The sequence below is a fragment of the Melanerpes formicivorus genome, unplaced genomic scaffold (genome assembly GCF_026170545.1).
Source record: "Melanerpes formicivorus ecotype bairdi unplaced genomic scaffold, bMelFor1.0.p_v2 SCAF_10, whole genome shotgun sequence".
In the NCBI taxonomy this organism is placed as follows: Eukaryota; Metazoa; Chordata; class Aves; order Piciformes; family Picidae; genus Melanerpes; species Melanerpes formicivorus.
Window position 1 is genome coordinate 6,996,384 of NW_027142362.1, and position 69,333 is coordinate 7,065,716.

General features: G+C 45.6%; 3 protein-coding genes across 10 annotated transcripts in view; 1 reads left to right on the forward strand and 2 right to left on the reverse strand.

The window, feature by feature from the left end:
- Positions 1-775: 775 nt before the first annotated feature.
- On the forward strand, positions 776-42,771 carry IL16 (interleukin 16). Of its 8 annotated transcripts, XM_068143461.1 has the most exons (23): positions 777-1,110; positions 9,671-9,724; positions 13,188-13,599; positions 20,906-21,042; positions 21,704-21,836; positions 23,637-23,730; positions 24,184-24,320; positions 25,976-26,086; positions 27,562-27,676; positions 27,862-27,935; positions 28,034-28,241; positions 29,240-29,357; positions 30,338-30,470; positions 31,755-31,842; positions 32,648-32,783; positions 32,931-33,123; positions 36,002-36,143; positions 37,841-38,906; positions 39,406-39,589; positions 39,986-40,087; positions 40,774-41,026; positions 41,899-42,018; positions 42,299-42,771. In XM_068143461.1, exons 2-23 carry the CDS (start codon positions 9,675-9,677, stop codon positions 42,490-42,492), a joined length of 4,200 nt encoding a protein of 1,399 aa, XP_067999562.1. In that variant the 5' UTR covers positions 777-1,110; positions 9,671-9,674; the 3' UTR covers positions 42,493-42,771. The 8 variants fall into 8 exon arrangements, with proteins under 8 accessions (XP_067999556.1, XP_067999562.1, XP_067999558.1 ...); XM_068143455.1 differs by having other exon boundaries at positions 776-1,110; positions 32,648-33,123; XM_068143457.1 differs by having other exon boundaries at positions 32,648-33,123; positions 41,902-42,018.
- Positions 42,772-45,521: 2,750 nt separating this feature from the next.
- STARD5 (StAR related lipid transfer domain containing 5) lies at positions 45,522-49,920 on the reverse strand. Its single transcript, XM_068143463.1, has 6 exons — positions 49,781-49,920; positions 49,596-49,645; positions 49,330-49,462; positions 48,525-48,642; positions 47,499-47,592; positions 45,522-46,969 (listed from the first exon to the last, which is right to left on the reverse strand). The coding sequence occupies exons 1-6, from the start codon at positions 49,868-49,870 to the stop codon at positions 46,822-46,824; spliced, it is 633 nt and encodes a 210-aa protein (XP_067999564.1). The 5' UTR covers positions 49,871-49,920; the 3' UTR covers positions 45,522-46,821.
- A 695-nt stretch (positions 49,921-50,615) lies between these two features.
- TMC3 (transmembrane channel like 3) overlaps positions 50,616-69,333 on the reverse strand; it is a 21,510-nt gene continuing 2,792 nt past the window's right edge. Inside the window, exons 4-23 of the mRNA XM_068144337.1 lie at positions 68,129-68,204; positions 66,357-66,438; positions 65,586-65,692; positions 64,040-64,138; positions 63,809-63,951; positions 62,209-62,356; positions 61,305-61,348; positions 60,997-61,144; positions 60,200-60,309; positions 59,990-60,068; positions 59,059-59,295; positions 58,276-58,404; positions 57,565-57,632; positions 57,208-57,336; positions 56,314-56,424; positions 55,433-55,558; positions 54,012-54,090; positions 53,777-53,819; positions 53,065-53,362; positions 50,616-51,744 (exon numbers count right to left, since the gene is read on the reverse strand). Of these exons, the coding sequence (XP_068000438.1) occupies positions 50,916-51,744; positions 53,065-53,362; positions 53,777-53,819; positions 54,012-54,090; positions 55,433-55,558; positions 56,314-56,424; positions 57,208-57,336; positions 57,565-57,632; positions 58,276-58,404; positions 59,059-59,295; positions 59,990-60,068; positions 60,200-60,309; positions 60,997-61,144; positions 61,305-61,348; positions 62,209-62,356; positions 63,809-63,951; positions 64,040-64,138; positions 65,586-65,692; positions 66,357-66,438; positions 68,129-68,204 (3,085 nt within the window). The 3' untranslated portion in view covers positions 50,616-50,915. The remainder of the gene's footprint in view (positions 51,745-53,064; positions 53,363-53,776; positions 53,820-54,011; positions 54,091-55,432; positions 55,559-56,313; positions 56,425-57,207; positions 57,337-57,564; positions 57,633-58,275; positions 58,405-59,058; positions 59,296-59,989; positions 60,069-60,199; positions 60,310-60,996; positions 61,145-61,304; positions 61,349-62,208; positions 62,357-63,808; positions 63,952-64,039; positions 64,139-65,585; positions 65,693-66,356; positions 66,439-68,128; positions 68,205-69,333) is intronic.

A 69,333-nucleotide genomic window follows, 5' to 3' on the forward strand; every position in this document is an offset into this window, starting at 1 on the left:
GGCTGTAACATGTAATGAATACTTCTAAACACCCAGAAGGTGGAAAGCCCACATTTGATGTGTTTAGGATAATTCTCTCACAAAAGCCATAAATCAGTGTTGACAAATGATATCATTCCAGAGAGCAAAACATTAGCAGAGCCTTACAAAACCCCACCAAAATACCTCCTCCCTCCTCCTGCCTCCACACACTTCCCCAAAATGATGAATACCTCCCAAGTGATTTGATAGGAGTAGCATTTGCTTCTCCTTTGCTGTTATCTCATTTTCACACAGCAGAAGACTCCTAGTTTGTGTCTGCTTGCTTGAGCCTGGCTTCTGCCATCCTCAGACAAAACTCTTCCCTCCACTACACAGACTTTATTCACCAAAGAAAAACCTCCCAGAGCCCTGGCAGCCCTTATGAAAGGCGTTTTCACTCACTTGGGTTAAACGAGCGCTGTGTGTTTTCTTTCTTCTCCTGGTGGTGGTTTTTTTTTTCTTCTTTCCTTTATGTGGGGGTGGTGTGGGTAAAAAGTAATAAATGAATCATTTCAACTTGGGGCGAGAAGTTTAGGTGTTGTATTTGTACCATGCAACTACATAAACACAGACCCAGCCAGTTAACCAATGAGCTGCAGCAGCGAGGAGCACCGAGATGATCTAAAGCGTTTTAACACCTTCTCCATGTATTAGCCCTTGGACTAGTTGTGTTTTGCTTTTTCACAACAGGCACAAGTCAGTGAAAAGTCCAGAAGGGAAGCCTGAGGTTTTCCATTGCTGTTTGTGGCGCAGGAAAAGGGTTAGGACCTGAGGGGTTGATTCAGTGTAATAACATCTCTGTTATACACATCTGCCTAGCGAGGAGGGCGGCAGCTGGAAATACCCAATCTGAGGCATTAAAGATCTGCTGGCAAATCACAAGGCATTTTCTGCAGAGGAAAAGTTGTTACACTGAGCAGGCACTTTGAATGCTCAGCGCTTGCAGTCAAACACCCAAACACTGTGGAGTTGCGCTGGATTGGGAGATTTTGTCGCGGGCTGAACGCCCTGGGAGCTGACCCTGCTGCGTGTTTCAGACCCAAGAAGGCATGGCAAGAGTGGGCTCAGACCAGAAGATTCTTGGCAATGGTAAGTGATGTTTGTGCAGCAAATTATTCAGGCGTCACACAGTGAGCTCTTTCTGCCTGTCACTATGTGTCATTTCTGACTGCTTTGAGAGCTTGAAACAGAGGAGCAAGCAGATAAAAGGTGAGCTAGAAGTTTTTGTTCTCCTTTTCACTGCCAGAGCTGTTTGCTTTTAGATGATATGAGGCATTGAAAGGATGTTCAGTAATCTGCCTTATGACTTAAAATAGATGTTCTACATGGAAGTACCTTAGTTTAGGAGACTTTTAGTTTGCTCTGTAATATTTCTCCTCTTTCTTCTGACACCCATAAAAGCCATCAGAGTGGACCAGAGACTTTTGTGAGTTCACAGCTTTCTTCAGTTGTGAAGGCCTCTCTAAACTGCAATATTACCAGAAGCAAAGGAGAAATAAAGTCATTAATAAAATGCTTCATTACTCAAAATGATTTTAAACCAACAAACTCTCTTGCACTGGCAATTAATCTTCATAAGCAAGAGAAACTAATTGTTTTTAACCTTTCTACTCATTCCAGCTCTGCTGTGTAACTGCTTACTATAGTCTTCAAATATTTTGTTGTTCTTTAAAGAAGCCATGCAGGAAAATGCATTTCTCCATGAGAAGTGGACAGGGGTAGTGCCTAATCCTCTGAAAACACAGACACATTTCCAAACTATTTGAAAATTAAACATTAATATGATTACCTAATACAGAGCACAGATCCAAGCAAGCCATCCAAAGGCACTCTTTACTTGACTCTCAGTGTGAATTAGCTTATACAGGAAGTCTGTCAATTGCTCCAGCCTCAGCCTCAAAGGGGATCCATATTTGTTCAGTCATCTCCTATAAATAACATCTGTAGACCTGAATCCTTGCCAGTATTATTAGTGCAGCATTCACTTAACAGCAACCCTTCTTACGAGCCTCGTTAGTACCTGAGTCACGCAGTGTGAGCCCGCAGAAAAGCCCTGCAGGCTGGCACAGCACCCCTGCATAGCTGAGCCCTTGTCTGTGCTGTATCCTCAGGTGCTGGGGGGCTGAGGACTCGCCTCCCGCCAGCAGCCCCTTGGGGAACACAGTGCAGAGGCTGCTGGAGCACCCCTTTGCTGCCCCTCTGCAGGGGGCTTGCTGTCAGGGTGGAGATGGGGACCAGCAGTCCCTCTTCCTCCACTGAACCACCTGTGCCTGTGAAAGGGTGGCATCGAGCTGTGAGGCAGTCAGATTGCTTTGGTTCGTGCTGAGTGGCTGACCCGACAGCTGACAGCACCCCCAACACTCTCACAGCTCTTCACTGCTGAAGAACACCGGGGATGTGATCTGCTGCTTTTGTTTCCCCAGTGCTGATGTAGGATAATACCTCTGCTGTCTGTGTTACAGTGGGACACAGAACTTGCATGCTTTATGATACAGAATGAACTTCACGTGTTACAGATGCTACATACTGCAAGACGAGTTGGTGCAGGACATCCTTACTTGACAGCAGCCAATTCTTACTAAGTTCTGAGAGTAGGTGTTAATTGTTTCATTCTCCAAACAACCTCTGAGGGCAGGGCAAAGTTTCAGGGTTGGTGGAACAATGTCTTTACAGTCAAGTTTAGTGCTTATTTTAAAAGCTATCCTTCAGCTGGGGGAAAAGTTATCCTATCAGAACGATTACAAGTTAAATCTTTCACTTTGACAAGCTAATTAGAGCAACTTCTGGGCTTGAAACCTGTGATTCAGTAGGAAAACCAAACCCCAAGATCAGAAATCCTCAGCTGAGATCTCTCAGGCACTAGCTCCAAGCTATTTAACATTAGATACTTCTCTAGGTGTAGGCTGATTTCAACCCATGAAAAGTCATGTCCCAAAGACATGCCCCAGCCCTTGATTAGAGGGCTGGAGCACCTCTCCTAGAAGGACAGTCTGAGGGAGTTGGGGCTGTCCAGTCTGCAGAAGAGAAGGCTCTGAGGAGATCTAAGTGGGGCCTTCCAGTATCTGAAGGGGGCCCACAAGAAAGCTGGGGAGGGACTTTCTAAGGTTTCAAGTAATGATAGGACTAGGGAGAATGGAACAAAACTAAAAATGGGTAGATTCAGATTGGATGTTAGGAAGAAGTTCTTCCCCGTGAGGGTGGTGAGATACTGGCACAGGTTGTCCAGGGAGGTGGTGGAAGCCTCATCCCTGCAGGTTTTTAAGGCCAGGCTGGATGTGGCTCTGAGCAACCTGATCTAGTGCGAGGAATCCCTGCCCATGGCATGGGGTTTGGGACTAGATGATCCTTGGGGTCCCTTCCAACCCTAACAATTCTATGACACTAGAGCCTGGGCTGTTTAGGATGCTGCAGCTGACTCCAGCACCAACTAGCACACTTATGAGCAGGGTATCACCAGATCTCTTGAAGCACCAGGAGCATTGGATTTGTCTCATCAGACAGCTATTTTCTGTGCCAGATCACACTGCTTCAATCAAGAAGCTGTGAAATAATCTAGTCTCCCCTGGCTGTTGACAGTGCCAGTGAGTTACAGACACTGTGTGCATTGCATTAGCATTAGAAGCCACAGTACTGTAACTTCAGAGCAAGAGAGCTTTATACTGTTATCTTCAGCACCATACAAAACCATCTCCTCAGTTTCATTCTGATTGCCACAGCCTTAAAGATCAAATAAAGCAGCAAAAATGTGAAGGGTCCTCAAGCCTTGCTCAGTGCAGAGTTAAGCAGCAGCTTGTATTAAGTAGCTTTGCCTCTGCCCGGCAACAGGAACGACAAATTCTCAGAAGGAGCTTCTGCTAAAGCCTTGCAGTTGAAATGACAACTGCACTTATCGTTGTGGTAAAGACATCTCATCCAGACACAGACATCCAAGAGAAGAGTTTGCATAATTCCTCATCAACCACTGACAATGCTAATTAGAAAAAAAACCCCAAACCCCAGACAAACCAAAATAAAACTCACAGAAAGAGCTCCATGACACACCACCTCAAAAATCCCAAACCCACCCAAACCAAAGCAACAAAGACAGGAGCACCACCACTATCTCTGAAGTGCTAAAAGACAATCCCATGACTCCACTGAGACTGAGATCAGGCTGCTGTACAAAGTGATGGCTCCAGCAAAATGTAAAACATGGAGCAAGTTCTGCCTGTAGCACTCAGAGGCACCAAATCTAGTCACCTTTTCACTGAGGTCATTGGCTCCTGTCTGGCTGTTCAAGGAGCAAAGGAGAGATCATAGAATCAATAAGGTTGGAAAAGGCCTCAAAGATCATCAAGTCCAACCTGTCACCCAACACCTCATGCCTACTAGACCATGGCACCAAGTGCCACATCCAATCCCCTCTTGAACACCTCCAGGGATGGTGACTTCACCACCTCCCTGGGCAGCACATCCCAATGGCCAACGACTCTCTCTGTGAAGAACTTTCTCCTTACCTCAAGTCTAAGCCTCCCTTGGTGCAGCTGGAGACCATGTCCTCTTGTTCTGGTGCTGGTTGCCTGGAAGGAGAGACCAACAATAGATATGGCAGAATCCAGTAGATACACAATAAAGAGTAGAGGCAGACAGGGCTAAAAGCCCCTTTTATACTGAAAAATACAGAGACCATTTTCATATGATTTTTGTATGTAGAGTAAGTTTTCTCTTTTGCCCTTTGCTTCTTTTCCTGATAAATCATCATTCTGGCAACTGATAATTCTCCTTTCATTCAATCTAAAGGGCCCCTTATGTCAGCCTGCAGTTCAGGGGGATATAAATCAAAAGGAATGCAAAGTCTGATGAAAAAGGAGCATTATGTGACTGGAAATGGGAAAGAAGAGGTAAAGTCATAACTTTTCAAAATATTTGTTTTAAATCAGAATGAGACCATCTAGGGAAGCTCACATAATGGTTGCACTGTGGTGCTGCAGCAAATGATAAACTGTGTATTGGTCAGTGGCTCCGAAAAACAACCTGATGGACGTTTTCTTTAGTAGTAGACACTTAGTAACTCCACAGCTGACACAAATGCCCTGTGGCCTTTCGTGAGCTCGACAAGATCTCTCACACAGTCCTTATACCCAGTACTGAAATAGCAAACAAATAACAAATAAAGTCCCTATAGCAGTACTAAAATAACAAACAGAGGTCACAGCAGTGCCAGAAGGGTGCTGCTGCTGTACCTCACCACCACCATCCTCCATACCCTTTACGCTGCTGGTGCTGGAGGGTTTTAATCACATGTGAGCTGCTTTTTGTGTCAGCAAAGCACTGTATGCATACAGTAACTATTCTTAGTATGCACACAGTAACATAGTCTAACTAGAGCTCCAGAATATGTTCTCAAGGTACTATTTGCTAGGCACTTGTTTTGTCTTAGACTCTCTTCCACGGCACTATACAAGCAATATTTTCCAGCTTATCTCCAAGGCACTGCCACAACTACAGACACCAGGCTGAGGTTTGCAGTCAAGCAGAGCACAAGTGCATACCATGCAGCACTTGGGAAGACAGGATTCAGGAACCTTTATTAACTCACAGGAAGACAATTCACTGGAAAATAGACCAGGAGGCTGCAGAGCTGAATACCAATATAGCCAGGTAATAAAGTTCACCAGAGGAAGTGGATGTCTGAAAAGGGATCTAAAGGCAAAGGAGGATCTCTAAACATATGAAAGCAGCATGGAGCTGAGAAGGGAGGGGCAGAAGAAGAAAAGCCAAAAGTGTGGAGACGATTGAGGATGACCAGTACAGAGATGAAGGAGAAAAGGGTTCTACAGAGATCAGAACAAATCTTAGAGGCAATGAATTTAAAACAATTGCAAGGAAGTAGACTTTTAGGTAGCATATGAAACTCATTGCCTCTGGACACTCTTGGAACCAAAGGCTTCGTAGGAGTCAAAAATGGGTACATTACAGCTGCGTTATACAAGTTTCATTCAATCTGTAGAAGAAGGGGGAAAATATAATAATTGCTTCCTAGCAAAAGCTAGGCAGCAAGTGATGAAAGAAATAGGGAAGAGATGTCTCTGCCACAGTGCCATACTCATCTTTTATGGGGCAGCTGCAGCTTCTGATGAATCAGGACTATCCAGTCAGAACCTAAAACCCTCCAAGAGTATTGGAACACACAAAGCCTCAGGGGCCAGCCTACTCCTAGCAAGGGACTCGGAAGAAACTCTTCCTGAATGCAAGCTACCTTGATTCTTTTCTTAAAGGCAACCCTGCTGCTGCCAGCCACTGCTGCAGGAGGCTGCTGATGTGGCTGTGTTTATAGGGTGACTCACCATGCCATGTTGCTATGTTTGGATGGATGGCAGGGCAGGGCAGAGAGAGAGTTGTGAAACCCAAGACAGAAGTGACTAATCCAATCCTGGCTTAGCATGGGGCTGGATTGTCCTGTGCAACACAACTGTTGTCTGGAATATGGCAACATGTGAAAACGGTGACTGCTATAGGTAAAATTAATTCATTGGTTTGTCGAGCAACGTAAGCACAGGACAAAAACTGGAGCACTTCAAATTATTGGCTTTCTTCCCTATTAACACAGGCAGTATTTGGAGCTGGGTGGGGATCAGGACTGGGGCTAAGTTCCATCATCACTTAGATTTGCTTTGCCCAGTACTAATAATGTTCTGCTTAAATTTGTATTCTCCTTTTTGGAAAAGGTTATCACCAGTAGCAACAGGCTAAATATTTAGTCCTCAGTAGTCTGCCTATTTGTCCTCTAGAATCCAAACCTTTGGATACAGAAAATAATTTGAGGAAAAGAGGGCTCAGCTCCTGTATCTGCTATGGTTCCAGACACATCCTGAATTTCAACAAAGGAGAACAACTCTCCTAAATAAATAAACTCAGTGGCTCCTCTATTTCCTTTTCCCACCTCCAACAGACACCAACTGCAGGTGTCAGGGAAGTTACCACGTATGTAACCAGGACCCCATCCTACTGCAGAGGTGTCACTGCCTGTGAGTGGGTCTTCTTGACTTGCATTCTGGAGCAAGGGCTGCTGCCTCTTCTGCATGCTATTGCCTTTAACTACAGATTTTCATCTTCTCATCACTTGGGGAGAAATATCTCTCCCACTGAAATCAAAGGCAAAGGAGCTAACTTCAAAGTGCTCATGATATCTTACTGTTCCACACATTGTGCTTCAGGTATTTCCTTTCATTTGTTTGAACTCTCTGCACTTTACTGCATTCTTCTTTTTTGAACTCTCTGCACTTTACTGCATTCTTCTTTTCCTGTCTCTCATATGAGAAGGCAGTAAAGAAACCCAACTGATTTTCCTTACAGTTCCTACTATCTCATAACCCTTTATTGATGAAGCCCCTTTCTGCAAGGGAGAGCCCACACTGCAATCTTTTGATACAAAATTCCAACCTCTGCTCAGTGTTCATTGCCCTCTTCCTGGTACATTACCTTTGAGCTAAGGGATGAAGACTGACCACAGTATCCAATATCAAAGCATACAGTTAGTGTAAGACGGCAGGCGCAGCAGAGGTTTTTCTCCTGCTCCTTTTCCTTATGGCCTCTAAAGTCCTGCTTTTCTGTTCACCACTGTGCACTGAACAATTACTGTACAGAGAAGATGGAAAAAACTGCAAAAGGTTAGAGTGAAACAACATGAACAAACCAGCCTTTCCTTGTGATATTTATGTTTCTGCTGCTGGCCCTGGCAGAAGTCCAGGCTCTGAATGAACGAACCTCCCTGTGGCTTAGGGACTACAGCATTCAGCCCCCAGTCAGGAAATGCAATAGCATGTGACAATGGGAAGAAATAAAAAAAGCTCTCCAATGCTTCTGAGCTTCCAGCTCAATCAGTTTGGATCAAAACTTAGGGGATGTTGAGATCGTGTGTGAATGACTCCTCTATTGCTAAACAAAAACATGTGTCTGTTACAGTGCCAGACGGTTCAATGGTAAACAGTAGGTGGCTTTGCTTCCTCATGGATAGTTCATTTTTACATCTCTAGTGCTATAAACCTCCATTTTATGTCCAAGGCCACTGTCTTCCCCAAAACAGAAAGCTAGCTCCCTATTTCTCCTCCTTTCCAGGAAAGTTTCTGGTTCTTCTGCAAGATGAGAATTGAAGATCTGGGTAACATTCCATATTTAGTTCATCCACTGATCCAGGTTAAAACCATGTTCTTTACAACAGATTTCCTTTGGGAGCCTAATAGCCTGAAAACTTAATTGTTGGGAAATACTGTCAAATTCACTTTGTTTTGTAAGCATTTAAAACAGAGATTGGTCACATCCTGCATTATCAGGGGCAGAGCATTTTGGGGCTCCTCTCGGCAGTGTCCAAAGCATCTTCCCTTTTTCTCCCGGTACCTACATCATTCCCATGGGGCTGATTCTTGTCTTCACAGTTTATCATCTCTCTCTCTCTCTCTTTCTTTTGTGAGTTTAGTGACAGATCAATAAAACCCAGGACCTTCAAGCCACAGAACACAGTGGGCAGCAGGTGTCTGAGCACTCCCTTGGTGACCATTTACATGACCAGACAAGGCCCAGAGTAAAATGCAGGTTCCTGTTTACATCCTCCTGAAATGGAAAGGATGTCTAGTTTGTGAGAACACCCCAGAGGTCTTGCTGTTTCAGTAAGCTAACATTAACAGAGGCAATTCCTCAATGGGACATCTATTTTTTGGTTTACAAACTCCCTATTTATCTCACGACTCGTTCATTGAGAGAAAGTAGGATTCTGCAGCAAGACTTATTTGTCAATGTGAGCAGAAGCAAGGTCTGGCAGGTGGGCACTGACACAGTGATCTGAGTGACTGATGAAAACCAGCTAAGTGTGCTTGGGGATGTGGCAGAAAGGTGGCTGCCTGCTGCCACAGCTGAGGGTGGGTGAAGCTCCAGCAGTGTCTCATGGGGGACTCACCCAGTGGTAGGACATGGTGTGGACCATCTGCCTGGCAGCAAATGAAGGGTGTAGCTGAGGTAGTTGAGAATCCGTGGCATGGGTCTCATTTCCCAGGTGTTCTAAGAGAAAAAAACAAACAAACAACAAAACCAACAAGGATTCTCTGAGTCCTTGATCAGGTTGGATCACAAAGCTGCAGTCTATCCCAACATGGAGAGAGCATTTCAGAACTGCTAGGCTGAAGGGCTCTGGTGAGCAGCAAAAGGGCTTGGCATTCGGAGGTGGCTTCTCTTATGCTCTGCTCCTGGAGCAGAAGTGGTCGATGAAAATCTTTCTAGCTCAATGTTTAAAATACTTGCTGAACTTACCAGAAGTATGCTTGCCATCTCAGCCTGGAGCAGGAAATCCTGTACTTGACTAGCACAGGTTCTGGCTGTCCTGTGCCTCCCATCTCCCCCAAGTGTTTAACATACCCAAACCCCATCGGACCTAGGACCAGAAAGCAAGGGGTAAAAACCAAACGACGCAAGCTCCTTAGATGGCCTTGCCTCCTTAGCTGGGAGTCTGCTGGAAGAGCTTCCCCAGCCCTGCATCCCATTGCTTTGTTTGTCTCTCCTTGCTGACATTCTCTTCCATGAGGAAACAATAGCTGGGTTCCAAGCTGCGAGCAGGACTGCGTCACGTGGCGCCAGCTGAGCGTGTTTCCAATTATTCCCTCTGTCTTTTTTTTGCCAGGCCTATGAAGAGCAGCAGCCTCCTGCAGCACTCAGGTTTGCCTGCCTCGCTCTTGTAAGTTCTTCCTTTTCAATTGTTATTTTTTTACAATCAGATGGGGGTTTTATTTATTCATTTTTTTAAATATGGTAAATTCAACTCTCAAAGAGTTTCTCATTCGTTATTAGGAAGCTTCCAAATCTGAAGCTCTTTTCCTGCTGCCTGGAAATCCTAGACATCTGCAAGAGTTCAGTGCTAACAGTGCTACTCAGTAATGAATCTGACAAAGATCACAAGATCTAGATTAAAAATAGGATGCAAGATATCACGCTGTTAGCACTTGGTAATGTAAAACTCATCTTGTCCTTGCTAGCAAAGAAAAGTTCTCTCTTTTCCTACTGTCTGGGTAACAGCAGCACTTTTGCATCCCAGTCTGGGAGCTACACCAAATTATTTGCATCCTGTAAATGCTCAGTTTAATGTCCAAGCGAAAACGTGAACCAAACGGGCACGGCTCAAATCAGCTATTTTGTTTGCAGAAGACAGAGTGAGTGAGAGCTTTTTAGACTTCAAGCTGGAAAAATAAAGCTTGGAGAGGGGGAAAAAAAAAAAAAAAAAGAAAAAGAAAAAAGAAAAGAGAGAGAGAGAGAGAGAAAGAACATTTGGTTTGCATTAGAAACCACAGACAGCTTCCATCGGCCGTGCTGAAGGTATAAGAATGGCAAGAGAAAATGACAAGCACTGAGAGCACTGGAGGAGAGGATGAATCCTTTGGAGAATTGTCTTTGAAGTAACCGTCCATGCTACCAATACCTTGAGTTAAATTTGGTGGAAGATGGAGAAGAATCCTAAAGCTTGGCTCTTGCAATGCTGTTTGCTGTGTAAAGTAACATTTCTGGATATCTTAACTGGAAATCTTATAGACTCTGGGTTTGGTATCTCCTGTGTTTCTGTCACTTATGCAACCCTGAATCACCAGCTCTGGAAAGGATGTTGCCTTAGTTAAGGCTTGGGCTGTGGTCTAATATTTAGAGCAAGAACAAGCATTTAACTGGAAGTCTTCAGGTCTGCTGGGTTTATTTTCTCCTCAGCCACTGGCTTGCTTTGAGACCTTAGGTAAGTCACTTAGGGTTAAACTTGGTCTTTGAATGGATGGAGCCCTGGTGGGGGTGGGGGAGGAGAAGATGGCTGTGGCAGCAGGGCAGAAGAGATGTTCTCTGGGGTAAGGTAAAATCCCTCAGAAGCATGGCAGGGGGTGTGATAGCAGAACACTCTCAGAGTGCCGTTTCCTTCAGTGTTTCAAGAGGTGCTTAGCTGTTCACTGCATCCCAGGTACTTGGCACAGAGAGGGACCTTTTGGAGCACTTAGCACTGAAGGCAGTGCTCCCTTAAGCTCAGCAGCTTCAAGCAGAGCAAGAAAAGGCTTCTGAATCTTTCCAGCCTTCATACTAAGCATCACAGTCTCCAGAGAGCTGTATTCTACCATTAAGCTATCAAGTCCTCTGCTCATCCATGTGGAAGTAAGAGGTCAGGTAATGTTTGTATAGTATTGAAATCCCTGAATGAAAAGTGCCGTTTCTTCTAATTGCCTCACCGCAGACAGGAGTCTAAATGTGCAGTTCAGGCTTGTTTCTAACCTTCTTAGTGCTGGTGTCCAACAGCAGTTGCCAGTGTCACCAAAGGAGCACCAGTCTCTCTTGCAGACTTTCAAGTGATGCACATTGCACATACCTTCAGCACATAGCTCTGTTGCTTCTTACCCAGGTGCTGAGGGGAGGTCCTTCTCCTCATCCTGCCCATCCTGTTGCTTTTTCAGCTCTACAGTCAGGTCTAGTGGGCTAGATGGCATTTTTGCTGACCTTCAGGCATACAGGGAAAGCAACAGCAAGCTTCACAAGATTAATTCTCTAATACACTGTGATTTTCCAACTCAAAGGTTTCAATTAAGTATATACACACTATGGTAGGGCAAAGCTTTAGGCTTACCAAGCCATTTCAAAGTGCATTTTTTAAAAGAAAGGAAGGAACAACCAAAGTCTTCAAACACTGAAGGTCTTTACATTTCAGTAGGGTTAAGCATCAGTCAGCCTTCAACTAATCAACAAAAACACACAACAGATTGCAACTTGTGATGATGAATTACAGCATCAGCAGCTACTTCAGTTACCAAAATTATTGTTCTAGCATAATTAATAGCACTTTTCATCTCTGTACATCCAAATTAATTACCTCATGGAGGCTCTGAAAATTAGATTCTCTGCACAGTGCAGGAGGAAAGATCAACCCTAGAGAAATAAGAGCTCATGTCTTACTCTGGGTGGAAAGTGCAAACATACCTGGCTAATTCTTCAGAGGTGCAAAAGACCCCAAACCAAACTCAGCTACTCAGCTCAGAGCACAATGTACAAAGATTTTCTCTCAATGGCATCCCTGAGAAGTGCCTTTAAAGTTACATTGATTTTCAATTCCACGTACAACACCGACAGCCTCTTTGATTCCTGCACAGCCTTTAGTTTCAACACGCACTACCAGCTAGGTACCGTGAAGAGAACACAGAAGTTTGTGTCATGAATGTGATCACAGGAATGAAATGAGGAGTCAAAGTAATTAATTTAGACTTCCTCTTGCTGAGATTTTCAGCACTGGCACACACCTACCAAAATATTTCTGGAAAGCCTTTTCTGAGTGGCAAAGGAAACTGTTTGACAAAGCTGTCCTTTATTATCCCAACATGCTCACTACTTTACTCATTTTACAAGAGCTCCAACGTTGTCACACTTTGCTTTTATAGCATTTTCTCCATTTTCTCTTGAGTTCTTACGCTGAATCACAGGCTGAAACAAGCCATTTCTGTAATGGGACACTTATTGATGGATGTATTGGAGCTGTACGCCTGTATAGAGTTCAATCCCTAATCAGATATTCACATCTTAAGTGCTTCACTGGATCTCTCTGTTGCTGTTAAATGCATGGCCTTAAGTGGGTTCTGGAGTGCAAAGGCAGAGGTTTTTATAGCAGCCTAACATTCCTCACTCTCTTATGGCTGAGTTCTACTTTTGCTAAGCATCTTACAAATCAGATGTGCCAGACAGAGAACTTAACCTCCACAATCGGATTAATCTTCTTGGAATTATAGTGGTTTCATGAATCAAACTTCAGAAGGAGCTTCCTCTTTCCAAATAGTGTTAGGAGGACAGGATAATGCTTTGAAAGTATCTTCCCTCTCAATATGGGATTTCAACATGCAGATTCAGCAGGAGCCTAGAGGAAGCAGAACAATGCAAGCATCAAAAACATTTATTAAAAGCACTCCATTGTGCTTGGGGAGCATGGGAAGAGAATGAAAAGGTGAAGGAGAATTTGGTAGAGCACTGCACAGAAACAGAATTAGCAAGTCATGAGATATCACGTGGCTGTGAGCAGACTGAGAGGCTCTGTTGATTTGATTTATTCATTAGGGCTTTTCAGTAGTGTAGGTTATTAAGTGGGAGAAAGTGGGGTATATTACAACTTACTTTTTATATTTCCTTTCCTGGAGGCTATTTAGCACCAGAGAAGCAGAGAAAGTTGTTGAAAGTATGATGCCACACAAATGGGAGAACGACAGGAAAAAGGGCAGCACCAGCAGCTCTCTGAAGATGGATGGAAAGAGCAGTGCTGGGAACAGGAAGTCAAGAAAGTTTCGCTCCCTCTCGAGATCACTCATCCTGTGCAACACCAAAACCAGCGATGACGGCTCGAGTCCTGACGAGAAGTACCCTGACCCCTTGGAGATCTCTACCAGCTGGGGCCAAGGGGACTTTGACTGCTGTGCTAGAACACCACTGCCATACACATCAGAGGCAGAAGAGAGCCCACCCGATCCTCCACGTGTGATCACCAGCATGGTCCAGCCCAAAGCGGCGGCAAACAAGAACTGCAACAACATGAGGAGAAAGTTACTCACCAAGGTAGGCAGCTGAGTGCGGTGTGCTGTGACCTTCCCCTCTGCAACAGTTCCTAGATATGCCTCAGGAGCACAGCATTCTGCTTGGCTTTTCAGAGCCTGCAAGCCTGCAGTGTTCTTGCCCTGTGTGAGCAGCATGGAAATGTATTAGCTTCCCTGCCGTGCTGTTGTACTCTGCTGCTGATGTTGTGCTGCACTCAGGGAGTGCCAGGCTGCTCTGGGTGGATTCAGAGCACAGCTGGTGTCTTCTACCTGCAGTTTAATATTCAGCTCATAACAGCAAACTGTGGCTGTAGTAAAGTGCATTTGTAAAGTATGATCCCATGAGATCTCACAAGCTGTGCAAGTATGAATGATATTAATATTACAAAAGTCACAGGAGATTCAGCAGGGAGATGTTCTCCCTGATTCAGGAGGGAGGGAGTGATGGCTCTAAACCCACCAGCAATGTGACTTTTTCCTAGAGAGCCTCCTGTGAAACCCTTACTCTTTAATCAGGAAGTAGCTACGGTACCTCTAACAAACTGAACCATTTTTCATCCTGGGCAATGTATTTCCCACGCCTTTTGGATGTTCCCTTTCAATGGCATTCTAATTTGTCACTTTCTCTCTACCTGTTGATGTGACGTGTCAAAGGGACCTCACTGAGAGTATGACATGTCTTTCAACACAGTGTGTGTCCTGCTGGCACCTCCCCTGTTATACAGCTTTTACCTCTGCAGGTTGTGGCTTCTGTGAAAGGATTGGTCCTCTCACCTACAGTATTTCTACTCTATTCTGTTTTATTTTCCACAACTTCAGCAAAAAAATAGCTAAAACTAGACTTCTGTGTCTAAACAGTGGCACAGTGGTACTGCAAGTCAGAGTCTCTTACTCCTTGAATTTCTTGCTAAAGACCTCAACATTCAGCCCAGGACTGCAAGCACTGCAGGACAGGATTCTGGCTGTGAGGTGTTCCAGCTGCTGGCAGGATCCCAGCAAGAGGGCAAAACCAAAGCAACTTTCGATTACATTCTGACAGAAAATATAAATAGGTGGCACTGACCCAGGTCCCATACCCTTGGTCACCTGCAAAGCCACACTGCTTCCTCCCCTTTGGAAGGAGTCCTTCGGCAGTCTGCTGACTTCCTGCTGTGAGTCAAGGAGGAGCTGGCCTCTGTGGACTTCCCCCTCTCTATTAACAGAGCTGCAGCACTTTCTTCCTTGTCTCAGCTGCCCATCTACTTGCTTGCATACCTCCAAATATGCAGGGCTCAAGTAACTTTAGTGATCCATCCGCATGTGAAACTACTCAGTATCTGACTGCAGGCTCTAAGTTTAGATCATCTTTTATTATAGCTGGCAAGCAGCTCAAACAGGGATCCTGGGAACAGAGTAAGTCTCACAACTAATGCCACTGCACAGATAAATAGAACTGCTAAGGGTAGAAATCCACCCTTAGGCTGCACTGTTAGTGTCACTGAAGAGGATGGGTGAGGAACCTGGGTGGATGGTGACACGGTCATCAACAGTTCCTTAGAGCAGCATGTGGGTTGCTTAGTGGCACAGTGAGCAATAGCTACATTAAATTCCCTCTCCAGGGCTCTCCTAGCAATATAAACCTCTCCAGATGCTCCTTGCAAATTGTCCACACTTTTCAGAGTCATGGATCAGTAAGTGATTTAAAAAGTCTTCTCTCAGAATGCTAAATGGGATGAAATTCAGCGACAGCTACAATGACCTTATCCTGACACAACTCTTGCTGAGGCTTTGCCCTGTGTTTAGAAAGCAGTGATCTATCTCCCACATGGCACAAGCTGGTGAGAACAATCTTCCTGTACCATGTGTTAGAGGGCTTAAGCTCTCTCTTTAAGAAAGAGGACAACAAACATCTTTGCAGCCCCAGCATAACACTCACTCTCCCCATCTCCAAATGACACCAGAAATCCACGATGTGTGACTCAGAGCTGAAGGATCCTTGTCTTTGTTCAAGAAAATTGGTTCCATTCCTTCTGCAGTGCTGCTGAGGATATTCCACTATTCTTCTGCTTCCCAGTGCCTGCAGCCCTAAGCATGACTCTGAAGGTGTTAACAGCTCCCACAGACCTGAACGACGACAGTTTTGCTGTCATGTGGGAAGGAGAGGAGAGTCTTTAAAAGTCCTGCGTGATTTAATGCTCTTTGTGAATTTCTTCTCCAGAGCTAAGGCAGAGGTGTGCTTTGTCTGGTACAGACAGAGCTGGAGAGCCAGCTTGTCAGAGCACAGATGTCAGATCTCCTAAATAGCTTGCTTCTCACCAAGTCAGCAGTTTCCAGGTGGCCTGAAAGGAAAAGAAAACAACAAAATATGTCAGCAGTGTCTGATACTTTGTGCACTGATGCAGCGGGAGCTGTGAAGGATGAGTTTGCCTGCTCGTGTCATTACAAAGCCTGAAGCTATGCCAGTTATAGGAGGAATGGACAGGACTAGACAATATCAGCTCTGGCTCTTCAGAGAGCAGCAGTCTGTGCTGGGTGTTAGAGCCTGCTTCAAGAAGTGCTCCATTACCACTCCCCTGTGCGAGCCAGAGGGTCTGGTAGCAGAGCTGAAATAACATTGAGAACAAACTCCAGCAGGGAAGGGCTGACTCTGTGCAAACATTGGATCCAAGCTGATCTGACTGCATGGCTCCACTCAGTTCTAGAAACTTCTCCATGTTTTCTTTGGTCCCTGACCCACTGCCTCAAGAAGGGAAAAGAAAAAGGCTGATTTCCTCCCTTGATCTTCACCAGAATGTATTTTGATTAATCCATCTTCATGCAAACCCAAGTTAGCTGGCCCCTTGGGACCAGGACAAGTGTCACAGCAGCAGACTGTAATGTCTCAAACATGAGCCTATGGGCAGGACCAAAAACAAAGCCAGAAGAGGACACTGCATTTCTTTAGACATTTATGTGTCCTCCCTTTTCCTACTTGTTCTGCTTTCCCAGCCTTCTTGCTTTTGTGGCATCAGGGCCATGCTATCCCCAGAGCAAGCTGGGAAAAGAGGCTGCTGTATGTGCTGCAAAATGTGGGCCAAGGTAAAGGCTCCCAGAAGACAGACCAAAAGCCAAGTGAAAGTGGAAAGGTCCATCTGTAACATCCGGTAAGCCACATAGTTTGTCCAGGGCTGAACCTTAATCCTGCGCCCCGCTTCTTGCATCATCCAAAGGCTTCCTAGCTTCTGCCATTTTATTAATTGCAAAGGGAATATGCTTCTGGGAAAATGAATTACATCTACTGTAAATATTTTGAAAAGACCAAGGAACTGGCTAGGGAATGTCAGAACTGGTGGAGTCACAGCAGCTAATGCCAGAGAGACTCTGGCCCTGTCTCTGGCAGAAGTGACGCAGAAACAAAATGCTTGTTGAAGACGACTCAACCCACCGCTTGGAAATCCCAGGCACTTCACAGTCAGAAGGCCAGAAAAGCTAAATGTTTTAAGTCATTACTGCACTGTTGTTAGATTGGTTTGCTTTGCTTTATTTTCTTTTTTTAAACCAGCAGTCAATCAGCTCATTGTCATATGCTTGGCTAAGTGAGGCAAAGACCTCACTTGAACCAGCCTTGTATAACACTTCAGTTCAGACAATCTAACCACTGTGTCTTGTGCTGAGGGCACAAAGGTTCTTCAGTTTTCCACAGATGCCATGGTTACCCTTCTTTCCAAACAACATCTGGGATTTGATGTTTTGAGATGGGACTCTACGCTAGAAATGTCTAACGCAAGCATGAAGGCAAAAGGAGGCTTTTAAATGGCAGGTAGGAGACATCTTCAGAGCTCATGTGACAAAAAAAAAGCCCAAAGGGAGCAGGAGGAGGAGAAAACAACCTCTTCCCACACTGGCTTGGGTGTGCAAATTACTTTCCAGAACTAAACACATGACTAATTAATTGACTCCCACCTGTGACAAAAGTGCATTCCAAAAGGCTCTTGAATTTCGTCTTTACTTTTCATCTTTCAGTCAACCAGGTTGACTTTAAAGACAGCATTTGCTCAGAATCCACTGCCAAGACTCCCACAGACTTTCTTCACTTTGTTTCTTCAGCACAGAGCGGACATTACAATGCAGATACAACTTTCCTCAGAGTCTTGAAGTGCTCGGAGGCAAAGCCCCTATAAAAGCAAAGAGATTGTATTCACTGGCAGCAATATGCATTTCAGTAGATGCTCTAACAACAAGTAGGCAAGGTTGACCCAGGCTCCACCTGCCCACACATCAAACCTGGCCACCTCATTCTAGCTAACTCTCAGCACTATGAATCACCTTTTGAAACAAGCAGGATGCTTCAAAAAGGAGGAGGATGAAGAAGAAATACTGTCTTTACTCTTGGACTCATCAGCTGTTTTTCTGTACCTAAACTGATGAATGAGACAGGAAATCCAGGGTGTTACAGAACAAAACCCAAAGCCTGGCACATGAAATGGTCAAATGTTGATTTATTTTTTTTGTTCTAGAGGACAGCTTTTACTAATTTCTGTCATGTTGCAATAACTTGGATGTGAATATGGGGATCTATGGCCAGGACCCAAAGGAGTGCAGATGCTGACAGCACACAGATATCTGCCACATGCCCTGCACTGCCCAGCCATTTTTATTTTTCTTGTTTAAGAAGTAACTCCCATAAGGGACTTGCAGAAGCTATTGGGACACAGAGCTTCTTTGAAACATGGCCCAGCTTGGTAAGATGACCACAGATGCAAGCAGATGTTGTTCCCGAGGTTTGTCTGCAATATGCAGTGGATTTAACCTCCACTTTCCTTCTCACTAAGTGCATGCAGCTTATTGCTTTTGGAAAGAATATCCACACCAGTTTTTATTTGGTGTCATTTCACATGCATGTCCCAATATAACCCAGAATTTCCAGCCTGGCATGTGTCCCATTGGACAAACTCTAATTAATTTCCCCCAGAGGATTTACATGGTGCTGCAATGAAAAAGCTCAGAGCCAAACCCTCTCAGTGATGTCCTGTGAAATTGATGAGAGCCAAGTAACTTTTGGACAACTAATGATGAAGATTTCTATAAACACCAGGAACAGAGCAGCTGTGAGCAAGTTACAGGAAGGGCATAAGCACAACTGTGCTCTTCACAGTGATGAGTTGGGGACAGAACTGGGGCTTTCCATTAAATTAAAATCAAGGACAAAATGAAGCATGGAGAACAGCTCTGCAAAGTTCTCTGTGTGCCTGAACAGTATCTGTGAGAGGATTTATAGATATTTCAAAGGAGCAGTATGCAAGAGCATGGGCTCCTGAGAAGAGAAGTTGGTAAGTCCAAACTTCAATTCTGGCTACAGGGACAAAGGGAAATGATTTTTTAGAAGCACACACACATATATATATAATACAATTATTCTTTGACAGATGTTTCAAAATCCTTAGCCAACTGGCAGAATAATTCCCCACCCTCAATCTCTAGATTAAGGTCTCCTGTTTAAGAAGCAGCACCCTACCCTGCTGAAAACTCTATGAGCTTGCAGGATCTGGTCCATAATATCTTGCTGATCCCTAACACAAAAGGCCAATGCAAACAAACAAAAAAGGCAGCTCACATTTTTTTGCTACTCAAGATCTGAAATTTTAAGGCATTAGAATTCTAACCTTTATTTTGTTGCCATGCCAAAACCTTCAAAGCGCTGCTGTAAGACAGAAAGGAAGGTAGTGTAGTCCTGACCACAAGTATGAATTGGCCAAGATATTTACCTTGGGTAAAAAGTAAATGCAGAAGCTCCAAAGCTAATGTTGGGATTCAAACAAACTGGTATAAAATAGACTCCTGCCCCTGCTCATACACTTACTCACTAGAAGCACTCTTCATCAACAAGGGAGGCTTCGTGAAACCCAGCCACTCCTCACTGATGGCAGACAACCTGGAATGCCAGCAAAGCCACAGGTCTAACAAGGCAGTTGACACAAGTATGGCTCTTCTCCATGGCACACTGAACCCAGCAGCCTGTGGTGAGACCAGGGCACCGACTTCAGTCACTTATTCACTGATTCACAGCCTTAGGTTTACTCTGGCAGCTTTCAGAGTGGGAGCCAGACCTTACCAGTCAGCCTGGAAAAGTATTGACATCAATCTGTAACTCTGGGGATCGTGTGTGCTGTCAGTCAGGTCTGCTGTGATCCCCACTGATCTGTGTGGAAAGGCTTACTGGTTCTAACTCTGCTCAGGGCAGAAATTAAGCCCTGATGATGGTGGAAAAGGTGGCTACACAGCTTTCCCTCTGCTGTCAGAAGACCACACAGTGCAGGAACTAGTTCATGCCGCTGTGACCAGGGGACCCTGGAGCAATACAGACAGTTGACCACTGCTGTATTTTGTGGCCTGTCCTAACACATGAAATTTGCCTCCCCTTCAGAAATCTGTTCCTCAGTCATAGAAATCTCTGGATCCATACAAAGCCTGGATCCAGGATACACTGAGAGCCCTCTTCACTTTGTGGAGTATGGAGAGGCTGGCGAGGGCAGAGGAGGTGGGTTCAGATCAGATAGGAGCAGACTGAGTGAAAACATTAATTAGAAGAATTATTAAGCAAATGGGAAAGAAATTGTGTGTTAACTTTCCATCTCTCCTTGTCTCCTGGAATCTGTAAGCGTTCACACATTTGTGGTGTGTGTTTCCCAGACAAATGTGTTGTCCCTCATGTGCTTTGTCACTCCAGACTTTGCTTTACATACTCATGACTCATGACACTCTCTCTTTGGCCATATGTTAATGATTCATAGCTGTTAAAAATGTGCTTGCAATTAGTCCTCCAGATGCAGCACACTGACTGCAGCAACCTCAACCAGTCTGGAGTGGACAAAGAACCTTCCACAGTTGCAGTCTCTCTGCTCCCCTGCTCCCACGTCACAGGGGTGGAGCTCCTAGTGTTTTGTGTACACTTTATTTTCCCTTCAGGCCTCTTCTGTTTTCCAGAGTATTTCCTTTCCTGGCATATTCCTCCTTTTCCTCCCTGTCTTTCTTACAGTGGTTAGCACAGGCAACTATGGATGCAGTTACTATGAAAAGCCTATTTTCTGCTCTCTTCCCCTCTGTGGAGAGAGGCATTTGATTGTAATACATCCCTCTGACAGCCGGCAGCCACTGATGCCCTGAAGAAGAAAACTCTTTAAACACTGACTCTGTGGTACAATTATTCTTTCAAAACTGCAATGTTAGAGTCCTGTTCCTGTCCTACCTGCAGGCAATCTGGTCCTAAAACCAAGAACATTTTCTATGACACTTAAAAAGTCTCAACTGTAAGTAACTTTTAATGTCCTTTGTACATTTTCTTTCATGCACTTTTTCCTCTTCTGAACCAGGACAGTTGCATCTGCAGGCTGTGTACAAGCACAGGGAACAACAGCCCAGGAATCAAGCTGCCCAGGACTCCAAAGTGTGCATCACTCTGGAAAGGGTTCACAAGCAGCCCTGTGCCTGCTGGAAGTGCAGCTACCAGGTACTGTACATGTGAAGTCCTTAGGAGGGAGCCATTTCTCTACATGGACTGTGCATGACCACCCTTCTGGGACAGGTTGTACCTTGAAGCTTAGTTTCAGAGCAGGGTTTGGGAATCATTTCTTACAATGCTTCTAGATGGAGAGACAGGTCAAGAGTCTAGAAAAATAAAACTATGCCCATTTAGGGATTGGATGCTTCTCAACTACACTAAGAAATCCAACTTGGAAGAAAGGAGGATTGTATGGAACATCATGTTTGCAAATGGTGTTTTCCTAGTTGCCCTCTTACAGGGCCATGGAGGATGTCACCAGCCTAGCCAGGCCACTGGGAGGCAGCTTGAGCCATGTTTCCTGACAGGGAGTAAAGGGCATAGTCCCTGATCCACTTGCAGAGGCAAGGTGGTGAGAGCAGGGCAATATTGAGCCTGGCTATCAGGTGTGCATGCAAAGGCATCCACTGATCACCAGGACTAAGCAGAAGAGAAGAGGAGTAAGGAAGGAAATAAGTCTAGAAGGGGAGTGCGTGCATGACTCCTCAAGACATCTCATGGTAGCTCTGCCCAAAGCATTGGGGGGGATTGCAGCCAGTTCCTCACCATAGTGTCACACTGATCATTGTGGAATGATATGCAAGCAGCTGCCTTTTTCCTTTTCCCAAAGGGATGCTCATCTGTGCCCAGGGGATGAACTGGTAACACTGAATGGACAACCACCTAAAGCTCTGTGCAGCAAGGAAGCCGAGTCTCTCATCCACCCCCCAACACGGCTGCTGAACATCATGGTGGCTAGCAAAGTAAGTGTGGCAGCTGTGGTTGCCACCCACAGTGGTGGGGGTTCTGACAACATCAGCTTGAGAAAGAAGGAGAATGCATGCACCAGACTTTAAAAGAACATGGGTTTGCTTTTCCTGACAAAACCCCAGACCTCTTGTGGTCAGACTCTGGTAAACTCCAGCACAGCTTTTTCCCAGATAAACAGAGGCTATGGGGAGGCTGAGGCCCTGGGAAATTCTAGCAAGGGTTGTGTCACCTTGCCTTTTAGAAACACATAGCTTGCCAAGGTTAATTTTCCATTTGGAAGCTGGGCAAAGCAGAGTTGGATTTATGTACAGATCCACGAATCAAAATGCCAGAGACCAGGTCTTACACTGAAGTAGTTTTGTGGGTCTACAATCACTAAGAAATTTCCATGGAGTGTGTTACAGAGAGAAAGAGGAAGAGGCAGCAGCATTAAAAGGTCAGCAACCCCAGATTATCACTAAATCTTTCAGTGGAAAACCTTTTTGAACTTTCTTTTACAGGGTACATTTCATTAGACCAGACATTTCATTTCAGGCTTCCTATCCTCTCATCCATACCATTTGGAAGAAAACAAAGCTCAGGCACAGATTTGTTGCAGGCTTCAAATTTTGATATTCCAAGGAGTGGGTGGAGGGGAGGGGGGTGGAGGGTAAGGCACTTTTTGCTTGCTATCTGCAACAGAGCCACACAGAAAGCTCTGAGATAGTCCTAGACTGAGAAAATCCTCCTGACTGGTGCCGCTCTCAGGTCTGAGTAGATTGTGCCTCTTTCTAGGACAGCAGTGAACTGTCTCACCCAGATGTCTGCTGGGTTCTGCCAAGTTTGTGTTTATTTCCTCTCCCTCAAATGCCTAAGTGGCCAGAGGTGAACCATATTGAACTCCTGCAGCACAGTGCCTCCCAAGAGGCAGCCAGGTGAACTGTGCATTTAGAGACAAGTCTGCAGCAAATTAATTGAGGGTTAATAGCAAAGGTTTTTCAAGCTAGCTAGCTTGGAAGGTGAAACACTGCAAAATCATTTCCAAAGTGCCACTGTAAGGATCTTTGCGTTTCATACTCTAAAAGCGTCAGCCCCTAGCTAAGGCAGCAGGATTCTGCTGCTCGGCAATACCTCCACCTACTGCCGAAGAAAGAAACCAGCATCGATTAGTTCTTGAGCTGTCTCTAAGCAGCACTGCTAAAGCCAGGCTTCTGCAAGAAGATCATAGAATTGTTAAGGTTGGAACAGAACTCAAGGATCATGTAGTTCCAACCTCCCTGCCATGGGCAGGGACACCTCACTCTGTATCAGGTTGCTCAGAGCCACATCCAGCCTGGCCTTAAAAATCTCCAGGGATGAGGCTTCTAGTTGGCTCCAGAGAGATTAGAACATGCAGGTCCTGTTCTGATGCTTCTCTCCTGGCCTTCTTAACCCCTGCTGGCATAAGTGGCCATATTTTCAAAAGCAGCTAAAAGTTTCCAGCTAGAAGGATGGGTCAAGGAGCCTGGGTGGATAGTGACACAGTCACCAACAGAGTTCCTCAGAGCAGCATTTGGGTTGCTTAGTGCCACAGTGAACAACAGGCACATTACATCCCCTCTCAGGGCTCTCCTAGGAATATAAACCTCTCTAGATGCAAATCATCCTCACCTTCCAGAGCCATAGATCAGGGAGTGATTCTAAAAAGACTTCTATCAGAATGCAAAATAGGATGATTAGGAGAAATTCTAATTTCATGTATAAGAACACTTTCAGATTTGCTTGCCTATGTTGTCATTGTTGGGTTTTGTTTGTTTTTCTTTTTTTTTTGTCAGGAGATGTCAAGCTGCAAGGAAAGGCCTCTGGGAACACACAACAGCTTTCTGCACAGGAACGCTGCCTGCCAGCGGACCCGCAGCAACTCAACCAGTAAGCTGCAAAGAAGTGACCTTGTCTCTTGTTACACCCAGGCAGTGCTCAGCACAGCATTTGATATGGTGTACTGCTCCTGCAGCGTGGGAAGGAACTGCAGATGCTGCCCAAGTTGAGTCTGGGATCCTCAGCTAGGAGTTGCTGATGCATTAAAGTATCAGCTTTTACACTCCTAACACCCTGCAGTCAGGACTTTTGTGCACAAGCATTCCACTGTATGTTTCCCAAAGTGTATCCCAGATGTATCCTATTTGAAGTGCTCTTTTGGTGGGAACTGTTTGTGTTTGCCTGTACTTAGCATGAATGGCTGCTCCCACTGGCTGAAGGCTCCCTGCCCATTCAGAGAAATTTACAAGACGAGACACATGCTTAAGTAACACTTACCTGATAAAGTGAATGCACAGAAATGTCCAATGCTTGAGAAGTAACCCAGCCTTCTCTCACTGACAGGTGTAGACCCATACTGGGTGGGGGAGATGGACTGCTCAGCACCACGGAAAGCCCCCAGAGACCAGCAGCCCCACGCGCTCCACACCAGTCGCAAGTCTCTTTCCCAACAGCTTGACTGCTCTACAGGGAGAGCCCCAGTAGGTGCTACAGGAAATCACCTGGAAAGCAGACAAAACTGTCAGCAAAAAGGCTCTCAAAGACCTTCGTAGTCATGGCTCCTGCCAAAAGCTGCCTTCCTTGCAGGCTGTGCCAGGGAAAATGGTGCATGCCTGCTTCCGCCACTTTTCAACCCCATCCCTGCTCTGTAAGGAGTAGGAAAGCGAGAAAGGCTCTGTACCAGCAAACCTAATTTCTTCGTCAGCCTCTCCCTCCTCTTGCCCCAGGAGGTTTCAGTGTATATAACCCCACCATGTGGTCTGCACCACCTTGACAACCACCTGCTGCTGCCTCAGAGCTCACTGCCCAAGAGGTGCTTTCTGGGCATCTCCCTGCTGCTGGCTGTGTAGATGCTCTGTGCACGGCAAATAAAACCCTGGCCTGAGCTTTGGGTACTGCCATCAAGAGGCTCCCAAGCTGCCTCTCCTGGCCCAACCATGGCCATAAGCAGCTATGGGCTCCTCTCACAGCTGGTAGCCACTTGCCTTGGCTGTGCAGGCTGCGTGAGGCTTTTCTGCCCCTGGCGCAGCTGAATGACCCTGGCTGGCACAGGTTGCAGCCTCCCAGCCTCTTGCTCAGTCTGCAGTAGGGAGGAGAAGGAGAAACTTCTCTCACACAGGAACAAAACAAAACTGAAAACTTCCAATTTCAGATTCAGAGCCAGGCAGCAATAAAGGATCACCCTGACCTGGCAGAAGTGTACTTTTTGGAGAGACTGGTTTTGGTATCGCTCAGGCATTTCCCTCTTAATTGTGTTCCCAGTCTCCTGTTGAATAAATAATTTTGTTTTCATGCCAAAACAGAGACTTTTCTTGCACTCCACACTTGTCATTTTGCTGCAGTAAAGTGTTAAACTCTCTTGGGCTTGTAATGAGTGCAACTAACTTTGGTGCTATTGAACTTCCTTACATAGGCAGCTTTAGGTAATGATTTCTGTCAGTGCTTAAATTAGTTTGCAATACCCAATTCTATGCTCATTAAATATTTCATTAAGGTTCATTAAAGTGGGTCAGATCTCAGAGGCTGGGCTTGAGAAATCCACTCTCTGTGCAATGGAAGGAGGAAAAGCACTGTGGAATTGCTCACCTTGCTTATCAAGCCAAAAGGAGCAGAAAGGAGCCTGTGTGGTGGCTTAACAGAGGCAGCACAGGGCTGTTCACACAGTCTGAAGAACTTTTGTGGGCACCAATTTGAATTTTGGGGGGAATGCTGAGAACAGATTCTCTTTGTCCCAAGATAAAGCTGTTCAGTTGTGTGATGAGGGAGTGAGTTCGAATTTCTTGTTCCATAGTTCAGTTCATAGAGACATATATGATGATACTTGTTCAGGACCTTTCTTTGCCAAAAATGGGATTTTTGGCAAGGTGAATCCACTGAGAGAACAAATCAATCTGACTACACCATTACACCACTTCAAGGGTCAGCATTCTAACTTCACTCCAGTGTAGTCACTGGGGAAGAATTTGGGTGAGCAGTGATTGTCTAAATAACAAGGGGCTTCTGAAAATTAGAGAGAATTGATTCGAAAAAAATCCCTTCTAAGGCAGACAATTTGAAAGAAATGTGTTGTCCTAATGCATGTCCAAGGTTTTCTGATTCTTCCTTAAAATGCTCTCTCTCTTTTTTATGTTCATAGGCAATTTCAAGGCCATCTAGATCACTCAGTACAGCGCAGCTAGTGCATGCATCCTGCGGCTCTCAGGCTTCAGTAATCTCAAACATCGTATTGATGAGAGGACAAGGGAAGGTAAGACTGGCTCTGCTGATTCACCAGTTCACAAAAGAGCAGGGAACTCACTTCACATATTAAAGTTGATACTTCTGGGCTGCCAGCTCATCTCCAGCCTTTGCCAGGAGGGATTAGTTGTCATTCACTTGCTTCTTAACCTTCTGAAGCATCTCTTTGCTGAAGCGCAACCTTCAGGTTCTGATAACACATCCACTTCAAGCTGGCACCAGCGCTGAAATTCACTGCTACCCTTTTTGGCAGCTGAAGGCAGGCATGAAATCAAAGATTCTGTTTTCCATAAGCTGCATCGGCACAGCAACCTTAGAGCTTCCTTCAAGTGAGAATTGAGCCATAACAACAGTTCTGCTGAGAGAGAAAACAAGAGCTAATGGGGACACATAATACCTCCAAACCACCCCCCACCCCCCCACCCCCAAAACCCAAAATGAACAAAACATTTGCAAACACCACAATGAAGTCTGGAGAAAGACAGAATATTGTTGTATCTATAACAGGAATGTCACTGAAGAGGCTTAAAAACAGAATAGAGAAGCTATGAACTAAAACAGTGGGCAGTAGTGTCCTCCCTACTCTAGTCATGAGGTCTGTGGTGACAGCTTGGACTCGATGATCTTTGAGGTCTCTTCCAGCCTTAGGAATACTGAATACTAAACATACAGCTTTTGAACCTGTTGAATAAGGTTCTGAATTTGTTCATTAACAACCTTTTCAGTTAAAATATTTAATTTATAACTATTTGAGCTGAGAGTAGTACTCTCAGGAATCTTCCCATAAAGTTTCTTGGTCAGCATTTACAAGACAATCATTTGTTGTTTGTGTTTTGGGAGCCCGTGAGGGTGTCACCAGCATGATACCTTCATTTTTCATTTGAAGGCCATTTAAACGGCTTCTGAGGTGTGAGTTGGTCTTGTAACAGCCTTCTAATGGAAGCAGGTAGTGTTTTACTTTTACAGAAGGGAAGGGCAAAAAATAAATAGGTTTGAACTATGGACCCACAGAGGCCTATTGGTGTTGCTTGAACATACAACAAACAAACTCTGCGTAGTAGAGGGCAAGAAATAAACATCTCTGTGAGGTCTCCATCTGTTTGGCTGAAATCGGGAGGGATATCACGTTCTTGTGTTTTTATCTCTCTCATTTATGGGAGAGGAAATTAGGGAGAACAGAAAAATCAATTTGTCCCAGCTGCTTGTAGGTTCAAGGACAAAAAACAAACCCCAACAAATAAGAATTTAAACACCTTCTGTGTGTTTTTAATTGTGAATCAATTCATTGCAACAACCAAAAAGTAAACCACAAGGGTATTCCGCTGGAATCTTCAATTGTTTTCACTGTTGGCATGTGGGGCAGTGCTTTTCATGGATTAGCCTGCTCTGTTGAGAGTGCTGCCCAGGTAGGTAATGCAGAAGAAAGCACACATGAACTGTTATGAGAACTGACCATGGGCTCTCTGTTTGTCTTCCATAAATTAGGGTTTGGGCTTTAGCATTGTTGGAGGGAAAGACAGCATTTATGGACCAATAGGCATCTACGTCAAAACCATCTTTCCTGGTGGAGCTGCTGCTGCTGATGGAAGGCTACAAGAAGGTGGGAAATCCCTCTTCTCTCTCTTTTTTCCACGCCATATTCCCAAAGAACAATCCCTAAAGGCAGGTTAAAGTGAAACTGAAATGAGCCATGAGTGACTTTCAGGCCAGTCTGCCATTGCCAGACTCCCAAGTGCACTCAGGACAGGGACAGTGACACAGCCTCATCTTTCTCTTTGGAAACAGGTGATGAAATCCTGGAGCTGAACGGAGAGCCCATGCATGGCTTAACACACTCTGATGCTTTACACAAGTTCAAGGTTATGTACTCTCCTCCCAGAGACTTTCTGCCTTTACACACAGTGTGGATGTGAGCTCCAGCCATTCACTGACTGACTCTTTTTTTTGTTCCTAGCAGGCCAAAAAGGGTCTTCTGACACTTACAGTCAGGACAAGCTTTGGCACACCTCATTCTGCTTCCAGCTGTCTGTCACCCCACTTGTGCCAGTCACTGAGCTCATGCATGAGCAAAGAGAACAGCTCCTTCAGCTCAGACAGTGCAGCATTCTCACTAAATGCCACAAAGCCCAATGACAGGATCATCATGGAGGTTACCCTCAACAAAGGTAAGTGTTGACATTGACTGCTGATGAACAGAGCACTGCTCATTTGCTCTCTGAAGGTCTTTCCTCACTAATCTGATTCTTTCCCTGAGCTAAGTTACTTTAATACACTGAATTAGATGTTGGTGTCTGTCAGTGCTAACAACCATCTATCAGCAGCAGGATTTTAAACCCCATCTGTCCTCAAGAGCCAATCAGCCCACAAGCATTAGAGTCACATTCACATCACAAAGCAAACTTCTTGGCAACAACTACCAATTCTTACACAGATTATACAATTCTTGGCCATAATTATGCAAGCAGGCAATTTCATTTCTGGAAAGACTTAAACCCAATTCAAACAGCTATCTATAACTCCTCTTCAACTGTCATCATCTTCCATTTATACACCATCACTGGCAGAACGAAATCAGCTTTGAAACACGGGAACATCAAAGCAACAAGCAAAGCAGTGTCTGTGTGAGGTAACAGCAGGACTTAGCAAACACACCCTGTGAGGTTTGACATCAGAGTGACTGCCCACTATTTATAAATTCATGAAAGCCTTAAGCTGTATTGCACAGAACACAGCAAACAACAGCTGCACAGCCTCTTGTGGTTATTGGTTTTTGCTCCTCCTTAATTATTTTGTTATTTCAATTTTTTTCCCCCTGCCCTCTTGTAATTTGAATTCTTCAGCAATGACAGTTTGCAAAATAAACCTGCACTGCATGATGTCTATGACACAGCAGTAAGGAACTGCAAAGCAGATCTTGGGACCCCACAAGCAATACCAATGTGCACTCACTTTAATCTAAACTAAATAGAAAGAAAGGAGGGGAAAAAAACCTAGGCAGCAGCTAACATTGAATGCGAAACATTCATGAACACAAGACATTGATTCTGGTTTGTATAGAAAAAGACTAACTAAATTGAAGGCAGTTTTCAGAGGGTCTCTCCAGTGGTTTCTTTTGACAGCTTCTTTTATCTTTTTTTTTTTCGACTAATCTGTGTTGTTTCAGAGCCATGTGCTGGCCTTGGCATTGGGTTATGCAGCATCCCCTACTTCCAGTGTATTTCAGGGATTTTTATTCACACCCTCTCACCAGGCTCAGTGGCACACATGGATGGAAGACTCAGGTAGGATGTGGAAGTGTCTGGTTTATGCCTTAAGTTTCCCACTGTTGTGTTTTATGGGTTTATCTTTGACCTGTTTGGAAAGGAAGTCAGAGTGCTCCATGGGACTGTTGGGTTTAAAGCCTGTGTGCTGGTGCTAGCCTGTGTACTTAGGATAGTTGGTATTGCCAGACCCATAGAGCAACCCATAGAAATTCTTGTCTTAGGCAAGCCTACAGCATTCTCTCAGAGGAGGTTTCCAAACGAGCAAATGTCTGGGAAACCCCAAAGCTATGACATAAGGTGGCTTGTTTGAGCACTGGTTAGTCCTGATACAGGCTCCTCAAGTTCTAAGCCCTCCTTGTCCAAAAGAAATACAGATTTGCTGGAGTGAGCTTCAGTGAGAGGGTAGAAATAGGCTTTGTAAGACTTGTGACCAATTAGTAACATTGAACATATTCAGAATTGACCAGAACACAACATTTTCAGTGAGGGCTTTTTTGATTTAACTTCAAGTGGCCCAATCTGGTTCCATCCAGAAAGACCCAGTCTGGCTGCCAGCAGGAGCTCATCACTAGGGCTTTTCTATTAACAAGCTCTTCATATGCAGCAGAAATACAGCATCCTTTCTGAACTTAACACCAGCAGACCACACAGTCATGAGGAGTGAAGTGTCAGCTTGAAGGAAAGGGAGGAAGGTGTAGGTGGCAGCAGCAGCTGAGCTGCATGCAGCAGACACCAAGCATGCAGGGCTGAACATGACGGAAACTCAAAGCTTGCATGCAACAAAGCAGTCAGGCCAAAAATCCCTTGCCATCCTATCCACTCCCATTCCATTTTCTGGAACAGGAATAGACAGAGATAGTGAAATCTGTGATTAAAGTAGTGGTCAGCCACACAGGTTTGCTTTTTGTGTGCTTTCACATGGGTGAGACAAGTCTGGGGAGGGAGGAATCTGTTTTGTTTACATCCTCTTACCTCTGTTTTTTAAAATATCTTTGTAGGTGTGGAGATGAAATTATTGAAATTAATGAGGCTTCAGTACAAAATATGACTCTTAATGAAGTTTATGCTGTGCTAAGCCACTGTGACCCTGGTGCAGTGCAGATTATTATCAGCAGACACCCTGAACCACAGGTAGCACATTGGTTTTTCTGACTCTCTGTAAAGTACACACTGAGAAGTCAGGTGAGGGAGCTGGTGCTGATCTAAAACAGGTGGGGAAAGGCTGCTGCTCTCTTTAAGCATCACTGTGCACAACAAATCTGAGATATGCACAATCTGAGATACAATCATGTAAGGTTTGGAGATTGCTGGAGACACTTCTGCATGAGTTTCTATGTTGTGAATAATGAAGTGACATTTAAGGAATAAACCAAAAGATTTTTTTCTTATGCAAGAGAAAAAAAAAAACACAAAACACCACAAACCCAAACCAAATAAAAAATTAGTAAGAAAATAATTTGAAAGCAGGAACATGGCTCCAAAAGGAAAGAAAGGGGGCCTACAGGAAGGCTGGGGAAAGACTTCTCAGGATCTCAGGTAGTGATAGGACTAGGGGGAATGGATTGAAGCTGGAGGTGGGGGAGATTCAGGCTGGATGTGAGGAGGAGGTTCTTCACCACGAGAGTGGTGAAACCCTGGAATGGGTTGTCCAGGGAGGTGGTCGAGGCCCCGTCCCTGGGGGTGTTTAAGAGCAGGCTGGATGAGGCTCTAGGCAGCCTGATCTAGTGTAGGGTGTCCCTGCCCATGGCAGGGGGGTTGGAACTAGATGATCCTTGTGGTCCCTTCCAACCCTGAATGATACTATGATACTAAATGTTTCTCCATTCATCCTTCAGTCATTAAAGCTGTAACCAATATTCATAATTACATGAACACTGAAGGAAAATATTTTATTCTTGAGAGATTTTTCTATGAAATGCTTCCTAACACCAGGTACTGTAGGAATGATTATCAAGCCTCAACTGGTGCATGAATGACCACAGGAACGTGTTAGTAAACTATCTCATGATGGTAAACATAGAACTTCCCTTCTGGTGAAATATGACAAGGAAGAGTGATCTTTGCAAGAGCTCATTGTATCCAAACAGCCAATACAGAATTAACCAGGTTGGAAAAAACTTTTGAGATCAAGTCTAACCTATCACCCAACACCATCTAATCAACTAAACCATGGCACTAAGTGCCTCATCCAGTCTCGTTTTAAACACTTACATCCGTGCATACCCCTCACCTGTACTGCAATATATATAAACATAATGCTGTGCACATGGCTTTAACATTCACTGCTGTGTGAGATGATTAGATCTATGCATTCCCACTAGAGGATTTGAAATCTCTGTGAAAGGAATGAATGTTTAACTAACACTCACCTCCCAGCAGCAATCTCCCAGAGTCTAATGGTGCCGTGTTTCCTAGGTGTCTGAGCAACAGTTAAAGGAAGCCGTTGCACAAGCTGTGGAAAACAACAGATTTGGAAAGGAGAGACAGCAATGGAGTACTGAAGGTAATGAGATGTGGTCATTTGGACTTCACAGACACATAGGATGAATACATGCTGGGTTAGAATCCTTGCCAACAGTCAAGGATTCCTGTCCCTGTTGCTCATCCTTTCCAATCCATAACCTCAGCTTAAAGCTTTTCAAACAGCTCTCAGTAGATGACAGGACAATGATAGCCAGGACCTGCACAATTCAGGTGACATTCTGGGGACAAACAACTTGTGAATCCCCCTGTGAGGTAGTCGTGGGTAGAGCTACCTGCCCAGTTCAGGTCCGACAGCCTGTCCCAGGAACTTTGCAACAATCTCCTTTGAGTGTCCTCATTTCTTCTAAAGGAACAAAGGCAACAGAAACATCATCAGTAAAGCTGTACTGTGGCTCTACAGACTCACAAGCCAGTTAGGGCAGAAGAGACCTTTAAGGTCACTGATTCCAGCCACAAACCTAGTGCTGCCAAAGCCACCACTGCCCCATGCCACTGAGCACCACACACACATGTATTTCAAGTACCTCCAGAGGTGGTGCTGGGCAGCCTGTGCCAATGCTTCACAGTCCTTTTGGTGAAGAAATTTTCCTAATATCCAGTCTCACCTTCCCCTGGCACAACTTGAGGCCATCTCCTGTAGGGAAAAGCTAAAGTTATGTTGCTGCCTAAGATTGTAACTGTTGGCTCCACAAGCCTTTGATGCAGAAATTATACCTTGGCATCACCCAGTGATGGCATTCAGCTGCAAGCTGAATCAGCTGACTCTTGGAAGCAGCCTCATTGCATATCTCTGAACAGGCATTTTGCACATGTTCCTGACACAGGTGTTAAAAAGCTAGAGGCAAGCTGGCATGGCAGAGACCTGTGTGAGAAACACCTGGAGAGGAACAGCGCCCATGGCTCCCGCAGGATACAGAGGCTAATGACCCGCTCCAGCAGTGACAGCAGCTACAACCCCAGGTCCTCACCTAGCGATGCTGCTGTGCACCAGCTGACTGACTCCAAAGCACGGGTCCACAGCATTGACGTGCCAGTTACCAGACAGCCTGGCCTGCACTGTTCCTTGTCTGATAATCACCCAGAGAGAAACTCTCCTCCTGCTTGCAGGGACAGGGGGCAACCCTTGCAAAACACTAAGAAATCATCAGAGATCCTCGTCAGAAAACCTAAATCATCCAAGCCCAAACCTCCACCAAGGAAATACTTCAAGCAGGACTGTACATGGAGTGACCAGTGTGACCCAGACAGAAAAGAAAAGCGCTTATCAGAAGTGGCCATAGCACCTTCTGCAAGGCTTCAGGTAAACCAACAGCTTCAGATCTTCTCTTGTTTGTGAGGCAGGGAAAGAGGAAGGCAAAGGGACTTTGTGTGATGGCAGGAAGAAGAAAAGTGTATAGATGTGTGAGGATAAGGGGAGGGGGATGAAGCTTTTCTTTCACCTTAGTAAAGTCAGTTTAGTTCAAAATGTGATGCTGAAGCTAGGGTCAGAAGGCAGGGAAGTGAAGTTTTCTTGCATATCAAAAACTGAATTAAAATCCCAGTGAGAGTAGCAGTGAGAACAAATTTGTGTCACTCCCTGTTGCTCTTGTGAAGGCATGAAGCTGGTGGTATCAAGTACTCTTTGGCTCTGGTATAACTGGAGCAGGGATGTGCTCTAGACTGGGACTGGACGAGTTTTCACAGCCTCTGATGTCAGCTTGCTATGGCTGATCCTGACCTTGACACCCACAGAGCCAAATCATCTCTGCAGTGGAGAAGTTGTGATTTCTTTGTTTCAAGAGTGGATTTTCACTGAAAGCAAGCAGAGGCACTGTGTGAAGCAGGTGATCCTGGCTTTGCTTACAGTACAAGAGACCAGGAGGCACTAAGTAAAGCCCTTTAAATAGTGAGGCACAATTCAATCAACATATCTGTGATTAACTCTGGTATTTCAAAAACTGAGGGCATTTTTGTACTTTCCTAAATTTCAGTTCCCTCTCCTATCTGAGACAGAAGAACAGTGTTTGTCATTTGCAGCCCCTGAGGGATTAGGAGTTGAAACAGATCTGTGGTTTGGTTAAAAATGAAACCTCCTTCCCCCAGGTTTAGCAATACACCAGCAGAAAGCAAGCCAGCCTCCACGCAATGCAGAAACACCAACCCTGCCAGAGCAGCTCCCAGGCAGCAGAGACCAAAATGAAACCAGGCAGCTCACACTGGAGTCCATGCAGAATGTTAACGTCCAAGGAAGTTTCCAGTCAGCACCCTTTGCGAGGTCACTGTCCTACCATCCCCTTAGACAAGAGCAGCACAAACACATTCATCAGCAGCTCCTAGAAAATCACCTTGCAGAAGTCAAGTTCAGGGAGATAAACACTTGTGGAACTTACCACAAGTTCCACTGCATGCAACTTAGTATTCCTCAGTATTCAGTTATTCTAAATGATAAGGAGGGGGGAAAAAAAAACAACCAACAAATTTGAAGATCAATAAAATCCAACAAAAGTCAAGCTCTGTTCACGAAGATAACTTCCTCTAGTCAGACTGTCTATCTCAAGGCAATAGCTCCTTTAAGCACCCAGGAGAGAGGGTTTCTTGTCACAGAACATTTCAGATCACCAAGAGAAGGTTTTATTACTACTTTTTAAATTACTATTTTCTTGTAAACCTTTATTCCTCAAACCTTTTTGTTAGTCAGTTTGAGGCCTGCATGCTACAGTCTGATAGGGGAGTTCTGCAGACTGCAAGGCTGCTTTTCATAACCCAGAATTCTTAACAGACATTTTTCAACTGTGCTTTAAACTGCATCAGTAAAAAGTTGGGCATGGCTGCCATCAGTAAAAGCCAAAACCAAGCAGTGTGCTTGGAGTGCTTCCAGACTGACTCCTTAGCTTGCTGAACCTCTGATGTCCTTGTCTAACAGCAACAGAACCCAAGTGCAGCTTGGAAGCAGGACCCTGATAAGCAGGACCCTGATAAGCAGGGGATTGAAGAAGGTTTTCCTAGAATAAGGAAGTTGCGTAACAGACAACCCCATGACAGCAAAGCTAAGACTGTTCAGTCACTTGGGCTTTTCAGGACACTCTCATTTGTTTCTGGACCTTTCACTCTCTGTCCTGTTTGGGTTTAGTTCCTATCAGTACTCTTAACTACAGGGCAGAGAGCACTTCCACTGGTCCAGCAGAGTCATTGTAACTTGGCAGAACTGGTAACAAAGGAATCAGTGATCACAGAATCAATAAGGTTGGAAGAGACCTCAAAGATCATCAAGTCCAACCTGTCACCCAACACCTCATGACTACTAAACCATGGCTTCAAGTGCCACATCCAATCCCCTCTTGAACAGCTCCAAGGATGGTGACTCCACCACCTCCCTGGGCAGCACATTCCAATGGCTAACAACACTCTCTGGGAAGAACTTTCTCCTCATCTCCAGCCTAAACATCCCCTGATGCAGCTTGAGACTGTGTCATCTTGTTCTGGTGCTGGTTGCCTGGGAGAAGAGAGCAACCCCCTTCTGGCTACAGCCTCCCTTCAGGTAGTTGTAGACAGCAATAAGGTCTTCCCTGAGCATCCTCTTCTCCAGGCTAAACAATTCCAGCTCCCTCAGCATCTCCTCATAGGGCCTCTCCCCAGCCTCGTTCATGCTGAGAGGCTGGAGCCTCAAACTGACCCTCTTAGCCCAGGTTTCAAGCCAAACACAAGAAAGGAGAGCTCTGAAACTGCAGTAACAATGTCACTCATCTATCTTGTGCTTAAGGGCAGAAGAGAGACTTTGATAGGAAGTTAGAGGAAATCTGCCTGACTGGTTTGCAAAAGTCACTGAATGGGTGATTTGACAAAAGTTGAACACTCTACTGGCAGCCTTTCAGTTCATGATGAAGTTTACTGCTACGACTTGGAAACGTTAATGGCATTTTTTCCCCACATACTCTTTACAAGTGTAGCCATTAAATGTCATCCCAGACTCCTGAAACACAGAACAAGTGAAATACCATCCCAGCACTGCTGAAATGCAGGAGAGGTGCTGTGAGGATTCTATCCCAAGCAGAAGGGAAAGCTGAATTTCTATCCAGTATTTCTGTTCAGATTAAAAAAGAAATGAAAAATAGAGTATGGGTTTGGGCTTTTTTCTGATTCATTTATGGTGTGGTTTGAAGAATTACACTCTGACACATTTCTGTTTCCTGTTTGCTCAGCAGGAAGCTGGAGAAACAGTGCTAGAGGGACATCAAACTGGTGTAACCCACAGTGTCTTTACCACTTCTCCTACAGCATCTGACACTGATCACACAGCTGCTGTTCCGGTGAGCAGAGATCAAGACAGAAAAGCAGACTTAGGTATGTTTAATGCCATGAACTTTTGTACAGCTAAACTGAGCATATAGTTTGGATTCCAGGAAGGATCTGGACGTGCTGGAAGGTGTCCAGAGAAGGGCCATGAGGATGATCAGAGGGCTGGAGCACCTCTTCTATGAGGATAGTCTGAGTGAGTTGGGGCTGTTCAGTCTGCATAAGCGAAGGCTCCAAGGAGAACTAATTGGGGCCTTCCAATATCTGAAGGGGGCTACAAGAAAGCTGGGGAGGGACTTTCTAAGGTTTCAGGTAAAGATAGGAGTAGGGGGAATGGGAAAAAATAGAAATGGATAGATTGAGATTGGATGTTAGGTAGAAGTTCTTCCCCATGAGGATGGTGAGACACTGGCACAGGTTGCCCAGGGAGGTGGTGAAAGCCTCATCTCTGGAGGTTTTCCAGGCCAGACTAGACATGGCTCTGAGCAACATGATCCAGTGTGAGGGGTCCCTGCCCATGGCAGGGGGCTTGGAACTAGATGATCCTTGAGGTCCCTTCCAACCCTAATGCTTCTATGATGAGCATTGGGTTGACCTCACCTTTGTCTTTAAATGTAGAGTTCAACCAATGCCTGTAAATTTGGGGGTAAAAAGACAAAATTTCAAACTGTTGATTAATCTTTGAACAAGAGGAAGAAGAACTACATCAAATGAAGCACAGTAGGTGTTGATTGTAAAAACCTGCTAATGGGTGGGTTACTCCTGCTGTATTTCTCCAGATGAAACTGCTTGTTAGCATTCCTGCAGGACATCTTGGTGCTTAGTTTCCAGGCTCGCGTGCTGCAAGCACAAATCACTGATAACTATCTAGTGTTTTGTAGTCTTAGTTAGAATTAAGGCAACTTAGTGTTAGGGAAGCTAAATGATTTATAACTTAAGCCATTATGGGATTGTAACTTCTGGCTCAGATCATAAAAATATGGCTTCCCCCTCCATGCTGCAGTAGATAATAGTAACAGTGCAGCTGCACGGAGGTTCGGTGCCAGTCAGCTCTGCTGCACCTGACATTAAAATGCTGAAATCAGCCCATAGTGCAAAGATATTTCCACATGAGAATGAAGCTTTTACTTACTAGGAAAATACAACTGGAAATGCCTGCACAAATTTAGGGAAGCATAAATATCCATGGAAGTGTCCTTTCAGAGAGAGAGTTGTCATGAGATGTTAGGTATCAGGTAATAGGTTGGACTTGATGATCTCTGAGGACTCTTCCAACCTGGCTGACTCTATGATACTATGAACTTACAAACATAGGAAAGAAAAATTATGTAAACAATGAATTACAGCTTTTGCCCTAGGAAAACACTGACATTTGAGCCTTGTATTTTAACTCTTACAGCCAATATCATGGCTTCAGCATCCCAGAATTTCAGCTTACCTTCAGAAGGTGCAGGCCCTTTAGTGAAAGGGATCCTGTATATGAGCACAGAAGAGCCTGGGGTTTCACTGTGTTTCAGTCTCAGGAACTGGAACCTGTAGATCAAGGCTTGTGAAATTTTACTCTTTTTGGTGAATTTGGGGATTTCTAAAAAGGTGAAACTTCTGAGAAACTTGAAAAAAACAAACCACCACCATAACCATATTGGAAGCTTGAATGAAATTCAAAGTTGTGAATTAATAACGATGCACAGGTGAGGGACAGAGAAGTGGAAGGGTTGTTTATAATCAGCATTTCTCTCATGCAGGGAATCCACTTTCACCAATACAAAGGCCTATACTTAAAAGACAAGCACGGGTAGATTACAGTCTTGAGACAACAACAGAAGACCCTTGGGTTAAAATTTCTGACTGCATAAAAAGCTTGTTTAACCCTACCATGAGTGAAGACAACGTCCACTTAGATTTGCAACCTGGCATCAACAAAGAGAACCAGAGTCGAAGCAGCTCAGAGACAGTACTGAAGAAATCAGAAGCAGAAAATGTTGGTTCAAAAGTGCTAAAATCAGAGGAAAATGACAGTGTGAAGAGAGGTCCTCCTGTTGCACCTAAGCCAGCCTGGTTTCGCCAGAGCCTGAAAGGACTGAGGAAAGCAAATTCAGGTGTGAAGACACAGGCAGATCAAAGTTCTCCTGGCCTTCAGAGTATTGCCAGCAAAGAACTGCAATCCCGTGTCTCTCCAAGGGGATCATCGATAAAACAAAGAATAAACTCATTTGAGTCCCTGAGTGCTCCGCAGTCACCTGAAAAACCACCTCGTAGGTTCAGCCTGAAGCAGCCAGCCCGGCCAGAGCCCTCTGCCGCTGCGGTGCGGGTGGAAGGAGATGCAGCCCAGTCACACCAAGCCCTTCTCCAGCACTGTGACACTAGCCAGCGGGCACCGGTGGTCATGTGTACAATGAGCCTAGACAGATCTACTTCTTCCAGAGAGGTCCTTGTGGCTAGCTCAGGGAGAAGCAACAATGCCAGCACTGAAAATTCCCTGGGTTTCTCAAGCACAGAGGCCATGGCAGCCTCCCCTCTGGCAGCGGTAGCAAAAGCACAAAGCCTGCGGTCACGAAGCTTCCCGCTCACTGCCACCCCAGCCTGTGAGATGATGAGGCCACGGGATGAAAGGTGTGGCAAAATCTACTCCATCAGCAGCCAGGTGTCATCTGCTTTAATGAAATCTTTGCTTTGCCTTCCTCAGTCTACAGCTTCTTCTGGAAACAGCACCTGGGAAACACTGGACACATTGTCTCAGTCCTCTGCAGAGGAGGAGGGGACTTCTCTCTCACCTGAGAATCACCACCTGGACACTGGGTTTTCACTAAAGTAAGAGATCATATTTAGAAGTCATATTTACAGACCAGCACCGTGAGCATCTGGGCTGGTCTGCTGGAATACTGACACTCCAAGGTAGCAGCACACAACAGTAAAGAACAGACCAAGTCAAGACCTTTTGACAACACAAAGGTTTAACGACTCAGGAGATTGTTTATAATTTGATTTTAATTTGTATTAGATAAGCAAATGTACACTTCAAACTTCTATTTAAGAAAGAACATTTCTAGCACCTCCATGATCCAGGAGATTTAACTATGGTTTTACCTGATGCCAAGGATCCAGTTGTTTTGCGAGGCATCCTATTTCTGTTAGCCTGATGTGATTAATTTACATATGCCATTATTACACTTACTATAGGAGCCACCACCCTAGTCAGATGCTAATAAGATCAATATATGATTGCCCCAACATTGTCTGTGCTGTGCTTTTGTGGCTATGTTCTTTCATAACAGAATATTTCCTTTTTGTTCTTGTCACCATGGGACAGCCTCTCTGAGCTGAGGCAATACACTGTGAGCCTGGCAGACAGCGAGAAGGAGGAAGAGAAAGAGGAAGGCAGCTCACCTCACGCATCCACTGTGCCAGGGCAGTCTGTTATCTCTCTGCTTTCCCCTGAGGAGTTATCAAAGCTGATAGAAGAAGTCAAATCTCTGGACGAAGCAACCTTGAAGGTAAATCTGCTTTTGGAGCATCGTTTTCAGAAAGCTGTGCAGTGACTGTGCCTGGTCAGTCCTTGCAACTTCACACCGCAGCAAGTAAAACAGTCACAGCAGTATGCACCAGCAGTAATGTCTAGCTCTTTTGATCCAAAATCTTGAAGAAGCCCTTGAAGGTGACTAAACAAGAGTAACAGCCATTTAACCCATGGGACAAGAGTTACTCAGTAGGTAAGATCAGTAACAGCCATCTAACCCATGGGACAAGAATTACTCAGTAGCACTAAAATTGTCTCAGTATTGTGCCCATGCCACAGAGTCTCACTCCAAAACACACAATAGGCAAAAAGACAAGACATTGATTTTCCAACTACCGCCACAGGTCTTGAGTTCCTTTCTTTCTCTGCCTAGGAATTTGATGATATTCATGTCACAGTTTTGCATAAAGAAGAAGATACTGGGCTTGGCTTCAGCCTGGCTGGGGGTGTTGACCTAGAAAACAAAGCAATAACAGTAAGTAGCATCCTGCTTAAAAAATACTCCAGAAAACAACTACTCTCTCCAGAACTATGTAACTTGCTGGGTTTCTATTACAGATGTTGGCTTTTGAGCATAGTCAAAGTAGGCAGCTCTACTGATAGAATCAGAATAATCATGGGTTTGATGGGTGCAAACAGGATCCTTCTGCACAGACCTGGGAAGCAGTCTCCTGTTTCCTTGGGCACCATAGATCATAACGGTTCTGATAGCCAAGGCAGAAACCCACACAGCCCTCAACAGGCACTAATCTATCTCCCATTCACCTGCTTATAGAAAACCATGCATGGTGGTCATGAGGAATGAGGTGAGTGTGCAGATGTGTGGGATCTGGAAGCTGAAGACTAGCTTCCTGCCTTCTTCCTCCCTCCAGCAGAGCAGTGAGATGGTGAGGAGGTAGCATAGACAAGGCACATGGGCCCATGCCATGGGCAACAAGGCTTTGGCCATGTAATATCAAGGCTGAACAGAAGGCCCAGCTGCTTGAGGAAGGCTGTGACCAGGAGAACTTCTCTGCAGCCCTCAGTTCTGCAATGTGCTAGCAACAGCTTGCTCCTGGTGAGGAACGGAAATGCAGAGTGTGAACAGCAGTAACTGAACCATTTAGCAATCTGTCATCTTCTTCCTCTTTCCTTGTGTGTGTTGACTGGGCCCTTCACTAGGTTCACAAAGTGTTTCCCAATGGACTAGCATCTCAGGAAGGAACCATCCAGAAAGGAGATGAAGTGCTGTCCATTAATGGAAAGTCTCTGAAGGGTGCAACTCACAGTGCTGCTTCAGCACTCCTGCGGCAGGCGCGGCAGCCCAGACAGGCTGTTGTTGTCACCAGGAAAGCTAAAGACGGAGAGAAACAGCTCAGTGCTTCAATCAGCTCTAGCAGCTCTTCAGTAGCAAGTGATGCTTCACAGGAGTCTGGTGAGTGAGTTCAGTGGCACTGCCCTTGCAGCTCCCACATGTTCAGTGTTTCCTCACCACCTGCAAGCCCCGCGGTTATGAAACAGCTCAGCACTGGCCACGTGGATCCGAGAACCATGGCTGAAGGCAGCGCTGTTACTAAAACACTCCTGACACATGCAGTTGGAAAGGGGAAAAAACAAATCAATTTCTGAAAGAACCCCTCTGAAATAAACCAAATACAATCCTCTGCAATTTCTGTAGGCACACAAAGGTTATCAGCTAACAAAGGTGTAATGGTAACTCGGTGGCCAGGGATTCTTTCTTCTAACATCCTCAGATTCTAGCTTAGAAGACTTTCTCTCTGTGAAAGAGAATTTGTTTGAACAAACAATGTGCTGCTGTTTGCTGTAGCAGGTGGCTACAGCTGAAACAAAGAAAGGTCAGGTTTTTGCAGGACCTTTCACATTCTTACAGTATTTTTGTGATTTTTTTGTTCTGTTTGTTTTTCTAAAGCAAGATCTGGAGACCTGCAGCTTTAGTTAGACAGTGCAAATAAAAACTAGCAGCTTAATAGTTGATACCAATGTCCTAACTAACCCCAGACCAGCTACATCTAACCTATTGTTCCTTAAGCAGGCTTTTCTATTTTAGTAAATGGCTGGCTCTCATCTTTCTGATTTTATTCTGCCATGAATTCAAACATAGTTTTCTCTTTCCAGATTCCCAGAGGGCCTTAAGATGACAAAAAGAGCAATTAAAAGTCACCATTTTCTCCTTAATTTCAGTTTGTGGTGCCTCTGCAAACAAAACAGGCATTCATCTTTGAAAAGAGATGGCTGAGCTTTGCTGACTGCACAGTGCTCATCTGCTACCTTTCCCTTTGTTTCCAGCAGATATAACCTGCACTGTGACTCTGGAAAAAACAGCTGCTGGTTTAGGCTTCAGTCTGGAAGGAGGAAAGGGCTCTGTTCATGGAGACAAACCCATCACCATCAACAGGATATTTAAAGGTAAACACACTCAGATGTGTGCAGGGTCAGTTTCTTAGCTGGTACAAGCTCATGCAGTTCATAATTGACTGCAGATTTATAGCCGGGAAAATGCTTCTGGGTTCTTTGTAGATGCAGCATTATCCTGTGTAGCATTGGTAATTTTGCTGCCTGCTAAGCCCAGGTGGTTTGTACCAAACAGGTTGGTGATCTTTAATAAGTGAAAGTTACATTAGAGTGTCCTACACACACAAAACAAAATTAAAGGAATTGTTTAGTTGTGTTTTTTGTTTTCCTCTAGGGACTACACTGGAACAACACAGCCCTGTTCAGCCTGGTGATGAGCTGCTACAAGTGCACACAAGGGCCATGCAAGGGCTCACTCGTTTTGAAGCATGGAATATCATCAAGGCATTACCTGATGGGCCCATCACAGCTATCATCAGGAGGAAGAATCCAAGCTCTGTTACCACCAAGTCATCTGAAACTCTGTAAGAGAGGGAATCAGACTGCTGCCAGTATTACAAACAAAGGATTTTATAACCTGTAGCTATCTGGCTAGCACAGCAAGGTGCTCAGAGAGCCGACATGAAGGGGACACGGGAGCTGACTGCCAGTTACCGAGCAAGCTGCCTGGGACAAAATCACATCTGCACAAAATGTACAGGAGTCTTATTTCAGCGTTCAGAAAAGGGATGTTACAAAGTGTACAGTGATAAAACAATGACTCACTGCTTGTAATAAAACACCTGACAGCTCTGCTACTCTCCCGTTTTAATTGGTTTAAACATCAGGAGCACACCTTGTGCAAAGCTTTCAGTTCTCCTCTACAAGCCTTGCTCCCTGCCTTACCTTCCCAGGAGGAAGAGATGTGTCTACAGGTCCACAGCTACACATTGCCTTACAGAATGTGTAAAGGGCAGAGAGAAGGGGCTGTAACTGGGTGTGTCAGAATGGTGATGTGCCCTGGAGAGCTCCAGCTCAAACCAGAGATCACACAGGTCAGCCCATTCCTGCCCATTTCTACTAGCAGTTAGCAGCCATCTCAACTCCAGCAAGGAGACATAGGGTGTGGAAAAGGAGTGTCTGATGACATTGCAGGTGTGAGGCAGAAAGCTGAGGAATGCAGTGGAGGTTTTCCCTAACCTTTACCCAGAGCTCTCAAAGGACTGCAGCAGAAGAATAACAAAGCCATTTAGAGCCAAGTCACAGTATCACAGTATCACTTAGGTTGGAAAGGACCTCGAGGATCATTGAGTCCAACCTATCAACACAGACCCCATGACTAGACCATGGCACCAAGTGCCATGTCCAATCTCCTCTTGAATGCCTCCAGGGTCGATGACTCAACCACCTCCCTGGGCAACCCGTTCCAATGCCGAATGACTCGCTCAGTGAAGAACTTCCTCCTCACCTTGAGTCTAAACCTCCCCTGGTGCAGCCTGAGACTGTGTCCCCTTGTTCTGGTGCTGGTTGCCTGGGAGAAGAGGCCAACCTCTTCCTGGCTACAACCACCTTTCAGGTAGTTGTAGAGGGCAATGAGGTCACCCCTGAGCCTCCTCTTCTCCAGGCTAAACAATCCCAGCTCCCTCAGCCTCTCCTCATAGGGCTTGTGTTCAAGGCCTCTCACCAGCCTTGTTGCCCTTCTCTTACCTTCTAAGCACAAATTAAGATGTCTTAGCATTACATCTATAAGGGAAAGTACCAGTAAAAGCATTTGAGAATTCAGAGTTCTGAATCCAAATGTTTGATCTGGAAACACCGAATAATTTGGAGACAACTCTGTGCCTCAGGCACTGCTGGGCGCGTTTGGGCAGTGCTTTCAAGTGCTATATGGGATTCTAGGAGCAGCACCAAGGGTATCTGTGGCAGGATGGTCTCATGCACCCAGCTGGGCTTCTCTGGCTTACTGCACTGAAGGGAGAGACCCATCAGGATGGAAGCAGTGACTCACCAGTTGCAAGCCAGATGGCTGCACTGGTTATTGTTCTCAGCCGTTTACCTTCCCAGAACCAGGAAGTTGCTGCAGGCTTCTTCAATGAATTTCACCAAGCCATAGCCTGCAGCTGCTCTCTATGCCCTTAGCATGGTGTCACAGGGAAGCAGCATAGACAGCAGCCGGTAGCAGACAAATGGAATCCAGGCATGCAACTTGCTGTGGCCTTTCCTCGAAAGTCAACTCTGTTAGTCCCTGAAAGAACATTCTTGATGAGCTACCTGTCCCACGCTTCCACATCTCTTCCCAGTTGAGCTGTCACTTCCAAACCAAATCAAACAATCCTCCAGCTAAGATTTGTATGAATTTGGGTAGCAACCAAAATAGGAGAAAAATGTGAGAGGGACCCTTTGTGTACATTTCAAAACTGAAGCCTGCATGACAGTAACATTCTGGTTCTTTCTTTTGGTAGAATTCCTTGTGCTCAGCTTACTCTGCGTTACTCGTGTAGGATTGACAAAGTCAGAGTAAAAGCCTGTTGCATACAGAAGTCTAAGGTTTTGCAACCACTTGCCCACACCAGCAATACAGGAAAAACATGAATGGCTTCCATGGGGAAAGGCAGGCCTAAACTCTTCAGCACTGTTGAAGATACTTCCTGTAAAAGACAGATCACAGTTGGTCAGCTGAGCTGTGGCACACAATACCTTCTTTACTTCAATGCCCTCTGCTGAAGGTGTCCTCACCTGAAAGAGCTACTGAATTTCATCAGTTTAGGAATGGACATAGAACTAAGACAGACTTGATCTCTCTTTTTTTCCAGAGGTGCTGTTCCCACTTTACTTCCAAAGTCTTTCAGTTTCTGCATGGCTCTGCATTTCCTGGCATCTGCCAAGATCAAAAGAAGTCAAAACATGCAGTGGGCAAGCAGTGTGTCTAGGAGTCCTTCAAGGCTGTACAAGGTGATCTTTCCCACTTCCTTCTCTAGCTTGGCAGGGTAGAAGGCTGAACATTATAGGCTCTTAATTCCTTCTGGATAGAAAAAGGTGTTGAGCACTCAGAAAAGGAATCCTTGAGTTATTCCAAGGAAGAGCCTCACCCAGATCTTTATTGCTCAGAGAACTTAAAATAAATCCTAAGTATACAAGAAACAGTTAATAAGCAGCCCCATTGTCTGCAAAAGGTTTCCTAGCAGGAACAATGAGTGCTGAACTTTTTTCCAATTAGTTTAATCACAATGCTGCAAAGACTTGTCAAGGTACTGCACTTCATGCCTACCAGCTTCAGTACACTGAGAGAACTATGGATAAACCTCTGCAAAAGCAGGGCCCAAATTCCTCCCCAGAGAATTTGTTATTCTCCATAAGCACAAACAGCAGTGGCTGGAAGTGAGGAACCAATTGTGGGCACAGGAGCTGGGTGACTGTGCTCATAAAGTCACCTTTATACCATGAGTGGGGCATGTAAATGGGAGTGTTGCCTTGAACTCAGAGATGCTGGAGGTCTAGGGTGGCTCTTCTGTTTCCTTAATGGCAAAGCAGGTGCAAGAGGAGCCATCGTAAAGGACGATGCAGGAAAACCAGCAAGATGTATCAGAAAAATATTTATTTCATCACACTCACACAAGTCTTTACATCTTTGTACACAAAATAGACTAGATTAAAACCTGGGTTTCCTTGATGAAACCCCTTTCCCTGGGGAAAGGTTTCCAGTGGAAAACTCTGTGTGCAAGTCCATGCCCAAAACACAAAGCAAACAGAGGGACAGAAAGCAGAGCATTTTCACCTTATTAAATAATCAAGTTACAGCATTAAAATCACAGCCTGCATTTAAAGTCATGATTCAGTGATTATTTTTTCCTGTTGTTATGTGTTCTGTAGCAATGCCTGACATTCCTGCAGTGACCAGCACTATCAGTGTTTTCTGAAGCAGGATACATGACTGCACACAAGATCAGGAGCTGATTTCCCAGGACAGTGCTGCAAGGCAACTCACTCTTAGAAAAAAAAGACCCAGCAATGTCCTTATGGCCTGTCAAGGAAACACTCCAGAAAGATTGTTGACCCGTTAAAACCTCTCACCACAGGAGACCAAAAACTGTTCAAGTCCAGTTAAAAATGGTCATTTCTACTGCAGCTTCAAATGTGGCAAGCAAAGTGCTTAATCTTCTTTACTTACCACCACTCTGCCAGTGCAGACTGTTCCATGACACTGTGGAAATGGCTGGCTTTGGTGCAGCAGGGATGAAGGAAGAGTACTTGCCAAGCCACAGACTTAGCCATTCATCTGCACTGCTGGACCCTGCCTTGTTACAAAAGCACTTCAGGCACAGTCACCATCAGTGCTTTCTGCTCAACCACTGTGTGGGATCCTCCACACAGCCCAGTTTGTTCTGCCTTTTTCCCTTTGCTGGCTTGGACCCACTGAAGCATCTCTGCAGCTCCACAAGTGCTGGCAGATGCTTCTTGCTTTGGGGAGCAAACTTTGCTCCCCAGGAGCCTACAGGTGGCTTCAGGGACAAAGCAAAGCTGACCTGCACCTGGTTACTGCTGTAGTTCTAAGTGCATTTTAGCAATCCCTTTCCTTACAGGCACTGAGAAGTGTGGCCAAGAACAGGTCCAGCAGTGCACCTTCTTCCCACAGCCAGCCTCCAGCAGTGTCTCCAGGACTCTTAACGATGCAAAGGAAGGATTTCACCTTAGGAAAGAATGCATTGCTTTGCACAGGCAGAGAATGCTGGTTGAAAGTTTTGCTTTACTCAGTTCATTGTTCCTCTTTCACCTTTCTTCAGTATCTCTGTTGGTACAAAAGTCTTGTAGGCCAGCTTCTTATCCCCAGGCCTCCAGGCTTTTCCCTGCCCTCAGCTGGTGATGTCAGCAATGGTCCCATCATGCTTTTAATGTCTTAAGAGCTTTGGTCAGGTTACTGTAAAACGTAGCTATGTTTGCTGGGAAGAAGGAGTCCACCACCGACTGGGGGAGGTAGCCACCAAGATCAGTCTGAAAGAAACTGAGGAGCTGGGTCCTCTTTGGCTCCCTGTGAAGACAGCACAAGTGAGGTTATAGCCAGCAGTTTCAAAGCATTAAGAACTTTACAGGAACTCTCCCCTACAGTGTTTGACAGCAGGTATTTCCAAGTAGCTATTTCTCTTTAAACACCAACAGACATTAGTTCCAAATGCCAATGAATGTGGCTACCCCACAAGTCAAATCACAGCTAGACCAGGCCTTAATTAGCCACGATTCTGTTAATGAGTTATGGCAATGTCATGAACAACTGGGCACTCATGTTCCAGAAACCAGAAGCATACTCATATGTTCTACAGAATCTCTGCTTCAGAGGTCCTAGCATGATGATGGTTCCTCTAACATTAAAGACTTCCCTCTAGGACATGAAGAAAGACTAATTGATTGCACACAAAGGAAGAAAACACAGAGCCCCCAGTCAAAGGAAGACAGAAACCTGCCATTGCCAAGAGCTTACAGATCACAAATGGCAATGAGCACACTGCACGATGGCTAAGAAAGGCTGCAGAACACATGATGGTAGATGCATCACTTCTTACCCTGGGCAAGGCACACAGAAACAGCCACAGGGGTAGTTAAAGCCTCGCACCAAGTTTGGCTGAGGAGGACACAGCGGGTGCTCCACGTTGGTGGCTGTAAGAAAAACATTCAAGGAAAGTATCAGGGAAGACAGGAAAGAGTCCTTGGTGCTCAAAGCACCAGCTGAGGAGCAAACTCACTACAAGACAAACTATTTAGCAGCAGCAGTATAACCTTTTCAGCTTGGGGCTGTGCCACAGCAGCAGTCAGAACAGACCATTAAAAGGAACCACTCTGGCCATGGAATGAGAAAAATCAGAGGTGCTGAATTTAGAAACTATTGTTTCCTCAAGCAAGACACTGAGGGAGGTTCACTGAAGCTGTATTGAGTGACCCCTTCCTCAAGGGGTCATTCGAGTTACTTCCAATAGCACAGAGCAACATGTCACTTGACTGCTGAGAAGCTGCACTCCAGCAAGTACAAACATTCCCAGCAAGTCATTCCTGAACAGGATGGGAAAATGGGGCAGATGAAGAGTGAAGCAATAGAACCATTGCCTAGTAACAGGTCAACAACAGGATGAGAATGAACAAAACAAAGAAACACCCTTCCACGTGGCAGCAAGCCCTTGAAATTCAGCACTGTTCGGTTTCACAAGCACAATTATTTCTGCATACAGCAGTGGTACATTTATTCAATGGCTTCCCCAAAACCTAGAGGCAGTGCAGAAAATAATAAACCAGGATTTAGCTTAAATAGGACTCCTTCCAAAGAATGTAGAGAATTTCCTTAAAAGGACACAATAATGAATTAAACACTTACCCAACCTCAATAGCAAGGAAAGAAACCACAAGCCCACAATATCATCACCTGTCACATTGACTTATATACTCCAGGAACAACAATTTGGAGAGACAACTAATATTTTATTCTTCTGATCAGCTCAACTAATGAACAGCATGTCATTTGGTTTTTACATTGATCTCTGGTAGCTGTCGTTATCTCCTAACATAATGTGATCATGTTGAGAACACAAATGTCTTACCAGCAGACAGCATCGTCCCATCTTCATACTGCTTCATTAGCACCACATCCACAAATTCCCTCGGTGAAATAATCCTCATGAAAGCTGAAGGGGTTGTGGTTCTGCACACAGAGGCAGTCTAGAAGTCAAAGCAGAATTCTCTCAGTTGTGCTTTCAGAAGTGCAGCAGAAAGCTCCCAGTACTTTCCGACACGTTCAGTTACACTCCCCAAAGCTCATCAAGGAGTTCTGTCGGACCCTTAATTGAACAAAATGCAGATCAGCACCGTTCAGCACAGTCAACACGCACTATGGTGTGCTGATGAAAGACAGCTTAATGCAGAGAGATTGATAATGTGTTGCTTCTAGGTTGCTCAAGGGCAAATACCACAAAGGATGCTGAACAGCAGCCCTGGCAGATCTAGGCTCGTAGAACAGTTCAAATGCTTCTTTCCAGGAAACTAGCAAAGAGAACTTCTTTGTGCCATATCACAGGGGACACAACAGATGTGTTACACTGCAGACACCTTAACTCCACCATCCCCTCCTGTGGATGCTCGGTGGTGATAGGCTCCCCACTGCGCAGGTCAGCGTGACACACGCAGAGCGCCAGGCACTGCCGTGGTGAAAGACGGGGCCTGAATTAATGGCTGATGACAGGAACATTTCCCTGCTCTGCCCAGTCTGTACAGCTTTTAAATCTCCTCTTCCCCCAGGAACAGCTCGTTAAAGACGCAGTCTGTCCGTGAGGCACTGCAGCAGGGTCCGTGCAGAGCCCAGCGCTGCTGAACCAAGGCTCAGGCCACAGTAGGGCTTTAGGGACTTACATCGCTGACGGCTTCGATCACCTCGAAGTCCTTCACGTTTTGATCCCACTTGGTCCTAGACCCGCCGGCCACCGGCTTTATGCATTCCCAGACATCCTGGGGGCTGGCAAGCAGGGTCCCCTCTGCCCTGTATCTGTAGTGGAACGAAACGAAACCAAACCCCGCTGCTCCCCCCTGCCTGGCCCCAAGCGCTCCGCGGCGACACCGCGGAGGGCGATCCCTCCCCCGGCACGGCAGGACACAAGCGGGGCGCCGGCCGTACTCACAAGCTGCCAGCGAACTCCTTGGAGGGTCTCCAGGAAACCGCAACCTCGTTCTGCAGGGAGGGAGAAGCAGGGAGATGGGAGTGGGGAGGGAGGAGCAGGGAGGGAGAGCGTTCAGCCGTCGCTCCGGGCCAGCTGCCCGCCCCTCCTCAGCCGCTCCTGCCACGGCCCCCGCAGCCCCCTCTTACCGTGCGGCGGCAGCCCCGCCAGCCGTCGGGGTCCCGCCGGTACAGCTCCATCTTCTCGGCGGCCGTCTCGGCGAGCCCGGCGTAGTCCATCGCGCGGCAGCAGAAGGCGCAGTCGCCACCCGGCCGCTGCCTATGAGCGAGCCCGGCCGCACCGCCCCCGTGGGCCGATGTGGCTCCGCCTCCTCACCTGAGCGGCCGCCGCCGCCGCCTGCCCGCCTCGCCTGGTGTCGCCGTGCTGGGAGGGCGGTGCTAGCGGCTGTGGGCCGTGCGGGGCGGCCCGGAGCCGCGGGTGGCCGTGGCTTAATGCTCCCGGGAGCTGGCAACGGTGGAACGCCGTCCACACTCCCCTTACCCCCTCCCCCCTTCCTCCCCCTCGGGCAGCAGCCTGAAAGGAAAAGAGCGCCCAGCAAAAAAAGCAATCATTGGCGTGTAAAGAAGGGGTAAAATCGCAGTGGTATAGAATAGCATTAGGAGTAACGAAGCAAGGATTTTAAAGGCCCCGGACAGAGTGTTTTCCACAGTTGTGCTTACCGTGCTGGGATGAGGAGTCACCAGGAAATGCTCAGAAGATGCAAGATTTCACCTGGGAGGCTGCCGTGCATTGCTGCTATCACAGAATCCCCTTCACCGTGCAGGGCACTGAAGACTCACTCTTCTCTTAACCTAGTGCTGGTTCGTTTGAGCTTCACCATGTTCACGCTAGGCTCAGCAATCTGTCATAAATCACCTGTAAACAGCTGATCACCTCCCGAATTCATTCAGTGGGAGCATGTTCAGCTGTGACTGTGTCAAAGAGACAAAGAGAGCCTCCTCCAGCAGTTTTACAGTGCTTTAATTAAAGTTCCTCACGTACATAGCTTCTGATTTTCCAGTAGGTGTGTGTGGGGGGGTTGGTTTCCAATAGCATTATAGCAAGGAATACATGGAAATAATTTCCAACTTGTGCAACATAGCAGTTGTGACAGTAAAGCAAAGCAGGGTTAACAGATACACACAGGCTGTGCTTTTCCCACCTGGAGTGGCTGCAGGCATTGCTGCTGCAGGCTGTGCACTGTAGGTACTCTTGACAGGCTCCAGGCAGCAGAACAGCTACAGCATCTAAGCCAGCTGACAGCACAGCAAGGTCAGGGCACTTTCAGACATTTGAGCACACCAGCTCGTTAGGCTCAGACATGCCGAGATTGACACTGGTTTTTGGTTTCTTTTTGGTGAATTTGGGATACTTCTCTTTGCTGTGAATGACTTGGATGTACTGATCATTGCTGCTGTTCTGGGGATCACTGCTGGATTCGATGGAAATGGAATCAGATTCTGTTAGTGACTGCTCCAGCTTCTGCTTTGATTTTGGTTTCACACGTGGCTCAGGGTAGTTCAGGTGCACTTTCCTGTAGACATATGGAGGCCTGTCCAGATCTAGCTCAAAGCCATCATTCCAGGACTTGTAATGCACTCGGGCTAGGTCCTTGCTCATAAGAATGTGGCCATCACCATGTTCCCCAATGTAAAATCGTGGTGCTGGGTGAAGGTCAGACAGCGAGCGAGGGCGGTGAGATCTGCTCATGAATTCTCTCCTGAGTTCCTCTTCATCCTCCTCATCCTCACTGGGGTGAGGGGAATACACCTGGCATGGTGTTCGAACCACGTACCTCCTGACACTGCGTGGGTACAGCTCAATGATGTCTCCGGAGTCGTCCTTCCTCAGGTGCCTCTGGAGCCGCGAGGCAGTGCGCAGTGGCTTTCTGCGGGGCTCCTTTTCGTTCACCAGGAAATACCTGGCAGCACAGGGGCTACGTCCCACCACGACAGGAGCCCCTGCCTCAAAGGCCTCTGCGCTTACCTGCCGAAGGCCTCTCCTGAAGAGAGGCTCAGAGTGAACATCCTCAATCTGCTTCTTGGAAGGCACTGCTGTGTAGGGCTTTGCTTTGCAGAGCTCGCTGGCACTGCCATGCACAGCGCTTGAGTACCTTCAGGAGGCAAAAACAACAGAAGGAAATCTCGAGACAGACACCTATCTGTGGTGGTGATTAAAATGCACTGCTCTGGAGGTCAAGCACTGGCCTGCAATGTTGAGATTACAAAATTGACATTGTTACAAACTTTTTAGGATCAGTTTGAGAAACTAACCCTAGAGATTAGGACATGTATTTGTCCTTCCCTGGGAAAAGGCAGGAGACAGCTGACCTCTCAAATTTTGTTCCTATTCTGGCAACTGTTCTTTTATCTGATCACTTAGAAAAAACCCAACAGGTAACTTCAGTCTGATGGTGCCCAAAACTGGTTATCCTACAACTAGAAAGGCACAGGCATTCTGCACAGAGTTCCTTCACTCTTAGCTGTATTTGTTTTGGTCATGGAAAGGGTACTTTGCACAAACTAATTCTGTCCCTGAGGGGAAGCTCAGTATTCACCTTTCTCTAAGGTGTGTGCAGACTCCATCAGCTGCACCATTTCACAGAATCACAGAATGTTAGGGATTGGAAGGGACCTTGAAAGATCATCTAGTCCAACCCCCCTGCCAGAGCAGGATCACCTGGAGCAGATCACACAGGAACGCATCCAGGCAGGTCTTGAATACGTCCAGAGAAAGAGACTCCACAACCCCCCTGGGCAGCCTGTTCCAGTGTTCTGTCACCCTCACAATGAAAAAAATTTCCTCATGTTTACATGGAACTTCCTGTGCCTCAGATTCCACCTATGGTCCCTTGTCCTGTCATTGGGCATCACCCAGCAGAGCCTGGCTCCAACCTCTTGGCACTCACCCTTCATGTATTTATAAACACGACTGAGGTCACCCCTTAGTCTCCTCCAAGCTAAAGGGACCCAGCACCCTCAGTCTCTCCTCATAAGGAAGACATTCCAATCCCTTAATTTTTGTGGCTTTGTGCTGGACTCTGTCAAACAGTGTATAAAGGGAAAAGATAAGATCAAAATCATGGGTTAAATGCACATGTGAAAGGACAGAATTTCAGCCTCAGAGGTTGCTTGTGTAATAATACATCAATGGGCCAGAGTCGGACCTCTGCAGGCTATTAGGGCTGTTCACATATGAAGAGCTAAACTGTATCCTCCATATTCAGGGTTCTATAATCCCAGCTCAGTTAAGGGAAAGCTAAGGAACTGGTGTCACCAGCAATCTGAGTAGTACCCACAAATGGATCTACCTTTCAAAAAACTCCTCAGCTGTTTCAGTGTCCCAGACAGTCTGCATGCACAGCTGGTTTGTGAGCAGCCCCAGATGTGCCATGGCTGTGCTGCAGAGAAGCCACCTCAGACCCCACACTTGCCTGTTAGTGACCTGATCATTCCTTGCTTTCTGCACACTGGCTACCGAGGCAGATGGTGTCCCAGAGGCTGGAGCTGTGGGAGCTGCAGTAGCAGGTCTTGCAGTGTCAGCTGAAGGCACAGCCTGTGGCACAGACTGCGAAATGGTATGGATTCTGATGCCTTTGCTTGCGGGAGATTCAAAGTTCAAGACGCTGCCATTCGTTCGGGGTGTTGAGGACCAAGCAGAGGACTCCTGGCTGATGAGATCATTTTCTTGCTCTGGTCTCTTGTCATTCCCATCCAGATTTTGGATTCTGGCTAGAAAACAGGAATTATTACAACCATGCAGATCTCTGAGTAAGAGCTGCTGTATAAATGCAGTGGCTCAGCCACACTTTGGACAGGGAATCCAGTGCTAACAAACCCCCATGGCGTTCAGGAAAGACAAACTGGTGTCACTCTGGGCGACATGGTGCTGAAGGGGTGGATCAGCACCCTGTGCTACAGGGCAGATACAGCATACAGAGTTCTGGGTGTTGCATGTAGGGTTCCAAAGTGGGCAACAAGCCAGGGACTCTCTTCAAGTGCCCCATTTTAGTTCACAATGCACACCACTTCCACTGAGGTGGCTCAGTTCAGCAAGCTGGCACCAGCAGCTGTGCTGAGAAATTAAAGTGGTTTTGCATCCAAATGCTTTATTAATAGTGACATTTCTAGAGTTCACCATCTTACCTACTGCCATCTGCACCACCTTTTTCTTATCTTCAGTTCGTTCCTAAAATGCATTCAAAAGAATGGGGAGCAGTAAATTTTTATGGGTTAGAGAGTAAAGCCCCTGCTGTGTGAGGATGAGAAATACAGGACTGGTTTTACATTGTGGAACACTACAAGTTACTTTAGAGCTTTAATTAGTGCTTCACTGAAGGCCCACCAAATTGTATGTAGCAGTGCTCTGTGCTGTACTTACTGCTTGGATCTTCATCCTCAGTTGATTGTTGGTGAATTTCAGTGATCTTGCAATACTTTGTAGATAATAGATTAGCATGCTAGAAGTGAGAGAGGTGATGGTGAGTCACTGGCAGTTTTCTCCTTGGGGGTTTGCAGGTCAAAGTAATGCACAGGTTCAGTTGCTGCATTCTCTTCATGCTGTGGATCACAGCCTTCTTCCAAGCAAACATGCAGGAAAGAAAGCAATGCTACTGGAAAAAGATTTACCAGCAGCTCTGACTGTGCCTGTGTTTTTGCAGCTCTGTTCAATGTGCACCTAACCCTGGGTGCACTTCCAGCCTGCTTTTGTTTAAATCCTGGACATGCTCACATAAAAATGTTGGTAAACACTTCACCTTGTTCTCCCAGTCCAAGGTTACAGAACAGAGACATTCAGGGAAGCACAGCTGAGGTTGCAGGTTGGTACCAGTGTACTGTTGTGGACTAACTGGAATAGCAGTTTGTTTACACTGGCACGGCCAAGGTCAGATCTGGCCTGACACAATCTATTATGCTGGCTCTCAGATGAAGTCCTAGAGCTAGGCTTCATACCACAAACTTTTACCTATGTGGTTAAGCCAGCAGTGTCCATCAGTCAACAGAGCTACTTAAATTTATAAAGATCTTCATATTTACATGGCTGGGACCAAGCAGGAAGTGCTGCCTTGGTCTTTGGGATTTGTCTGAAAGTCCCCTGGTAGCACAAACTCTGCATTTCCTGTAGCTTACAGGGAAAAGATGATAGAAAGGTACACAAACAAGCAATGACACTTCACAGAGCAAGTGAATTTCAAACAGCTCAGAGCAAATATTAATTCCCAGCTGTGAACAATTATTTAGATACTAGAACAAGAAAGGACTTGCACTGGAAAGTCTGGAGCAAGTTCTATTGCATTAACACTCTGGAGCAGACCTTCCTAATTGATTTATCCTGTCTGAGATCAGGGTGGCTGAATGGCTTCTTTAACTGATAGAGCCCCATTCCCCATCATAAACTGATCTAATGACCATGAGGAAATGGAAAATTAATTTCTGAGAAGCCCTTGAGAGGGAAGAAGGCTCTTAAAACTTCCTGGAGCCAGCAGCACTGCAAACCCTGACACAAGATAGTGACCTTGCTGTCACACAGTATCCCAGAGCAAGAAATGCCTTTCCCAGCTGTGGTGACAGCCTGTTGAACAAACTCTCATTCCTGTCTGACCACATTCCATATTCAATGAGGTGGGCACTTTTCAGGTACTGAAAAACATCACAAAAGGAAATGATTTCATGAATTTAAAACTACTTCATAAAATTAGAGTAATGCAGTGTCTGTTCCCCAGCGGCACCACTGGACTCTGCAGAGAGAAAGCCAGCATTAATAAGTCAGGTTATGCTGCCTGGGAGAGCCAAAGTACTTACAACAAAAGCAGCAGTGCAGGGAGGACAACCACAGGGCTGCTGATGTAGGCAATCACTGTGTTGAACCACGAGGGGAAATCATTTTGAATCGTTTCAGAAACGATATCATAGATTTTTTCTTGTCCACTACAAGACAGGGGGAGGGGAAAACCAAAAAAGATCAAATTAAGTAGTAAGAAATCCCAGGCACACCAATTTGGTAAGCAGTGTTGCCCTGAATAAACAAAGGGGTTCATCCAGGAGGGCTTAGGAGCAGTACAGCCAAAGGGAAGCAGGATGAAAACTAAAAGCAGCTTGTTCACTGATTGCTTGGTGTGGTAAGTTTAGGCTGTCCCTAGGAGAATTTTCCACACATCTCGAACAGAAAGTGGTAGAATGTGAATCACAGAATTGTTAGGGTTGGAAGGGAACCCCAAGGATCATCTAGTTCCAACCCCCCTGCCGTGGGCAGGGACATCTCACACTACATCAGGTGTGTGTATATTCAGGATGTTTTCTTTTGGTGTGTGTTTGTGTGTTTGGGTTTCAGTTTGGGGTTGTTTTTGGGGGGTGGTGTGTGTGTGTGTGTGTGTGTGTGTGTGTGTTCAGGGTGGGTTTTGGGGGTGTGTGTTTGGTTTTCAGGGTTTTTGGGGGGGTGGTTGGTTTTCAGGGGGGGTTGTCTGTGGTTTTCAGGGGGGGTTGTCTATTTGTTTTGGTTTTTTTTCTTGTTGTTGCTGCTTTGGGGTTTTTTGGTTGGCTGGTTGGTTTGTTGGGGGTTTTTGTTTGTTTGTTTGTTCCCCCCCCCCCCCAAATCAATAATTTGGGTATTAATGAACCTGATTAATTTATTGTGAGAGGCTGAAGCAAATGTTTTCCATTTTCATCCATCCATCAGAACCTACCTGAAGGGACCACAGCTTAAAGATGGCTTGTAGCGAGCAATAGCAAAGATGGTTGGGAGCATGCACAGGAACAGCATGAACAGCAGCATGGCCAGGTAGAAGTTGTTGGACCTGCAAGGAGGCAAGACGTGCTTCAGATTGTGCTAATGGGAGAGAGAGAGAGGCAGCAACACAGGTGAAAGTCTGTATCTACCTAACAAGTTCAAGATGTACTTTTCTGAGAGATCAAAATCACTCTGCTGTGATTAGGAAGTCTGAAGAGAGTTTAAGGAGGCTCTTAGTGATCAAAATCCTATTTGCACTGCTTACCAGGCTGCTCCTGCTGCTGCAGCCAGAGAACTGGCTGTAAACACTGACCTGGCTACCTGCAGTGCCAGGAGCTGATTCATCTTCAAAACATGGCAGAAATAACTGATTCTTAAGAACAAAAGATGCCCTAAATTGTTTCCATTTTGAATAACAGGATACTCATCCTGAAGGGGGGGGGGGGGGAAATAGGGAAATCTGCTGTGAAATGCAACAGAGAGCAGCAGACACTTGGTAGCTTTCAAAGAAAGAAACATCCAGAAATGGGACCTGCAGCAATTAGCAGGTGTGGTGTTGTGCTCAGGCAGATGGGTGTGGAATGAAGCATTTCTGTGTTGGTTTAGGAATATTCCCCTGACATGTTCTCCAGTTCCTGCCTGTCTTTAGCTACCCTGCTCTATGAACCCACCAGTTTCTCAATAACCATCTTTGGTTTTGCAGACACCTTTGCTGTCAGTGTTGCTGTCAAATTTGATTGGCAACTTGCAGAGCTAAACCCCTTGCCATATTTTTTTTCCTGTGCACAGTGGACATTCCCACTGTCTGCACTGGATTTGTTCTCTATCTTCTGTCCTCCTTTTGACTAACCGAGAGGCTCTGAACACCTGCTGGTGCGGCACATTGCAGGTTAACACAGCCCAGCTCCTCAGGTACATCAGGCCAATCAATTTGAGGACGTTAAATGCTGGTAGGCAAGGTGAAAAGAAAGCTCCCATCCTGCAAAAAGAACATCACATCAGTACTTGGTGTTGCCAGAAGCAGTTTTAACAGCAAGAGAAGATAGCAAACAAGGGCATGGACCACAGCTCACTGTCACCAGACACACAGCCGAGTGCAGCAGGCTGCATCGCCAACAGCCTGCTTGAACAGGGCCCAGTGGAAATCATCAGCCTGCCTTATGAATCAGCCAGCAAAAGACAGTAAAACTCACTGTGGAGCACGTACCAGATCATCCCTTGGTTGTAGACCAAATGCAACACGTTCTCTGCAATTTTGAATTCTCCATATTCTGGCTACAGGAAACAGTGCAGGATGAATACCTTGTTTAAATCTTTTTATAGATCATTTATTACAAACATCTGACTGAAACAGCCTGCATACAGCAGAGAGCCTGAAACATCCAGATCACACACCAGCCTTTGGCAGGCACTGGGAAGACACTAAAACCTACTCTGGAGCAGGAAAGAATTCCTATCTAACTCACTTTAGTGAAGGAGAAAGAACAGTCCTCAGCTTTTCATACCAACAGCTTCTTGCTAACCAAATAGCACTCACCATACTTAAAGGGCTCCATGCTTTTGGTTGTGTCATGGACCACTGTGTATATTACAGATGTTACAGCTACAGAAAAGGAGATGTGGGGAGCAACTCCATGTCCTCTGTCTCATCCTTGGTTCTGGGACTGCTCTGTGGTCTCATTTTGGGAAGGACAAAGTTTTTTGCACCATGGGCTTGGGAGCAGGCTTGAGAAAACCATCCAGTGTTAACATCTACCCTGTGCCCTCCAATATAAACTTGATATGAGCTCTGCCTTTGCAGCTGTGAGCTACAATGAATTATTTATCTAATTAAAGGCTTTAAAAGACTTTCAGTACTCAGGGAAGGAGCCTACCCACCTTCAGCATCTTAGTTTGGTGAAATAAAGACTGCACTCACAAACTTGCTTTCTAGATCCCAGCACCAGCAATCACTCAAATACCGGACACAGAGCCCACGGAAGAAATCAATCAGCAGGATGCTTGCCACTGTGAAAATCATGTCGATGATTGAAAGCTTTAGCATCTCCTGAAAGAAATGGTCACACACCCTGAGTCCTTCTGGAAGCACATCAACTGCATTTACACTTTGTGTGTTGGCTCAAGCTTAGTATCCTGACAGAACATAATTTGAATATAATAAATTATTTCCCTTTTAGCTTTTCCTGTTTGATTTTTCCTTTACTTGTCCTTGCTCTAGCAAAAAGAACAAATATAATCAAGCTTGCTGTGTGTCTTCTGTTGCTTGCAGCAATAAAACCCTGGTCATGAAGGCTTCAAGCTTCCATTGTCATGACTGTTCTGGAAATTTGCCTAGCTGAAGAGAAATGAGCTGGTTTTCCTATGTACCCACTCAGTCATTATCCTGGCTGTTGTCATGTGTGCTTGCTAAGTGCTTCATGGTAAGATGTCCTTATTATTCGTAGAAAACAGAACTGAAGCCTGGCAAAAGAGCATTTGTACAGCACTAAACACTTTGTAGATGGTGAAGCAAACACAAAGCTTGTGTCTATAGCCACATCCCTCTGCACAGTATTTACACTTCCTACACAATCCTTAGATAAAGTCTGGAATTTATACAGAGAAAAGCTTTAAAGATGAGCACAGCAAAAGTGATGTTCACTTTTGTTTGGGTCTAGATGGATTAGGAATAAGCTGATGACATAATAAAGCAGTTACATACTTGACCAACATATGTCTCCCAGCACTGATCCTGGGGGTTCTGAGAGTTAAAGGAAGCCGTGTTGTTAAGCAGCGAGTCAGAGACAGTCAAGCCTTGAGTGAGACTCTCTTCCAGCGTGACAATGCTATTGCTCTTCATTTGTACATCAGGAACACTTGTAGAAAAGTTGTCTTTAGAAAGAGTTTTGGTTGATAAGAAGTGGGTGGAATTGCCTGCATTGCTGTTAACATCAGAGTCCTGAAACAATAAATGTGCCCAATTGGTGTTTTAACTCTACCTGCATGCAGGTGCCTGCAGCCTCTGCAGCACACACAGAGGGGTTCCTTAGTTTGCTTCCAAGTAGCACTTGGGTCATGGAATGTTAGGGAGAAAGTCTTCACCATAAGGGTGGTGAGACACTGGAGCAGGTTGCCCAGGGAGGTGATGGTAACCCCATCCCCGGAGGTTCTTAAGGCCAGGCTGGATGTGGCTCTGAGCAACCAGATCTAGTGAGAGGGGTCCCTGTCCATGGCAGGGGGGATGGAACTAGATGATCCTTGAGGTCCCTTCCAATCCTGACAATTCTGTGATTCTGTTAAACAGCTCTCCATGTACAGAGTCAGATGGAACTTGCAAGGACTGCACTGAAAGCTGATTTTAGGTAGCTAAAATATTTGCTTTAGAGTGATGGTTTGTTAATAGTTAAACAAAGCATGGCAATCTCTTCCTCTTGTTACACCAGCAATGGAATTGGTCCAGTCAGCCTAACAAACTGCAGGTAGTTGTAAAAGACCATAACAAACTTAGCTCAACTCGACAATCCTACTGCTGGAACATGTTTTGATCAGCTTTAGACAGACTTTCATCTGACATCACATACATCACAGTAAATGGAATTTTGTCTACAAAGCCTACTACCCTTACACTTTAGAGAATATCAAGTTAAACTTACAGTGACACTCATGCTGTCCACCTTGTCCAGGAGAGCGATGATTAAGCTGTAGAGGTTTCCCAAATACAGAACAAGAACCCTGCAAGCAGCAAGAATAAGATAGAGGCTACTGGTGTCATTTTCTGATACATTTTCTTGTCTGGCTGCACTAAAACATGGCCACAACACATCTCTGCTCTTCCTCACACACATCTTGTGTAATGCCCGTACCTGGCGAGCTGGAAGCGAAGAGTGGTCCTTGGGTGATACATTTCCAGAGCTGCCACGAGCTCAAAAGCAGAGGGTGCAATCATTGTGATAAGGGACACCACCACGCTTACCTGCAGAGCAGAGACAGGCAGGTTTTCTGCAGCTGTTCATTAGATCTGCACTACCTCGAGTGCTGACTGAAATGCTGCTGCTGCACAGGCTTTGGGGATTGCTTTTCGTGGAGGAGATGCTTCAAAAGGTAATTAATGACATTAGTGGTACAGTGCTAACCACTGATCTGGAATCTGTACTCCAGACATCGTAGCTTTAGAGTTGCTACTTTATTAATTACCATAAAAACTTCACCTGTGGGAAATAAGGGCCAGCATGTGAAATGAATGAGCAGCCTCTCATAGCTGTTCCCTTCCTGCTCTCACTATCCACTGGTTCCTCTGAACAGAAACATTCACGGTCACCCAGATGACATCAATAGCTACTGTCCAAGATTATTCCTTTCTAGTCCATTGGCCCACTGTTTGTTCAGCTCTCTCATGAGTGCAAAAGTAGATTTCTAAGCGACAGGAGAATTTATGCTTTGCCCTCACAAAGCAGGGGCCAGCCAGGCCTGCAATCTCTGTGAAATGAGGACCTGCAGCATCGCCCTGCTCCTTCAGCTCTGCTAACACCTTGCTGCAGAGCAGAGGGAGCAAGTGTGTGAAAACAGATCCAGGTAACCAGCACTCTGCCCTCTCATTCCTCATTTTTTCTGGCTGATCTCCTGCAGTTCACACCTCAGTGCACACATCAGGACAGCCTACCTCATTCTTTTCCCAGAGAGTCAGTTCCTTCTTGGCGCGCTCCAGCCTTTGGGATCGATCCACCACAAAGTATATGATGTAAATGCTTCCAGCAAGAGAGAGGAGCACAAGGATATTTGCAATGATTCTTAAACTGATAGTCACTGCCCTGGAAAGAAAAACAAAAGCCCCAGCTAGTACAGTAGGTTAGCTTATGGCACCAGGGGTCTTCTCTAAGATGGTTTATACAAGTAGGAGACAAGCAGGTCAGCACTGCTGTCTGCACTGAAGCAGTGCTTTGGCAGGGATCTCTGGGCTGATATACATACAAGTTTTTGCTTTTCTTCTTCTCCTGCTCTTCCAGTATAGCTTCCTTGAAAGAAACACAGCATTAGCATCTTAATAGTATTTAGCAACGATAATGCACAGATTTCACAGAAAGTATCAAGGGTTACAAAGTGGAAAAATTCACATCCTGGGACTGCAAATGGATAAAATCCCTTTGTCCTGCACAGCTTCTCAGGGGGCCTAAGGGAGCTGAAACAGTGAAGGAGATTTCTGAGAAACAAACACAGTGATCAAACCCTTGTGTGCTTGCAGTCATGGAGGTTCAGTGAGCTACAACCACAGCTTCACCCCACCACAGCTCTTTGCAGGATGTGCCTATCAAATCCATGTCAGCAACCCAACACAGAACTGCCCAAAGTTATCCTGATGCATTGCAATGGCTAAATAACTTCTTCATTTCATGAGAACATGCCAAATTTGGGAAATAAATTACTTATGATGAAAACCACATGGTGCTCTTCAGTTCTAAATGAAAACCACCTGTACCTGAAGCAGTTTCTAAGATTAAGAGGGCAATAAGTTGTCCCTGGACCCTTTGTTACGTAGAGGTGAAATCAATGTTGTCACATGGTTAACAGGGATTTGATTCTATTAACCAGGGAAACTGCATCACAGGCAAGTTTGTTTCTGTTATCTACCTTGTCACACATACAGTGGCACTAAAGAAAACTTCCCAAGAACACCACAATGGCCTTGCAGGGTCAGAAAGGCAGCATCAGCAGGCATGGTGTGACACCAACACCTCGCAGGGTTGAGATACCAGGCAGAAAGATCTGCAAATGAACACTCCAAACCAAGAGGAGATGCAAGGGAATGAGAGAAAACACTTCTATAGCTTACAGGATAACAAATCAACTCTAAGCAGTCTGAAGGTCAGTTGCTCACCCTAATGCTGTTAACTATGGCAGCAGCTTTGCTCTCTGCAGCCTCAGGGTTTCCAATTAAATAGTCCCAGGCACAGAAGAGTCTCCAGCAGAAGGTGTAATTCTCATCAGAGGCACTTGCCAAGCTCATTCTCGAGTTCTTTGCCATTCTGGAAAAAACAAAAAGCCTCACAGATACTCAGCTGTTGTCAGTGTGTGCAGATGGATTTGAAGGACATCACTGGTCTGGAGAATAGAATAGAATAGACCAGACCTTTGAGATCATTGAGTCCAACCTATATAGCTGTCAGAAGCCTGTAGAGTTACCAACATTTTGCAGTAGTTGGTGTCACTGTGGGCAGCTTCCTGAAGAAAATAACCCAAGTGAAGCTCAGAGCTTCACTCTGTTCTCGTGCAGAGGTGACTCAGTGTGGAAAGGCACTTTGGTACTGACAAGCAAAGCAGTCACACCTCACTAGAGCTATGCTCTTTAAACACATTTCAGTTTTATGATCCCCAGGCAGGATCCAGCTGGAAGGTCCCTCACTAAGAGCACTGTTACTGTAATTATAAGCTAGTTTGGCAAACCTGGTGCTCATGCACAAGATCTGCTTGTTTTCTGTGTGTTTTCACACTCAAAATTGATGTTTTTGTCAAATCCAAATCCAGTGGCATTTCACAGACCTTGGGAGAAAAGAGAACCCACCAACTCATCTCAGATGGGTAAGACAGCAGAGCATTGCAGTGCAGGAAATGAAATGAAGATTAACAGATCATGAAAGAAAGGACATCCAAAAGGACAGTGTTTAAAGGGGAACTGTAAGCAGCTGAGCAAAGAGTCAGGGAGCTAAGTCAGAAGCAGCAGAGCTGATCACACCCAGAAACTGCAGCTGTGTAGATCAGGGTCAGACATCAGAGACCCTTGACACAAACCAGCAGGTAGAGTAAAAATAGAGAAGGGAAGGTTTGACCTCCAAGCTGGGAGTGATTACACAGTGCTGGAGGTGTCCCTGTACTGCAGTACAACAGATAAATAGGTGTCCAAAGGGAAGGGAAAGCAAATCAGGAGAGGGTAGTGACCTTGCCCATCTCTAAGACTTGCATGTTCCTTGATTTATGGTCAGCTCTCTGCTCAGTATCTCCTGGCCCTCCAGCAGCACGGAGCAGCCTGCATTTGAATGGGGTGCCACAAACCAGCTGAAATAATGCACATGATATTCCCTCTGGGATGGAATTTTGGGTTTGGATTGCAATAGATGGCAATAATAATGCTGAAAGCACTACACTGAAAATACAGGTTTCTGTCACAGCAATATTTATACCAGGAAAGAGGGAAACAGAATAAGGCTTCTGTGAGAGCTGGGCTGCCTGCTACACAAAGCACAGAGTCTGTGGTGGGTGCTGTCCTTTTATAGACTGGGAAACTGACAAGATAGCAGAGACAAATGACAGCAAACTACAGAGCAAGCTGGAATTAAAGCCAGCCTGCCTCCTGCATGCTGGCAGGCTTGAACAGATGAATGGAGCTGTGCAGAATCAAGAGAGAGAAAGCAAGATAAATGCAGCACGAAGCATTGCCTGGACATACAACTTCAGGAGCAGCAATAAATGGCAAGTCTTACTTCTTCAAGAGGATGATGAAGCTGTAAGCAAACACTGCCATTCCTACAAGGAAGTAAGCGAGAGGCAGCCGGTATCCAGCTTTGCCAATCCTCCTGTCTCGCCCGTAGTAGCCGTAGAACAGAACAGAGTACTGGAGGTAGCCCTGCAAAGAGCAGAGCCCGTGAGTGAGAGCAGCAGCTGTGCCTACAGAACAAAGACAGCCAAAGAACAAAGAGTGGGTTTAGGCTTGCCCCTAGTGACCAGATGGTGTCCAGGTCTTGAGCAGATGCAATGTGCTCCTTGGGGATGGTCTTGCTGAGGGTGCTGCCAAACGGGGCTCCCGCCAGTAGCTGTGAAAGAGAGAGAAGGTCTCAGAAGCTCTGCAAGCCCATCTGACCGGGTGCTGCACAGCAGAACCCACCAAGAGCTGCCCACATAGATGAGACTATCAGGGTAGCAAGGATTGGGTCATTCCTAAACTAGAAACTAGGAGGAACCCTGCATTCACTGGCCACTAAACCAGGGGGATGGCTTTTGGCCATCTGTGGTCTTCCTATGAGGAAGTTTAGTGCTCTGTAGGCATCTTCCAAATGGCTGAGAAGTGAAGAGAGAGATCAGCTGAAACCATCAGCAAACATCTTTAGGAGTTATGTTTGGTTTAATGTAAGCATTTTGAAATTGATTCTGACAGTGTGTGGTCTCAGAATGGGATCTCAGTATGAAATCCCTTCTGACTTCAGAATATAAAAGATTCAGGTGAACCTATTTTTTATTTCACACTTCACTTCCCCGGTTTTGGGGCTCTTACTTTTTGTTTTACTTGAGTCAATGAGAAGAAACATCAGATGTTGCCAGATAACATTAAATCAGGCCAGGAGAGGCAAAATAATTATGAATAATTTAACAATGAAGCCTTACTGAGATGCAAGAGCTGAACAAAGTGGGGTCTGTACAGAACTTCTAAGACATTACTTCTGGTGGATACTAATCCAGAGCCTGGAGAGAGATGTGATGTTTTTGGGCTCATAAATGATGCCAACAGGACTTGAGGGTACTCAGAACCAGCTAAACTTTAGGGTTAGGTTCTCCATTTTAGTGATTAGACACAAACACGTTCTGTGAAAGCATTAGTAAATGTTTGCAAAACAATAACACTAACAGCAAACATACCTCAGCCTGTGGCAGAACAAACTCCTCCTTCAGTTATCTTAATCTCAAATTGTGCATTTCAAATTGATGCACAGCTTGAGGTGTGGCATTTAGAATCATAGAATCAATAAGGTTGGAAAAGACCTCAAAGATCATCACGTCCAACTTGTCACCCAAGACCTCATGACAACCAAACCATGGCTCTAAGTGCCACATCCAATCCCCTCTTGAATACCCCCAGGGACAGTGGCTTCACCACCTCCCTGGGAAGCACATTCCAATGGCAAATGACTCTCTCTGTGAAGAACTTTCTCCTTCCCTCAAGCCTATCAATCCCCTGCTGCTGCTTGAGACTGTGTCCTCTTGTTCTGCTGCTGGTTGCCTGGGAGAAGAGACCAACCCCCACCTGGCTACAGCCTCCCTTCAGGTAGCTATAGCCAGCAATAAGGTCTCCCCTGAGCCTCCTCTTCTCCAGGCTAAACAATCCCAGCTCCCTCAGCTTCTCCTCATAGGGCTTCTGCTTGAGGCCTCTCCCCAGCCTCGTTGCCCTTCTCTGGACATGTTCAAGAGTCTCAATGTCCTTCTTAAATTCATCCAGAAGGTGCAGGAATGAGCATTTTCCTGTGGCTGCCAACGCCAGCTGCTTACCTCGGGTAAGACTACGAACGCTCCTGTCATTATGGTGAGCACAATGTTGATTCCAAACAGCCATCTCAAGAAGATGAAGTAGGAGGCAACTCCAGACCCAAAATGACCTTAAATCACAGCAAACAGTTCTCTGAGCAGCAGTCTATAGAAGCTCAGACCAGCAATTCCCGAAGCATTATTTGAGTAACAAAACCAAAGGAAACCCTTTCTTGTTCACGTGGGGCAAGGAGCAAAGCAGAGAAACTCTTAACAGGGTACTAAGGGAAATCTAATTCCTACACCTGGGAACGTCTTGTGGTCAACAGTGGCATTTGTGCCAGAGGCTGCTCAGCTGGGGGACATTTGCACACATTCTGTTTTGGTGCTTAAGCACAGAAGTGTGAGCTGACTGCTGATGTCATGTTAAGGGCTGCTCCAATTGAAGGACTCAAGGACTGGATACTCAGGTCACAGTCACCCTGGGCTGAAGGATGCTGCACCATGAAACGGGAGAACCTGCAACCAAATCTTGCTGCATCTTCAGAACCACAACCAGACAAACTTGACCCCTCACTAAGACAATAAGTGAGAGCTATCTGGTGCTTAAGGCACCATGAAAAGAAGAAAATTAGAAGCTTCAAATGAAAAAGCCACTGCTGAAGTTTACACTTAACTCCCAAATATTATTTAATCCATTAAATTTGAAACAAAATAAACAGAAACCCCCAAACTTAAACCTCAGCCTTTTAGCAAGGGCTTTATTGGGCAATGCCATTAAATCTTTATACTTACTCTCAATTTTCTTTATCCTCATTTCCCAGGGAATAAAGATGACCACAAAGTTATATGCGAGTCGAATAAACTTCCTCCAAAGCTGAGGGGGGAAAAAAAGAGTAGAAAAAAAAAAAGAGAAATCTGATGTTTGTGCATGTGAAGACATTTGAAATGCAGAGTGTTTTGCTCATGTCTCTCTTCTCCTGTATCACAAGAAATATTACCAACAGTAATTACAGAGACCTTAGAGCACGTCTGTGGGTGAGGTGGGTGAAGCAAACCATGGTGGAGTTTAGAAGCACAGAAAACGTGGGGCTATAGGAGGCCTTGACTCAGCCAAATGCCAAGCAAGACAAGGCGTTTTATACACCCCTAAAGGTACAGGCAGCAGCCATCATTCTGCCTCTTTGGTGAGACCCCACCTGGAGTACTGCATCCAGTTCTGGAGCCCCTATTACAGGAAGGATCTGGAAGTGCTGGAACGTGTCCAGAGAAGGGCCAAGAGGATGATCAGAGGGCTGGAGCATCTCTCCTATGAGGACAGACTGAGGGAGTTGGGGCTGTTCAGTCTGCAGAAGAGAAGGCTCCATGGAGACCTAATTGTGGACTTCCAGTATCTTAAGGGGGCTACAAGAAAGATGGGCAGGGGCTTTTTAAGGTGTCAGGTAATGATAGGACTAGGGGGAATGGAAAAAAGTAGAAATGGATAGATTCAGATTGGATGTTAGGGAGAAATTCTTCACCATCCCTGTAGGTTTTTAAGGCCAGGCTGGATGTGGCTTTGAGCAGCCTGATGCAGTGTGAGGTGTCCCTGCCCATGGCAGGGGGTTTGGAATTAGATGATCCTTGAGGTCCCTCCCAACCCTAACAATTCTATGATTTTACACATAAGGACCACGAGGAACCAAAAGAAGCCATTTGGTGCCATTCCCTATCCTCTTCTCCATGGATGGGCAGTGGCAGAGAGGAGAAACTGCAGAGAAGGGCCAGGCAGCAGAAGCCAGCCCAGCTGGGTGTCGCAGAGACACCAAGCCTCTGTGTCACTGGTGAGGGAACCCCACTGCATGGCACTTAATTAAGGTGATTTCTAGAACAAACAAAAGAACAACTAACTTCAAAGTTAAGAGAAGCATGATGCCTTCCAGGAAATGTTGTTAGAGGAAAAATAAGGGTTGGCCACATATTAGGGACAATTTCCTACATGTTACTGATTTCCAGAAATTAGAGCCAGGGACTATTTGCAGTGGCCTAAGTAGATTTGATAAATTAGATTCAAATTCTTTGGGTATTATGCAAGCAAAAACCTTCTTTAACAACATCTTTGCTGTAACCCATTGCAGGTCTGTCTGCCAAACCACAAGCTAGACACATTTTTCAGCACTAAAGTATTGAGCTGTGGCCCCAGAGCCTGGGGAAATTGCTCTGCAGAGGATACTGGCATCATGTTGATGCTATCCCATTCCCTCCTCCCCTTCTAGCAGGCAGCACTATTTGTAGATTATTTGAGAAGAAAGCTCCTAGTGCATTAATAGAAGGACATCCATCCCTCACCACACCAAATTAGTCTGCAAAAATGTCATCACTAACTTCACAATAGGAAAAGAAAGAGAGGCAAGGGGAGCGGGGCAAGGGGAGCGGGGCAAGGGGAGATTTTAATAGCATCTTCCTCTCTCTGCAACGATCCTGAGGTGGAGATCAGGACTGCAGGACAACCATCAGCCTCTGTGGATGAAAACTGTAGATGACTTGGTATAGAAAAGAGCTGTCATTAAGACAAAAAGCAGCCATACCTCTGCACCAGCAGCTTGGTAACCCCTGGTTCTGGTGAGCCTCCCTTCGTACTTCAGCACAATCTCCTTTGCTTGTCTGCATGAGAAGGTGCAAGGTCACTCTGCATCCATCTCCTTACTCAGAGCCCCTTCTTCTGCACAAGCAGAAACCAGCAAAGGTCCCCAGTACTCTGAAATCCAGCTGTGGGCCATCTCACCATGGAATCCTTACCCAGGCAAAGCTTTTCTCTTCTCTGTTTTTGCTGATGCTTTAAAACCACTGAGAATTTTGTCTGAGGAAACTCAACATTCAAAACTTTCCTATCCCTTTGTGTTTTTGTTTTTTCTCTCTGTCCTTTTGATTCAAAGTCTTTGGGTGCTACCCAAATGAATAAAACCTGAAAAGGTCCCTGTTACAGTCTTGCTGATCTCATGTGGCTACTAGTACCTCTTCAGCACATAGGGTGTAGTGCTCTGGCAAGATGCAGAGGTGCATATTCACGTGGTCACCTGCAGTCTTTGACCTCAGCAGAATGTGGATGGGGATCACCAAAATCTCATCAAGAGGAGCGGGAAGGCAGCAAGTCACGGACTCTAAGAGAGAAAAATCTCTTTGCTCTCAGGGTTACACAAGAGCTCTACTGCTGCCAGGGATTCCCTGTGTCTGAGATGCCATCCTGGCATCATACAGAGTTTTAAGAGAAAGATGCCAGGCAAAGAGGACAAATAAAGCAATCTCCAAACAGATCACAATGTGAAATACCTGACATCATTTAAACAGGAGGCCCAAAGAGTTAGGCACTAGAAGAGTTAGGCACCCACTCTGCCACCAGCTTCTGTCCTCACACTGTGCCACTGTTACAGGCAGTTACCCTGAAAATGACAGGCTGGCTTTGATCTTTGAGACAGAATGAAACCATTGAGCTTTACATTTCATTCCTGAGCATCCCTCTTTCCTTAGACCACTGGACAGCTGACACACTGGTCTGACGGTTAATAGCCAAAGTGTGATTTCTTGCTCTCTTCTGCACGGTGACTGTCTCAGGGGAGCTACAGGTGTGCACAGGAGACAGCTTCGCCTGCAGGCTTTCCACCATGAGGCTGCTGCCTTCAGCCAGCTCTCAGACCTTGTCAGGGCACACTCCTGGCATGCTTCCCTAGCCACTCTTCCTCGTTTCATGCATAATCCCTTCCAGCTGACACTGCAAAACCCCTGTGGCTGGAAG

What these genes read in the sequence shown, in the direction of transcription:
- IL16 (XM_068143455.1), top strand. Translation starts at nt 9,675, where the DNA reads ATGAAGAGCAGCAGCCTCCTGCAGCACTCAGGTTTGCCTGCCTCGCTC. An exon ending in GCAGACACCCTGAACCACAG is followed by an intron (nt 30,471 to 31,754) that starts GTAGCACATTGG and finishes CGTGTTTCCTAG; the next exon opens with GTGTCTGAGCAACAGTTAAA. An exon ending in TGGACGAAGCAACCTTGAAG is followed by an intron (nt 39,590 to 39,985) that starts GTAAATCTGCTT and finishes TTCTCTGCCTAG; the next exon opens with GAATTTGATGATATTCATGT.
- STARD5 (XM_068143463.1), bottom strand. Translation starts at nt 49,870, where the DNA reads ATGGACTACGCCGGGCTCGCCGAGACGGCCGCCGAGAAGATGGAGCTG. An exon ending in AAGGAGTTCGCTGGCAGCTT is followed by an intron (nt 49,463 to 49,595) that starts GTGAGTACGGCC and finishes GTTCCACTACAG; the next exon opens with ATACAGGGCAGAGGGGACCC. An exon ending in TGATCGAAGCCGTCAGCGAT is followed by an intron (nt 48,643 to 49,329) that starts GTAAGTCCCTAA and finishes TTTGACTTCTAG; the next exon opens with ACTGCCTCTGTGTGCAGAAC.